The 72,089-nt window shown below is 41.2% G+C and overlaps 1 protein-coding gene across 2 annotated transcripts; it reads right to left on the minus strand.

The window, feature by feature from the left end:
• Positions 1 to 5,891: 5,891 nt before the first annotated feature.
• Positions 5,892 to 57,122, minus strand: PLOD2 (procollagen-lysine,2-oxoglutarate 5-dioxygenase 2). Of its 2 annotated transcripts, XM_066326369.1 has the most exons (20): positions 56,979 to 57,122; positions 42,446 to 42,537; positions 40,839 to 40,975; positions 35,111 to 35,274; positions 33,940 to 34,052; positions 31,998 to 32,061; positions 31,075 to 31,172; positions 29,228 to 29,329; positions 24,871 to 24,996; positions 23,158 to 23,279; positions 15,984 to 16,088; positions 15,600 to 15,725; positions 14,262 to 14,403; positions 13,020 to 13,082; positions 11,567 to 11,680; positions 11,093 to 11,158; positions 10,504 to 10,608; positions 8,492 to 8,638; positions 8,141 to 8,266; positions 5,892 to 7,087 (listed from the first exon to the last, which is right to left on the minus strand). In XM_066326369.1, the coding sequence occupies exons 1-20, from the start codon at positions 57,067 to 57,069 to the stop codon at positions 6,932 to 6,934; spliced, it is 2,259 nt and encodes a 752-aa protein (XP_066182466.1). In that variant the 5' UTR covers positions 57,070 to 57,122; the 3' UTR covers positions 5,892 to 6,931. The 2 variants fall into 2 exon arrangements, with proteins under 2 accessions (XP_066182466.1, XP_066182467.1); XM_066326370.1 differs by lacking the exon at positions 13,020 to 13,082.
• Positions 57,123 to 72,089: the final 14,967 nt, after the last annotated feature.

Below are 72,089 nucleotides of genomic sequence, written 5' to 3' on the forward strand. Positions count from 1 at the left end.
TATTTGCTCAAAAAACACTTCAAGAACACCTGCACAGCTATTTTGGAAACATACCAGGATGTCCATTCAGCCTTTCCTGTTTGTGTAACTTCAGGTCGATTATGTCTAGCTAATGATAGAAAACAGGGCATTTCCCATACCACTATGTTCAAGCTAAAGAACATCTCATTTTTTCTACTTTTGCCATTTGAACAACTAACAGGGATCAATTAATTTGTGTGAAGCTCATACCCATACACTCTTTTTGTCAGTAATATTTAGGGAAAAAATAAAGTCATGCCTGCGTACTCTTCTCTGTACCCTAATTTTCAGAAGGAGATTATTTTTTTCAGTATGAGCTGCACAAAGAAAAACCTTATTTACAGAAGAAGGCCAAGCTACAGCCTGGCTCTAGAAAAACAGGAAGCATGGGTTTGTGCTCATACACTGATGGATAATGAGATGAAGAGTAAAAAGCCCTCCCCCAAGACAGAGCACAGCAGTGAAACACAGCACTGGTCACCTGCTCCAAGAGGCACAAGCTCAGGGTGCAGGGCTCACCCGTGGGGTCTGAGAAACTGCTCTGGCCTGGAGCCCTCTATGTGCACCTCACCCCACTGGCTGCACAGACTACTGGAACAAAACCAGGAAACCTCCTCTGTGCCTTTTGACAGGGCACAGCTCTGCACAGCTCTGAAGAAGCAGCTGAAAAATTTACACTTCAAGAACACTTGAGAATAAAGATCCCTTGTCTCTGTCTCCCTTGCTCCTGCCTCCATTCATGCAAAAGCCATCAGCCACCCATGCTTATTTTTTGTCCCTGGAAAGCTGACATCTGGCAAACACATGAGATGGGAAGGGGGCACAGCTTGGATGGAGAGACGTGCACTGTATGCCTGAGGGATGGGAACACAGGCAAGGAGGCAAAGAGAACTAAAAGTTCATAGCACATGTGGCCAAAATGCTCTCATGCAGATTAACACATGTGATTGAAGCGTAAGAACTGACAATTTCCTCTGTTTTCAAGTAACTCTATCAAAATCTCCAGTTTACAATTCCTGATGGCACGGCAAAGACAAGTCTGTGACAGCTGGAGCAAGAAATTCTACAGCAAATCACTATTTTATATACCAGGACCTATCCCACTTTACGTGGAACATGTTTTAAACAATGACCTTGAAATGCTCCCTGGGTGAATCACAGTGTACAGAAGTGTTTCAGAGATGATGAGTCTCTAAATTTGGCTGTGCCAGAAGTTCATTGTTGCACTCTGTACCCACCCACCTCGTACATTCTCCCAGCACTGCCAAAGATAAAACTAGCTTCCAGTAGCTTATACTTAATACTTTCTGCCCCAGCTTCTCATGCATTTATTTCATGCTGGCCTATCTTCCTTTAGAAGGCACTTCTTACAGAAATGCCTTAATTGCACCATGTCTGTGTTAGAAGTTTGAGGAAAAAGCAAGTTAACCCCCCAAATCTTTATCTCTCATAAGCTTAGTGCCTTGATAGAATTTAGGAGCTAAAACATCAGAGGAGTTAATCCTTACAAAGCACACTCCATTTTGTCTAAGCTCTTTACACGCATCCTGGGGGCAACTAAGTTGGATCAAACTCTAGCAGTAAACCCTAGATTTCTGTGTAATCAGTGTGCTTACTGTGGGACCAGAGCAGGATGCAGCTTGCTCTCTCTCTGGCACCCTCCCCAATTCCACCCTGACTGCTATCACAAGAGTTGGAGAAAGACTTATCGTTCAAATATTAACATCACAAGTCGAACACTCCTGCTTACAGAAGAGTGATTAATTGCTATCAGTCAGCAATTTGCTTTAAGGAACAAAGACCTGAGCAGTTATTCTGCTAGTCCAGCTGCTAGAGACGTGGAGAAGTGGAAAACAGCAAGGCTGCTAACCTCTTCACACACCGACAGTGGATGGCTGAGAGATCAGTAACCCATGTCTGAGAGAGGTTAAAGCCTGAAGTGCCAGCAAAGCCCGCTCTGAAGGGTAGATCCTGATGTTTTAAAGTATTAAATATGGTAAACCATCTCACGGTAAACCATCTCATGGGCTTACACTACTGCTCACACTGACTGTCATTCCAGCTCAGGCTCTGAAAATGCAATGTTTTCATGCCTTGTCTACACTACAGATATTGTAGCAAGGAAGTGGCGTATAATAAATTTATTCTGCCCCCTGCCTCCTCTCTCCGCTCCCCTCAGACTGCAGAAACAAAATGGTGCAGAGCCACTGGTAATTGAGCAATTCCTTTCACATGTAAGCAAAATTCTGGGAAATAGAACTCTGGTTTGAGGCCAAAAGACCAGTTCCTGACTAAGGCTGTTACTATATGACTATACATCTCCCTTGCCAACCTCAGGCACTCAGACATTCAGCAAACATAAAGCAGAGGTAAGTGCAGCAGGCAAGTGCAGAGGGATCAATATTCAGGAGCCAAAACACAAGCAGGTTTTTCTCAAGACAGCAGTTTTCTCCACTGCCTAAGCAGCACAGCATCACCCCAGGCCAAGACCTTCCTCGCTGGCCAGGCTCTGAGCTTTGCTACTTCTGCAGCTGCACTGATGCCAGTACAGGCTGTAATCATGCTGACTGAAATCCTGCTTTTGAACTGTTGCCATGCTCTATTAAATAACTTAATACTAATATGATTTTATCAGAGAGCTGATCTTACATTAGATCCTTGTGCAAAATAATCCTGAGGGGCATTGCTTTAACATGGCCAAAACAGCTCTTGTGAAAGGAAGCTTAATCCAGAAAACTCACTTTCCAGAAATAATAAATTATCAAGAGAAAAAGATGATCCTGCATTTAACAGCCTTAGCATCATTCCAGGATATCAACTGCTTCTCAGACCTCCTGCTGCTAGTTTAGGATTGAGGTGCTGGAGGAACACAGCTCTGTGCAAACAGCTGCAAAAGGAAGCAATTGTATGGGGTGAATTCTGAACTTTCACCCATCCCTTCCTCATTCTGCCCTCACCCTAAGCCCTGAAATAGAATGAGACAGCCACCACCCTGTAAGTGGGATGCACTCATACAGAGTTGACCCATATGTCAAATAGAAAGAGAATTACACACAGAGAGAAAAAAAAACAAAACATAAAAATTTCTAAAAAAGGTGACAAAGTGCCAAATATTTTACCGAAGAAAATAAGAGCTTCTCTTTTTTTGTATTTAAGGTTTGGAGCAAGGTTCTCCAGCACTGCTGAGCAAGACTATCTGCTTTATTAGATTCCAAGTAACTTTTTACATTAAGACACAGAAAATATTTGGGACACCACGTTGGAAAGCCATTGAAGTAGCACTTGCACCATCTAGGTACAACAAAACCCTGGCAGTCATATATTATTTACTCATTCTTAAAACTCTACAGTTAAAACTGCTAGTGCAAATCTCATCTCTAAGAATTACCAACATCAATTCTACAAATGTATTTTGTGAAAGCTCTGCCCTCCAATTCATAGTCTGCTGTGGAATCAAAAAAAATCCCATAATTAAAAAAAAAGGCCATAGTCGAGTAATTTGACACCTCAAGTAGTAGGGGCTGCTGAGACAGGTATTGTCTTCCCTTCCACTCACAAAAATAGCAGAACAGCTTACTCTGCTGCAAAAGGAGGTGAGAATTCAGAGAGGCAAAGATTCAAAAAAATATTTACTCATTCCAGAACTGAATCCACTGAAGACCATATCAGAAATAAATCAAATAAAACTGAAGTTCTTCGAAAAGCTCACTGCAGTAGCTGAAGAGAAAAATCAAAACCAGTTCTTTCAAGCAGAAAAACAAAAGCAAAACTGGTTACATGCACATGGGAGGAAAGAAGCACAAGGATCCTTTTTAGATTTTCTGTCTCTTTAATATCTCTATTTGCTGCAAAAGAGAAGCTGCTGTGGAAGCCCTGCATTGAATTAGCATTAAGTCCACGAATACAGCAGATGAGGGGGAAAAATCATTATAAAGAAACAGACACAATCAAATAGATTTCATTATTATTGCCTCACTGAAAAAAATCTATATTCTTTTGGGGCTTGCCATAGTCTTACTCCTACCCACTCACAGTAAGCATGGAACAGGAATCCTCTGGGAACAAAAAAATGAAATGACAAATAGATACTGGAATTACTTGTTGAACAGTGATGTTAAGGAAGATTAAATGTGTAAAATACAACCAAAAGCACTGAATACTTCTTAGTAATAGTGCTGGAGTAGTTCCCAAATATGAAATAAAACCAAGCTATGCTCAGTATTTTAAGCAAAAGGAGACTTCAGAAAACTATTGTCTATATACTGCTCTCTTACCCACACCACAGTCTCCCTAAGCACTTAACAGTGAGAAGTAAAGCTAGATGAAAGCAGAACAACCAAAATACTTTACAAATGCCTCATCTGTTGCAGAGCACCCTCATGTCCCTGTACTCCTGAGGTTTCTCACACACTGCTGGAGTTTAGGTTGCTGCTGTATCTTCAGTGCTCCAAAACAAACTTTGCCGAAGAGACACAAGAGTCTAAGTGCTTTTAAAAATAATGAAATACAGAAAAATCTTCTAACAGTGGCACTTCTGTTTAGTCTACATGAGTTCATATCCTCACATTCCAACAGCACGGCAAACCTCTCAGAAATAATTCAGGTGAACTGCTCAAAAAAAAAAAAAAAAATTCCCTGGCATGTGTGAGTTCCCAAGAAGTTAATGACAACAATTCCAATCTGTTGCTGGCCACCTGAAAGGTATCTACCACCCTTGGCAAATACTTTATTGAAAGAAGTAAGAGAGAATGTAACTTGAGCATGGCAAACACGTTTTCCCTTCCAACAAAAGTGCAGCACAGTAAACACAGAATATGTGTCACTAAGTGACAGAGTGAACCAAGAGCTGCAAACACAAAATTATCAGTAAAAAAGGCCCTCAGGGTTTACTTGAGGCAAACTATATAATAATAATAATAAAAAAAGTAACTTAGCTGAAGATTACAGAATGCATAATTAAAATACAAGTTGGGGGCAGGGGGGGAATTCTGCAGAAACTCCCCTCTGTTACATACAAGATTGTATTTTTGTGAATTTTTTTTCCAAGAAATCTCCTCAAAACAATAAACTGTCTGTTAACTGATCCAATGGCACAAAGTATTATTTTTTTCTAAGTTAGCCTAAGAGACCACCAAAAAATGCTCAGAAAAAAGATGATTAACAAAGGCTGTTTTCATTTTTAAGGCCTGAAGATTTTCTTATCTGTAAGGTTTGTCTAAGCACAGGCACAGAGAGAGACACTGAGACAGCTATTCCACAGCAGGAAATCAAGCTGAGGGACAGCAACCCCAAATATTAGCCTGGAAAGGAGAAAAGTGGACATTGTAAAAAGAAATTTAAAGAAAGCAAAAAATTTCCTGTCAAAAGGCATTCCTTTTGAAGTCAGCCCATTTTAATACGTTATGGAGGTTAATTCACTTTGATGTATTTGCTCCAGCATTACTTGAAATATGGCTACAGCTCATTCCTCAAAACTGCAGAACAGGGAAATAAGCAGATGCAGTTATTTTCAGTAAATGAAAAAACTTTGAAAGTCTCTCCTAATCTTGTCAGCTGCATATAAAGTTTCTGTTTAGAAAATGTGATATAAAGCTCCTTTAGAGATACAGAGTTCAAAAGGGAAGTATTGTTTGAATCACCAAATAGCCTCCACATAAAAACAAACCCAGAAACCATCGCTCCTGCTGGGGTCATTCTGCAAGGTTTGCTACACAGGCACTCACTGAAATAATTCCAACAGCAAACAACCCAAAATCTGACACTCCCCATCTCCAGATCATTAGAAAACATTTGTCAGTAAATCAGTTTCTTTAAGAACAGTCGCAGATGCAGAGAAACTACCTGATACAGTCAAGTAACAGCTGCTCCAATAATTTAAAATTACCCTTTATTTTCACAAGGTTTTCCAACATCTCGTGCATTTTGGCACGGTAGACTTCGAGACAGTTAGCTTCAAGTTTCTTTAAATTACAAACAGTAGATACAGTAGGAATATTTTAAACCAATTTCTTTAAAATAAATGTCAAGTTAAGACCCTTAGCTTTAAAAGAGACTGCCACCGTTTCATTTTCCTGATACAAAATTCAAGTAGTTTTAAGAGTAGAAAACTGTCCCTATAAAACATCCTATTAAAACTTACCAGCATTCTGAAAATAAGCATCAAATTTCCAGTATCCATTGGTTGCACTACACATTTAGAAAAATAACTCACTTTAAACAAAGGTCACTTGCTGAAGAAAAGTAAGATTTCAACAGGATGAGTTCTCAGAACAAATGATAAAACATTTTCTCTTTAGAGAAAGGATTTAATCCTTGTTCCATCTCTGCAATTAATTCTTTTTTTCTTTCTTCTAAGGGTGCACATTTCAGTATTGACAATGAATTAAGAGACCGGGCCACAGAGACATTTTCCCTTCAGTATAAACCAGCATATGGAATTATTGCTTACCAGAAACAACTGTAAACAAGATTCATTTGATTTTGTTTTTATGCTGTGATTTTTCTTTCATCGATTGGAACCAAATATACAGACCACCAAACTTTAGCTGTGCCACTTTACTGAATGAAAGCCATGAGCAATTTTGTATTTAGTATTGCTTGGGGTTTGGGTTTTTTTTCAACGAAGAAATGGGTTCACTGTGCTTTTCCATTTTCTCTCCTTACCCACTCTTTAGGGCAGCAGAATGGAAAAACAAGTAGGACATGTTTACTTTGGGACTCAAGGCTCAGAGCAGATATCAAGAAATCTTCAACAATATTACATTTTCTGTTTCCCTCCTTTTAGCCCAAAGTACCTCTGCTGTGTAGTAACAGTAACTTAAAGTTTCTTTTATCACCATCTTCCAGAAGAGATCTATAAATTAATGTTTATGGAAAGAACACTGCTGTTGAAGAAGTCAAAAAAATAAAATTAAGGATCAATAAATGATACTGCAATGTATCTTGTGCCATTCAAGATAGGAAGTCCTTCGTGTAAATGTGTAAGTCTTCCTGGGTGCATGAAGCTCCATCCTTTCCTGGGAGACTCAATGGAGCAGTTGTACCTAAGGAATTTACATCCACCTCCCTGTGGTAAAAACACAAACACAATAAAACCCCAAATATTTACCTGGTGTTATAATAAAGTCCTTTTTACATATCCATTACTTCAAATAATTTGCTATTGTTAATAGGCTGGGTTTTTTTCCTTCTACCATCCCTTAGTAAGGTTGTTTACATGACACCATCTTTAGAGCATTAATTAACAGACAAGCATTTGCAACCAGATTTCCCCTTGTCTTGCTTTAGCATTCACTGGATAACAACTCAGTCAAAAAACAAATCTGACAAACAGATCTTCAATAACTTCACTATAGATTCTACCAGAGAGAAGCAAATTGTGTTCACAGGCCTTTCTCCTGGGCTGCACCCCAATGCAGCACACCATTTAAACAAATCTTTAATTAATTAATCTGGCTGCTGATTTCAAACTGAAGGTGTGCTTTCTAAAATAGTAAATGTGGCAAGGACATTTATGGGTGTTGAGGACTGCGAACGGTTTATAAACACAACAGGTTAAATTTCTCTGTAAGTAAAAGTTGGGTATTATTGCCACTGCCCTGCCTGACTGCACACTCTGGGAACTGTTTTATTTGAATCAAGATCAGACTAGAAAATAATTTAGCTCAGAAAAAAACCTAAACAGACACAAGAATTAAAAATTTTCATTCTGTGGCTGATCTAAAAAAAAATTAAAAGCATTCTACGGAAAAGAAGCCACTTGAGTCAACTTGGCACTATTTAAACTCTTTTGAAAAGTTGGTTTTCACTGTACAGAAATGAAGCATTTCAGAAATGTTAAAAATGAAAGGACAAAGATCTCCTAACTTTTTCTTCAAGCCCCTTCTTTTCCACCATCTGAAACCAGTTTGATCAATTCAGCCTGACTGTATCAACAGCTCTGGATCCCGGAATTGAGCAAATCTAGCACTAGCCAAAAAACCACAAGGCACAACGTATCTCAATTTGTGATGTGCATCTTTTCCTACTCAGCTGGGTCTCTAAGTGTATGTGTTTGAGCTTTAGGTTAGAAATAATATTAAATACTCAAAGGACATCATTTTTTAAGTCAAGAACTTACCTGAAAGTCCTCTCCTACTTTGTTGAGGGCGATGTTAATGGTGAAGGTAGAGGAGTCATGGTGAGGTCTGAGCGACCGCTGTCTGTCAGGGCTGTACTTTACAACAAAGTTCAGCAGAGCATAGCCCTGCAACGAGCACACAGTCACACTTCAGCTGTGAACTGCCAAGTCACACACAGGATTCTTGGCATTTTGTTAAAAGCTCAGTTAAAATCAAGAATCGACATTTATCTCTAACTACTGCTATGTCACGTATAAACTCCCCAACCAAACCAAAGACGTATATTCATTAAAACTCTTAAATTTAGCCACACCATGGAGTAATTATCTGCAAAAGCTTCTAACCCCTACCTTGGTATAATAGCCAGCAAAGACTTTCAGTGTTACGGGGGCAATGAACTCTCGTATGAAGTGCAGCCATTCGTTATCCAGCCCTATTTGCTTCATGTGAATGTCATCAGTTGGGACATTTTCATAACCTCCAGAAATGCGGCTGTCCTAATGAAAACACCACAAACAGCTTGGAAACAGGAATATGGAATGCTTCTGACATTTCAGCAAGTATTTATCTGAAACCTGCAGAATCACAGAACTGCAACAAAGCAATGTTGCGGTGTGTGTCTCGACAGCAATTCCACAGCTCCATGTCAAGGAAAAAAAGTGTGCTGAGGTATCAATGAGCAAAAATTGGAAGTTTTTATAGGCTGAGTCAATATTTGGATGGGTTGCCTATATATAAAAGGGCTTCTTGGGATAATAAGTTTTATTTACTCAGCTGCAGATGCAACTCAATTTCTCAGATCAAGAGACTACAGGCCTTAACTTGACAGGATAATTAATGTTTAAATAATTTGAAGATAAAAGTATGCTAAATTTTTTTCCAGAGGCTCCTACCTACAGTACAAAATTATAGTTTCTCATGGTACCACATCTGTGAATAAGAGAAACATTCCTCTGATTTTAGTGGTAGTTAATAAATATCTTTAATTCTTGAGAACATTGACACAATAGCTCATAACATCCGCAGGTAACTCCTGAGGGTGACAAGTCTGACAAATGAGTACTTAAGAGGTAAATGAGTAAAACTTGTTTGAACAGCTATCCAAAATCAGCCCTGGGTAACTGCCAGGTACCTGCTACAGAGCTGCACCCCTGTTAATGTCCAATTTGCTAATTCAAAGCCTGCATCGGGTTTGTGTGGCACACCTTGGGCACCAGGGGGCTGCAGGGGTGGCCTTGGTGGGAAACTGCTGGAAACTTCCCCAATGTCAGCCACTGCAAGACACACCTGCCACTGGCCCAGGCTGAGCCCAGCAGGGACACAAACAGCACCTCTGGTGGCAGTGACTCTAAGAAAGGGCAGGGGGGAAACAGCGCAACAGAAATCGCAGCTAAAGAGGACTGAGGATACGCAGGGAAAGAGCCCTGCAGACAGCAGGGTCAAGGGAAGAAGGGCAGGAGCTGCCCCAGCACTGGAGCTGAGGCTCCCCTGCAGCCCCTGGTGCAGCCCATGGAGAGGCAGCTGTGCCCCTGCAGCCCCTGGAGGTCCCTGGGGGAGCAGAGATCCACCTGCAGCCCCTGCAGGAGCCATGGCAGAGCAGCTGGAAGCCCAAAGGAGGCTGTGACTCCCTGGAAGCCCGTGCTGGAGCAGGGTCCTGGCAGCACAGAGCAGCCCACGCTGCAGCAGCTTTTCTGGCAGGACTTACGACCCCACAGGGGCCCACGCTGGAGCAGTCTCCCCCTAAAGGACTGCACCCCATGGAACAGACACACTGGAGCAGAGGGAGAATGTAAGGAGCCCTCCCCCTGAGGAGGAAGGAATGGCAGAGAATGTGATGACCCCAATCTCCCATTTTCTCATCCCTGTGCGCTGCTGGGAAGGAGGAGGTTGAGAAAATGGGGAGTAAATGTAAGCCTTGGGAGGATGAGAGGAGTGAGGGGAAGGTGTTTTTAGGATGTCGTTTCATTGCTCATTGTATTACCAATTGAACCAGAGTTGAAAGTAAACTAATTTCCTCAAACTGAGTCTGTTTTGCCTGTGGCGGCAATTGAATGATCTCCCCCTCTCCTTATCTCTCAAGTCAAACTCTTTTTTTCACTTTCTCTCTCCCGTGCAGTTGAGGGCAGTGACAATGACTTTGGTAGGTGCCTGGCATCCAGCCACATTAATTGAAGAACAGCACTAAATCTACTGAAGAAGCAGATTTAGGTAGACTAAACTAAGCACCTCATACCACAAAGCAGATGTTTCAGACCATTGGCAATTGCTGAGATGTTTGTTTGTTGCAGTGCACTGTGACTTACTATCATAAAAATAGTTAAGATCACTCGTTAAGATTATGTTTATATAGGCTGACACTTACTTGGTGTTTTCCACCAGACCATTGCCCAAAATGTTCCATTTCTTCTACTAATTCATCACAGGCAGTGTCAGAAAATATGGGAAACCAAAACACATCTGGACATGGCTACAAAAAAAAAAAAGCAAAACAACCCAATTAAAAACTTGATCCTCAAGCACATTCTCACAAAAGCAAAAACTATGAGCGACATTCTAAGCCCTGACCCAGCACTAAGATTGTGTCAGTGCACCCACACCTTCTGCACCTTATGGCTCTAAATGACAACCCTGGTCTTCCCCAGTACAGGTCAATATGGGAAAACAGCTTCAAACTTAACAGTGCTTTACACACAAACAATTTATCCCAGCTTTTTTGAGAGGCAACATTCATCAGGTCACTGTCCCTAATTGTCACAACTGATCATCCAACATAAGTGCTCTGTCCATAAAAGCAAGCAGCCTATATCAAATGGCAAAAATTCCATTCTGATCCAAAATATCAAAAACTGTTTAGTCACAGACTAAAACGGCATTTGCATGGAAATATTTACTGCATGCCAGTTTATTATCAGTCAGTCCCACAGATTTTTAAATAACTACTTAATACTCACCTGTTCTACTATGTTATCAGTGAAGATTTTTGAGTAGTTTGGATTTATGTAAGTTTCCTTCCAGTCCTAAAAAAAAAAATAATAAATATTTAAAAACATTACAAAAGAACAATTACATTAATAACTGACAAAAATAATTTATACTCTATTCATTTGCTCTACTGAGAGCACCAGAAACAATTAAAAGAATCTTATTCTCATAAAAAGCCTGGTTCCCATTTTGTCAAAAGTCATGAAACCTGTTACCTCAAGGCTGTATCTCCAATTTCATGCTCTGGTCACTAGCTGGGTTACTGATAAGATATATTGTCATTTGCTTAGATGGGTGAGAACACCTTTTAGCACATAATGAATATTTAGCACACACTAAACAAAGGTTCACCAGATAAAGCCTTTAAATTTCAAGTCCTCTATAATATATAAATTTAAGCTGTTTTTAAAATGAAAACTTTTTAGCAATAATCAGATGCATACCACAGGATTCTCAAATATCTGCCAGAGGTCATTGTTGAGGTGGGAGGTATTGTAATTGGCTGTAGAAAGAAGTCTTCCAAATTCATGTCTGTTGGTAATGTACATGAAAACACCCTATACCAATTAGAGAAAGCATCATTAGCAAAACTGTCCATCATAGCAAAGTTTTAAAAAGATCTGTTCATGACTGTGTTTTCATAAAATATAATCACACAGTTGTACACATATATTGTAAAGGTGCTGTTATAATTCAGCACCTTAATTTTCAAATGATTGACTCTAATCACCAACTACTCTTCATAACTTCTTGTTTGCAAGCATTTGACTGCATTTACTTTCTAAACACATTAAACCAAAACAAATATTGTTGAGAACATATGTAGAACTATAGAAAGGAAAAAGTAGAGGAGTGATTGGTTGATTTGTTTTCCAGAAAACTTAAGCAGACACACTGAAAGCATCTGATCTCAAACTGAAAATGCTCACACACAAGAAAATCAACATCCAGGGCTTAATTTCTAATTAAAAACTGAAAGAGTAAGCTAACTATCAAAGAGTTCATGAAAGTCAGAGCAAGAAACTTAGTTCAGAGTATTCACTACATGATCCATCTGGTGAATTGGCCTGAAATAAAAAGATATCGGCAAATACAGCACACAAGAATATTCAGATCAACATCCAAAAGAGCTGAGCACTCTCAAGTCTGTTCATGTAATTATAGGCAACATACTAAATATGGTAAGATACAGCTTTATTATCAAGCTATTAACAGAAGATATTAACAGAATTCTCTAGATTAGAAGTAGTAGCAGAAAATAGCCTTTTTTAAAAGAAACTTAGGTTCTACGGGATTTTTTTTAGTTTAAGATTTTTCAGACTAAAACTTTCTTTCTGAAACGTTCGTGACTTTTGGATTTGCAGCAGATGAAGACATTACCATTTGGTAACGTCTATGTATATGACTTCTGTCTATGTTTTTGTCTGAAAAAGAGTTAAACTGTTAGAAAGATTATGATTATGTTAAACATGCCCAGTTCTGGGCACTTACCAAATCATAAAACAGCTGCAGCAGGGAGAATAAGGAGGGCCTGGGTCAAGAAAAACAGCTTAAAGTGACAATGTGGTCACAGAGGGGCCTTTGCAGACCTACCAGTGATCTGGGCTTTACTCCTTCCTAGGACTGCTCCATCCATTTTAGCTACAGAAGCAGTGTCAGCACACCTTGACCTTAGAAGCACTGAGAAACCCCCCTGAGGAAACAAAGAGCCTCTCTGAGATGCTTTCAGCTGGGCATGAAAATCCTGTCCCTGGCAAAAACCTGAATCTTAGAAGACTGAAGAGAAAGCTAGAGCAGTATTTCATCAGAGGAAGTGGACAGAGGAGAAGTATCTTCTTGTGGTAGAATGATACTGCATGTAATAACTAATTAATAAAAAAAAAAATAAAGCAACACCTTTGGGGCTCTGAGCATATGGAATGTTTCCGAAGAAGGGGAGTCTTTTTCCCTTTGTAAAGTCTAAAATGAAGGAGAATCATCACATCAGTTTTCTGACACAATCTTTCTCTTTTTCCGACTACTTTTAGGTTTCCACAGTTACATCAGGGAAATAGCAGCCCTTGATCAAAAGCTGATATGCCTTTACAGACAACATGCATCTCCAAGCAAAGCTCTTCATACACATGCCAAAGCTGTTTCCACCAGCCCCTTCTTATCTGCTGCAATACAAAAACAAGCAGGAACCAAACCCTTCTACAGCCCAGACTGAGAAAAAAAGAGGAAGCAATTTTTTGATGAGCCAGTCAGATTAGTTTGATGAGCACATGGAAAGCAGAAGTTTTGCAGGAACTGATGCTGAGGAGGTTTGAATACAACAGGACTGGACGGGGATGTTCTGAAGAATCAGTACAAACAGAGGAGATCATGCCTTGTTATGAGGGAATAAAAAAATTAATACTTGCCAACTTTTCTTGTTCAATTCAGCAAAAATATTTTTCAATGCTATAGTGTCTGGAAATAGGTCTGGTTTAGGTCTTACTTGTCTCTGTGTTGAAACTAGTGTAAATATCAGTAGAAATATGGATTTACAGATTCATAACTTTACAGTAACAATAAGTTCTCTCATTACTTCCAGATTAACACAAGTAACATTTATCTGATACAGTTTTAATCTAGCTAGAAAAATTAATGAATTCATGCTCCCTACGAAGATTCCTACCATTTCTCAAATCACCTAGGCTTTTTATATAGCACTGCTCATCATTAGTTTCAATATATATCTAATTAATAAAAAATGGCAAAATATTGCAACTTAGTCTGCTGGAAGTTTTATACTGTAGAAAAATGTGCATGAGAGAGATGATCCAAATGCATTGGTAAGTTTTAAGTCATACACAGCAGAGCAGTTGAGGCCTCTTTCATCTGTTGAGGTCATGCCAAGGAGAAAGGTATTTGAACCTCAGCAGAAATTTTCAGAAAATTTCAGTCAGTGCATCAGTGCACTGGCCTTGAAAAAACCTCTGTTTTCAACCATTTAAAGAAATACACCTAAGGGGTTTTATCACACAAAAATTGGCCAGTACTTTGAACAGAAGTAAATATAATATCCAAGATCAATCAGGTAGAGCAGTCCATGGTTACAGCAGGACACAAAGGAATGTGTGTATTTGCAAGCAAGCTGCTCCAGATACACCTTACCATTTCCCTGGCATTCCTGCAGAGAGCCATATCGGGATCCAACTTATCACGCATGAAGTAGTTCTTCTCTTTCATCTCAGATCTGAGAGTTTGCCCCTTAATTAAGTATATATTAGCCATGTAAGGGATATTCCATACTCCTCTGTTGAAAATAAGGAAAAAAAATCCCCAACACAAAAATAGTTTAAAGCTATGAAAACTAATTTGTTGCCCATTCTATTAAATCAGCATCTCTGTATTTGCTGACAAGACTAAGCAAGTTGCAACAATGAGAAGAAGCTGAAAGGTTCCCAAGACACTTGGAAAACTACATCTGGACATCACAAACGTAGGCGTGGGCAGTAATTCAATTTTTATGAAATACTGTTATAAAAATACAGCAAGGTCAAATTCTCTATAGAGTTTTAACTACACGTGTACTTCATGTTTCCATAGTTAAGGCAATCAGTCAAACTCTCTTATAATATTATTCTACACTACCAGATGGAGAAAGTAACTCCAAATCAGATTTTTAAATGAGTTTAAAAACTTCACTGAGACTTCACACAGCTGGTCTGACCTCCTCACACAAATACCCACAGACCACAGCAGGCCATGTATTCATGTGAGTTGGGCCAATATCAACACAAAAGCATTGCTTTCAAAACCCTCCCTCTGCAGATTTGCCCCCCTCTCAGTGCTACAAGCACATCTCAGCACAGCAGGACAGAAAACAAGCCAGTCTTATTCAATCAGTCTGTTCTTCCTTTTTGTTCTTCCAGGGCAAAGAAAAAGCACCCCCATATGGAACAATCAAGCCTAGAACCCTTTACATCACATTAATTTAGGGGAAGGATAAACCCAAAAGTTTATCCTTGACAAAAGTATTGCTGAAGAGCCCCTAAAGATCTACCTGACATCATATATAGGATGAAACACACAAAGAAATTACAGCTGTTCCACTGATTAAGCATTTGCCCCAAAGAGATGACAAAGTCCTTTGATGAATACAACAATCATTCCTTTTGGCTGAGGTTCCAGGGATGGAGAGTTTTGGGTTTGCTGTTTGTTTGTCCTGCCTTTTTCTGTTCACTGCTAGAGCAACCAGCCACCCTCAAACAGGCACCAGTAATGACTGTGTCCAGTTCTAACACCAGCTCATCACATTAAACACTTGGCTTCTTTTTCAAGCCGTGAGTGGGAATAAATAAGTGCATTTCTATGAAATAGAAAACACAAAACAATACACCTAACCTCATCTCTCCAGGAATAACACCATATTCTTATATTTTCATGCAATATGTTGCAAATAACCACACTGGGTGCCCTGACTTCAACAATTAGTTTACAGTTACTTACACTCTGTTCCCTTGGACAATGTCCACATAATCTTCTGAGCGGGCATAGTAACCATCTGGGCTCAGAGCACCCCAGAAATTGGACCAGAGCTTCCCATGGCGAGTCACGAGAGGAGCAATTATCTTTCTGTGACACATTGAATACGAAAAGATGAAAATCAGAAGCACTTGAAATTCACATCAGGAATTGCTGTTTGACAGGAACAAAATGCTTTGTGAATTGCTGGCCTCCAAGCCCCTCATGGACTATGGCAATGAAATACCCAAAGTAAACAAAGAGGATTTAACTCTGCAAAAACAAATGAGATCTTATTTTCTCTGGACAGACCTCAGAGAATCCTTTCGATTTAGAGGAAATTCGACAAAATAAAGTGATTTACTATACCTGTTCTGTTCTATCAGTATTCTTAAAGTTTTTGGGTTTGTCAGCACAACATCTGCATCTATGCTTAGGTAATAGTCACATGTTTTATCCTGGCGACAAAGGTCCCTAAAAGGACAGAAAAGAATTATTAACTCATGTTAATAATAATGTCCACATGGATACATGTCCAGAAAATTCACAAACAACAAAACGAAAGAATTAAAAGAATTTCCAAACCACGAGTAGAACTGAGCTGATTCATTGCATTACCAGCCCTCTGCAGAAGGCTATTGTAAAGAAAGGTGTCTTTATATTACAGTAGTGTGATTAAATAAAAGATTAAAATACATGGGTCAGACACCTTATATTTTTCTTTTAATTAACTAAGTGGCCTCTAGCCTTTGCCAAGTTCAGTAATACCTTCTATGCAGTGCCCTAATGGAAAATGGGGCAGGGGGAACATGCCATTAATTTATATAGCTGGGTATCAGTACAATCACTTAATAGCGAAGTATGACCTTATTTAGTAAGCTCCTCTAGCAAGAAACTGCATGTGGCTGTAATGCTGTCTTTGGAAAAAGATTCCACAGATGCAGTTTGCTAATCTGAATGGTAATTGAAACCTTATGGAGAGTGTAAGACAAAAACTATAAATAAATATATATTTAAAGATGTCTTATTTGTCTTTTTGACCTACAAGAACAGCAAAGTTGGTAAAGAAAAATATAAAGCAATTGCAAAGGCAGTGAATTTATACTGAAGAAAGAAATGGGATGTGTTCATACACTATTTCTATCAGTTGTGATTTTGATCTCAGAAGAATAAACTGTTTGCACAAATTCTCATGCCCTCAAGAGAAAGACAAAGAAAACACATTCTACTGCAAATATAAAAGATTTACAGACTCTGTTTGCATGTTTCTGGTACGGTGGAATTGCTAGGCCGAAACTTTAGGTACAGCAAATTCAGCTTTCCTATGCCATCAGGTTAGTAGGAGACTACAGGAAACCAAATATACTTTTAGAGAAGGTGGAACAATTTCCTCCAGCCAATACTACAGCAATAGCTTCCAGTCACGCAGGTGGTATTACTGAATTTGTCTATTTTCCCTCTTTTAATCCCACTAAAACTGCTGGAAACATTACCTTACTTTCTTGCTTTAAAACATCTATAATCAGTGCTTTAGTTCAAGTTGCACTTGATTTGATTGTGACTGCTTTCTGCAAAGGCAAAGACCTCTGTCACTTCAAAAGATGTGACAAAGGGTGGATGTGACAGGTAACATACATGTCAAGGTAAGGGCTGCCACGGCTTCCTGCCTGCTCCTCCATCCCCCTCCAATCCTAGAACAATCTTCCATCAGAATTACTGCTCATCAACACCTTTTGGGTCTTTCTGTTCCAACTTTCTTCTCCTCAAAGGAGTCAAGTGGTATGACTTTGTTAGCATCATAATAGAAGACAGAGCTTTTTATTCTATGACTGTAAACACTCCTTCCTCTGAGAAAAATCACTAAAGATCTAGCAATAATTTCAGAAAAAAATTCTGAAATACCCGTATGTCAGAAATGGTTTACCCACTGTTGCTAAAATGACTGTGTTTAAACACACACCCAGTTTACATCTCTGGTCAGTCTCTGGGCTTGCCTTAACTGACATCATACATAGACATTTTTATGACAGAAATTCCTTAATCAGCATTTTCTCACATAATTGCCCCAACTGAAACCAGCAGGTTTTATTTTGGCCATAACATGGTCTTGCAATTCAGTCCTTACATTATTTTCCATTGCTAATCCATTCTGTCCAAAGCTTTACAACCACTGAACACAAGTCACATGTAGATTTATCATTGGCTTAATTACGATTATTAATAGTAACCTGACAAGTATTCTGCACTTGGCATTAGATGTTAAATTTCTTCCAAAAACATTCAGCTCCTTTATCCTTGTTCTAGTGAGGAAAATAGACCTGAGACCAGCCCCAAAAGCAGGTAAACCCTCTGCTGCTAACAAAAACATGAATATAATTAATGTTTTTAATTATAAAAATGTGATGAAGTGGAGCAAATTTATATTTAGTTGGAAGCAAATATACCTGTAAAACTAGTTACATAATATCAAAATGCACTGTCCTTTAACTTTCGCCTTTTTTCCTGTCCCCTATCCTTTTTAAATCCAGAACCAGAAAATTCTATTCCAACTGGTCCCACGTGCTTAGTGTTAGAAACCCCCCTGTGCCTCATTCACATGGTAATCAAACCACAAAATACTAAACTGAAAGTTTTGGTCTAAGTCACACTCAGTCATTCAGTCCTCTATCGAGAACTCTCTGAAAGCACCCCTGTACTAAACAGCCAGGAAATTTCAAGGTTACTATTCTGACTTATATTTTCCTCCTGTTTCTTCCTCTACAGTGCTGAAGACTGGATCACCACATGGCAGAACTCATCCTTCACATTTGACATGGTGACTCGTGTCTGAGAATACCAGAAGGATTACACAGCCAGCATGAAGCTCTGCCATTTGGTGATCCTTTGCACTTTAAGGTCCCTAACAAAAATCTCCCCAAAACACTACAGGTTTCAGATGGAGAGAAAGTGAAAAAGGTTTCAGTCAAAATCAATAAAGCAAGCACACTCTCAAGAAATTAATGCATCTTCTCTTTAGGTTTTCAGTGTTGCCCAGTAGCTTTGCCCAAGGAAATAAATGTAACCCTTTATATTTTTACACTGTATGCTAATCTCTCCAGATACAGAAATCCCAGATTATGTGTGGAACTATTTGTATGCATATGCAAGTCACTCCAAGGAACACGTGGGAAGTATTTTAGGCAAAACTCATGTGCAAAATGCTTCCTTATTTAAATTCAATGGCTGAAACCTTCAATCTACTTGCTTTACACTCTACCTGCTCTAAACGAAGACCAAATGTTGAAAAGAAAGCTATGTTCTTGCACATAACTTATAGCAATTTCAGTGTAGAAATTAACAACAATTTAGAAGAAAGCCAAGATTTTTTGGTTGGCAGCGTGAAGTGAAGCTCAGCAGATCAGTTTAAAGTATTTTGCAATCAGAGTGATGTTTGACTGCATTCACAAACCACAAGTCCATCTGGAACAGTGACCTCATGTGAAAATGGGAGCATGTCACAGCTCTTCCTTTCATCACACTTTCCACTCAGACATTCCAAGGGTCTACTTGGTTGTAACAGAGACATTTTGTCTACCCAATTTATCTACTATTGAGCCTTCTTTTTTTTTTTTTTTTTTTTTTTTTTTTTTTTTAACATAGTTTGAACTTGCAATTAATCAAGTTATCATTTTTAGACCTCTCAGTTTGGAAATACAATTCCAAATGCAGACTGTAAGCCAGAGGCAGAGCACCTAAATCACCTGACAGACCTCTGAAACAAAAGGTGCTCCAGATACAAGTCTGCAACCAAAAGCCTGGCTGACATCTCCTGCTATTTGGGGTTACATTTTGCATCTCTCCAGACAGCCACAAGAGCATGAACACATTCACTCAACATCACTACAAAAAAAAAAAAAAAAAAAATCCAGAAAACAGATAAAGCACTAAAGTTCAGTTTTGCATCTCAGGCTAAAGAATTGTTAGCACAGTCATCACACCTGGAAACTCCTGAAACCAGCTACTGGTGGAAAACATGTTCTTCAGCAACACTCAAACTTCAGTGTTCCTCCTTCATCTGAGACTGAAACCCAAAGCCACTGAAGTGTCCAGAAAATCCAAGTCTCTAACAGAAAACACTTGACATCTGGGAGACAAAGATTTAATTCCTGCTCTTCCTCGCCCCACAGCCAAGGTCCTTGCCCTGCTCCAGGGCTATGTCCCTTCCCTCCTGTGCCCATGCCACTGTTTATCAGGAGCAAATGGGAACTCTGAGACAATGACTTCATATCCTCCTTCGGGGAACACACAGGAGACCCCAAACACAGCTGAAAACTCAACAGTGCTCTCAAAGAACTCTGACTCTGATCTCTCTACTATTTTTCCTGAAACTTTTCAAAGCTTTCAATGTAAACTTTCACTAAAATGTGCACATCCCCACTTAAAAGTTAGATAAATGACATTTTTTACAGTTTTGGAAAATTCCTACCCTGTTCTGTTACTAATATTTTTAAGGCAGGAACAAAAAAGAACAGACTCCCCCAAAACCCTAAAGGCTGCAAGTACCAGGAGAAAAAAATATTATGGAAAATAGGCTTTTTATAAACAAAACCTCAAAAGTGAATATTTCCCAACTTTGCTATTACTTGAACATATTTAATTGCTTTTTATGCTTTCTGTCATAACAAATTCTGTAACAGCTGGCTGAAATCTCATCTGCACCAAGGGAAAAGCAAAGAGGATTTTTCCTTAAAGAAAAAAAGAAGTAACTGTAAGAACTCATACCTTATTGACAAAGGCTAGAAAAATTAAAGACATGGAAATGCCACTGAAGTGCTTCAAGTAAAGAAAATGCAGAGAAAATATTCAGACAACAAGCATCTAAACCTTCCTTCTCTTCACTGTGCTTAGTTTTCCTTGCTTTTTATGTCAATTCAGCCCACAAGAAGGAAAGCTGTGCACTCCTGTTTCCCAGCATTGTTAAATTCTAAAACGTTTTGCAGATTGCACAATTTTGGATCCTTTCCCATACCTATCCAACTTTCACAAGCACATGAGAGGGCTTTCCATATCAGGAAGAAGCAAGAAACCAAATGACTCAATTATTCCTTATTATGTGTATGAGAAAAGTTGACCAAAGCTTGCTGCATGGCTATGGGTGAAACTGAATAAAGGTTATTTTCTGACATTTATACTGACATGAAAGTGTCATTGGCTGAGAACCTCATTATGATTTATCACCACTTTTAACTCAGCCAAAAGCCAAGAAGAAGAGAGGTGAGGAGAAAACTGATCAAACTGCATTACATACTCCAAAGTATTCTGCTGAAAACAAACTAGACTTTCCATGCTTAAGTGCCCCCTCTTTGTATTAACTGAACCCTGTTAGGCTTCTTCAACTAAATAGACTTTGTGTGAAACGTGCGAGTGAGAAGATCAAATTAATTCTAAATCTACTTTAAACTAACAGAGAGACACTAAGAGTAAATTTGGAAAAGAGAAAGCAAGTAATTGAGGCAGATAGAACAAAACTGTCTGTCAATAACACAGCTAGAGGCAGGAGAAGACGAATCAGAAGACTGAATATCAATCTCTAAATCAGAACAATAAACAAGCTTGAAGAATCACTCTTTTCAAGTTATTCCCTTTGCAGTATTAGTGAGAAATAAATGAGGTTATGATGATCAAAGCCAGATGAAGGGCTGAAAGCAAATAATTTTTTATAGTAACTGCCTTCACCTTGAATATCTCAGACTTCCAAGCTCAACTTTTTAAAGAAATGTAAAATATGCTTGTTCCAGTGAAGTCAGCGATGTTCACAAGGGCAGCCAAGCACACCAGGGCTGCTAAGCAAGCAGCAGATTAACTGAATCTGCTTCAGACAAATTGAAAGGAGCCATGGAATTACATCTACATTGTTCACTTGGAAAATCCTACTCCTAAGGTTCATACATTTTGATTGATTCAGTGTTTTGCCATAGTCTCATTCCACACACATTGTACTTCAAGTCTTCCTTTCTTTTATGACAGAATCTCTATCAAAGGGGCCTTTCAAAACTGGAACAACATGGGTCACATTTACGAATAACATATCACACATATGATTATCCACCTGCCTTTCAAACAGGATTTGAAATGACTTTGTGCAAATATACACATTACATACTATTTTTTATGAACGGATCAAGCAGGACTCTTATATCAAAAGCTCTGTCACATTGTAAGTCAGTAGGTTCTACCAAAAAACGACAGGTTTCAAGGTGTTTGGGTGAGATTTAGTATCACTACAGATACTGATTAGACTGAAGATTCTGCCTTATGCTGTCTCTGTAACAACCAAGAGGAAAAGGCAATTCCAGAAACTCCACCTCAGTTACACATAACACACACTAAAAAAAGTTTGTCAACATGGTACATCTGCTTTAGTGAGTGTTAGAAATAAAGAAAGAATGATTTTTAAGCATGTGACTGCTTAGACTAACACTGGACATCTGCAGCATTTCCTAGAAAGGCGAGGGGAGAGCTTGGGACCTCAGCCAGAGATCAGTTGTCCAGTGGCTTCAGCACAACAAAGCCCCATTCAAGCAAATTTCCAAGAACACCTCAGAGACTTGAAGACCTTCATTCTTTCAGCTGAGGCCACGAACAGCCTATGCTCAACCTCTGAACAGAAAATGGCCCTTTGAAATTAACTTCTCTGCTCTGACACTCAGGGAAGATTTGGTAGCAGAGTGAGTCAAAGAATTATCATGGAATGAATCCTGCTCCAGGGCCACAGGAAGGTGGTCCTGACCTTGGTGGGACCCTGGGCTGAGAAACTCCATCACGTCACTGATGTACTGGGAGAGCCACAAGCCACTCTCCAGGAGCCAGCACTGCAGCCACCCCAGAGACCCTGTGACAGGCAGGTCTGGCATGGGACACTAACTCCAGAATTCAACTTTAGGCAATTCAACTTTAAACACCAGGTTTAAAAGCTAAAGTTTTGGACACTGGTAAAAACAAAAGAAAAAAGCGAGACCAAACATAAGATAAAGTCAGCTGCCTTTGTGAGAAACTTCTGCTAGAGCACTTCTAAAGGATAGTCCCGCCTCTCTGAACCACAGGAAGAAATATAATTCAGTCACCTGTATATAATATAATTCTGTCATCCAGATCAAGCTTTAACCATATGTTTACTTAAATATAATGCCACTTAAGAAAAAAGAGTAGGCACTAGGACAACAAAAGTGCAATTGTTAAAAGCATATCCAGTGCAAAAATGAAAAAAAAAAACCCTGCAGTAAGGTAGCTGGAAAATAAAATAAATACTAGAATTGTCTACACCACCATCACAAGACTATTGAAGTAGCCTAAACCAGAGAGATTTTTTTCAGTCATTAACAGTTTTTATATATTAGACAGAAACCATAAAACACTCAACAATTCATACATAATGTCTAGATCTTCTCTACCACAAAGATGTCAGGTGAAGACGTAAACATCAAAGATGCAAAATAATACATGTGCAAGATGAAAAAATGTGAATGCATGCATCAATATAAAAGATTTATAAATTAGAACCTACATTCCCATGTTCCGAGCCTCTGCTTGACTCAGGTTTTCTTCAGGTCCAACAATTTTAATATTTCTGATAATGTTCTTGGCTTTTTCCCAGAATTTCTTGATGTGCTTTTCATGGTAAACCTCCTGTAATCATGTAAACATTTTTTATAGCAAATGTAAGGCACAAATTACTATGAATCATAAACACAGTGTCCAAGAACACACTGTATTCTGTCCTAAAGAAACAGATGCCAAACAGTGTTCGAAGATATTCCAGTATATCTGTCATTAAAACGAGTCTCTTCTGTCCAAAGCTTTGGGAAAATAATCCAACATGTTAGCAGTATTAATCAGAGCTGTACAACAATGTAAGATTCACAAACTATCTATGCAGTATTTTCAGGATATTTATGTTACAGTTTTTAAAACCCATCCTACAACCTCAGTGGCACGCAGGAGTTTTTTATGCATCTCCAGAGTCACTTTGGAGAAGGAGCAGCACCTATACCAAACTGTACAGGCACAGCCATTGTTTCTTTAAAACGTAGTCTCACTGTCCCTTTAATTTCTATTCACCCTTCTCACCTTTCTATTTATTGCTATTTAAGTGCTCTCAGCTGCATGCAGTACTTCCAAAGCAGTGCCCTCACTGGACCTTTTGCATGTTATGGTTGACATTAGAATAACTGAAATACTGGATAGGGGTTTTCCCCTCTATAATAAAGGGGAAAGACTCTTCAGTCTTCATAGTCCATTTTGAATACCATAAAACTTTTGGCTGAAGCTACAAAACCTATATAGCCCACAATTCCCATGTGCACATCGTATTTATATAGTCAAAATCCCCTTACAAAACCACAAGGAACACTTTAGAGATAAGTTCTACATCTATTACTGATCCCCTTTTTGCTATCATATCAACACAGCAATGCATGCACACCAAAAAGAGGTACAATTAAATTTTAGTCCCATTTCTCTTCCAGCCTCATTTCTTTCTAAAATAATTACACACATTTGATACCTCAATCACTAAAATCAGAATCACTGAGTTATTTGGGTTGGAAGGGACGTTAAAGATCATCTCCTTCCAACCCCCCTGACATGAGCAGGGACAGCTTCCATTAGACCAGGCTGCCCAGAACAGCAACACTGACTGAAGTCACTGGGGAAGTATCAGCAATGCCAGATCATTAGGTAATTAGCAGAGAGTATGCAAAAGCAATTTATCTGCAGTGCCAGTCAGAATACACCTGAACACATCAATCCTTCCATGGGACCCAGCAGGAGTGCCAACAGAAACGAAAATACCCTGGGGTATCAGCAAGAGGAGAAGAACATCCCATGCCAGCTCTCGGGTGGCAGCTGTTACTAACATGGTACCACTGGTGGTCAGCAGCTGGCCCAGATGGTCCCTGCAGGCCCTTCCAACTGGAACTGTTCTGTTCTTGTTTTACTCTATTGTTTTATGTCAATCGCTACTTCCTCCAGAAGCACACCCTTCAAAATACATTTTTTTTTCATTAGTAAAAGAATCTAAGCAGTTTCTTCAAACAGACTTCAGTAAGTCCTGACACATTTTCATTTAATTTCTCCAGCTCTGCATATTAAATTCTGAAGGATTATCTCTTCCTATGCATTTTAACTGTGTTCTTATATCAAATCCTTATACCGCCCAGTTTATTCATCCCATAATTTCCAAAATTGAAGCTCTGTAGAATGATAAAGTCATACTCACATTATTATGAACGAAGATACTGAGTGCCTCCTGTGGGTAGTCCAGAGTCAACAGTCTGTCTAAAAATTTAGTTAGGAAAGGAGTGGGTTGTTCAATGAAAACACCAATTTTTACTCTTGGATATTCCTAAAAAAAATGATATTTTGACACAACCAATAAGATTTGCCTCTTTTCTAAGATTAGTTATAGTAAAGAGCAACTAATGTCATGTAGTAAACTTAGTCCATGCAGCTTTCAAACAATCAAAACCAGTGTGCTCAGAAGTGCTATGTACTCCATTCATTTTCACTGGCTTCACAAAACAAGTAAAGATAATGGATTTAATATTTATATGAAACTCTTCGAATTTAATAACACACATCAGAGGTAGATAATAACATGAGATGGCTTTTAAAATTCTTACTTTAAAAAACCCCACCAAAACAGCAAAAGAATCATTTACAGAAATACACCTAGAGCAGAATGGCAAATTCTTTTTTTTTTTTTTAAACAAGGTACAGACACAGATTACATTTACAAGAAAGTACAGGATAGAGCAGTTTTTTTAAAAAGAATAAATACCACAAAATATTTAATTCAGCTGTACTTTAAGCCAAAGACTGCAATACCTTTCTGTAAATGTATATGCACTATTCCTCTCCATTAATTTTAATTGGGCTCTGCATTCCTTCCCTACTCACTGACTTTAGAAAGATCTTTAATAAACTAACAGAGCTTCTCTCCTTACATCCAAAAATACTGAACTTTCATGAACCTTATTTTAAAGTCCTTATTTTAAAAGTAGTTGGCTGCTTTGTATGTGCTTGATAGAGATCATGAGATCATCACCACTAAAAGAAACATAGACAGTGATTTTTTGTAGTCCTGAAGTGCATTATTGCACCATGCAAGACAAAAAAATTCAACCTTCAAAAGCCTCAACTCCTACACAAAAAATACACTGACTAAAAATTATTTCCATCTCTAAACCAGACAATTACTATAAAAATCTAATCCATTACAAGGCTCAGAGAGAAACCTTATATGTGCATTTAAGGCTGCCAGCTAGCTTTTTAAGCAGGCCAACACCCACTTGAGAAGTGTCTGGGTAAAGCATCAACACATGCTGAGGTTTCACTGAGTGTCACTGTGGACATTGGAACCCAGAAACATCCTGGCCAGTGCCCCACATCCCGTGTTTACCCTGACAACCTCCTCCTCCAGCTGCCTCTGCAAACCTCACTGTCCTGGGTTGTAGTTTAGGATGTATTCTATCACCACCTTCAGTTAATGGCCCATCAGTGGGAGTTATCCAGGAGTTATCTCTCTTTAATGGGCCATTAAGGACCCACTGCAGGCCTCATCCTCCCATTGTGAGATGCTCCGCCCAGGGGGAGGAGCCAAGCATTCTCACCTGGATATAAGATGAGATTTGGGACAGCAGAAGCAGCCCTCACCTGTTGGATTCCTAGAGGACCAGAGCTACCAGACCTTTTCTACGAGATCACTGCTTCAGGAAGACCACGCCTGGACTGCTTCCATCACCCTGATCAGGTTGTATTCTGACTCTGTCAGTGGTTTGTTTTGGTTTTTTTTGTATTATTGCAGTTATTTTATTTTTTTCCCCTTTTCTTCTCATTAAATTATATTTCTGACTTGGAGCCTCCCACTCCGTTTTTTTTCAAACCACAACACTCACAAGTGTAGGGGTGAACGTACAGCCACACAGAGACCCCAGTAACTCCAGAAGAACTGGAGGACTGCACTGATGTGTCTCCAACAGAGCACCTCCCCGTGGGTCTGTCACAGGAACTGGTCCCACTGATGGCCAGGGACAAGGAAAGCTGCCCAGCTAAGCTGAGCACACGTGTGTGCTACTTCTGCTGCAGAAATTGTGCTTTGTACATTCTTCTCATTCGGAGTCATCCTCCCCTTTATTCTCCAGGGGAAAAAGAAAGATGTTCAGGCTGGAGATGCAAAGGCTACGGGGAATATGAGGAATTACTGAGACTGCTTCATTACGCTGAAATGTGAAACGCTTGGCTCTACACGGAAATCTCAGTGTGACCAGAGAAAAATGGTGCTTAAAAAATTAGGAATAAAAGTTCCTGTAAACTGCATCTCCTCAAAGCACAGAGCTCATCAATTTAGGCCTTGGTTTACCACAAAGAGTTGTCAATGCATAGTCTGAACCTAGGTCACAATGAACATTTTGAGTAAATGAAATTAGAAGTTGCCTCTCAACAAAACCACTTTGGGAATACCCAGTCTGCACCCAGATGTTACATTTTCTCTGATAGATTTTCTCATTTTCAGTGAGGTCATGCATTTGACTTTTAAAGTTTACTTTTTAATAAGCTTGACTTTTAAAGTTTAGTTTTTAATAAACAGTTGAGTGCAAGATAATTTTTGGAAGAAATACAGGACAATGTCTCAGTACAACTGCACAGAGCAAAGTCCAGGATCTCCTGCCACAAGAGGTGCCAGTGAAGTGAGAAGAGGAGAAAGGTCATCCATTTCAGCCACACTGTTCTACACCAGTAAGAAGCTTTTGAATTTAAAAGCATTTCCAGAGAGGTTAAATTGGGGAACAAACCTAATTTAGGTTTTAGAAAAAACAAAACAAAAACCAAAACTCCATAAGAAAGTAGAAAAAAATTTCACTTATTGAATCCAGGTGCCCCCTTCAATGTATTTTCCATTATGCTGCTTCTACCTGGACAGGTGGCTAATTCGGGGGTGGCACAAGCTGCTGACACTACCAGAAGAGAGCAGTTACTGAGTTTTCCCACACCTCAGCCATGATTTCAGCCCAGGAGATCCTGTTTCTGTCCAAAGGACAAAGACTGAGCAAAAGACCTTGCATAGGTACCTCTGAGCTCCTTTGTAGGCAATCCCAAAAAACCAAGCAAAATCCTCAGAAGATATGAATGTATAAATGCAGGCAGTTAAATAAAACAATATGGAGAAAATTATTAGAGGCACAGAAGAGGAACTGCTCTTTTCACTGAAAATTTCTTGCTAAGTAGCAACCAGACTGGCCTGAACACAGAGCACGTTCAGAAAATGAAATACTGCTGGTCCTTAGAAATGCCTGAAGTAAACACTTCCACTGAGGCCAAGGAAAAGCCTTGTTATTTCTTCTGGCAGAGTGAGTGAGGCATGAAGTCCAAAGAATGCATTACAGTAAAGAATACACATTCCAAATAAATGTACATAAACTATAGGAAGCTATCCAATAAATCACTGCACCCCCCTCACTGCCTTTACGGTTTAACTGCTTCAAAACCATGTTTTAATTATCAACACCATTGGGAAAAAAATCTTTGACACCTTTTCCTCAGGTAAACTTTATGATAGGAGTGCAAACACCAGCTAACTATAACACCATTCAAATGTTTGTCTTAAAAGCAAAAATAAAATTTAAAAACATAGAAAGAATCTGAAAGTGATTAAAATTTCAGCAATGACTTTTTTGGTTTATATTCCAGTCCATTAGCCATTGCCCAGAAATTCTTTCATTTTTTCCTTTCATTACAAAGATAACACACCACTATTTCTTTCATGCTGTCCTCAACATGATCTTCTAAGACCTGTTCTCATTCAAATCTTCAATACAGAACAGAAATGAAACATCTGCTGGAAAGAGTCTGTTAGGAATAATCTGAATTTACTTTTTCATCCAAGTCTTACAACTCCACATGGCAGAGCTCAGTATTTACTCTGCCTCAAATTTACTGTGTACAAGCTGAAATATTTATAGAGACATGAAAGACATCATGCTTGGAGTGGAAGAGCCAAAGCTGCCAAGTACTGGATATACACACATGCCATGTGTGTTTGTCCTACAAGAATTCTGACAACTGTACTGAAATGCAGTCTCAATTACATTACATCTTCTACAGAAACATTTGCTTATACAATACAAATATGTGTATTGTCCTCTACAAGGCAAAGCAGTTTTGGATTGTTTACTCTCAGAAAATAGTAATTGTAACCATGTTAGTTCAAACTGTTAAACTCTATTTGCAACAGAAGTTGTTCAAATGATGCATAATGACTGTTTTGTAGGTCAAGAACTCTGAAATACCTAGGGTTTGTCTACCTCTTCCAAAATTCTAATTATTCTCTAGAACCTCGCACAATTTAAATATTGCTCATTCACCCTCACTGAACAGAGGTGAAGATCTGGAGGGCTTTGGGGGAAGGCATCACCTTCAGTAATACTGAGCAAATCTGTTTTAAAGTACATGCATAAAAATATTCCTGAAAGTAGTAAAACATAGTATTGCATGAAGAAGCCACCTGGCCTCAGAAATCACTAAACACCTGTCAATTGTACCCAAAAGGGCCTTGTTCCAGTGCAGAGTATTCTTACCTTTACTGCTGACAGATTGAGTAAGTCCAAATCACAAACACTGCAACCAGTTTCCCGCGTCCAAGCATTAGGAATATAGTTCCCCAAATAATTCAGGTGAATCTAGTATATAAATGAACAATCCAAATTAATGAAAGATGCTTGCAAAGGGTGATCTGTACCTTTCAAACAATACAGGTTTATTAATTTAATCACCTGTAACTAAAGGCAGCCGACAAGAAACAAGCATAAAAAAATAGCAGATAAAAACTTGATCTTACTCTTTTTGTTGACAGATTACATATGTACCATGAAGTCTACAAAAATGAATACATCATAAAAAATGACATGCACTTAAGGTGAAAAATAAAAGTATTACACATCAGAATGTAAAAATTATTTGGTATACATTTCGAGAATTGTATCTAACCAATGCAATTTACTAATCTGCAGATTGGAGAAATTAAGTACAAAGCAGAAGTATCTTATGAATAAAAGACTTTTAACTATTGGGAATTAACTCTGGGAATTATTTTTGGTAGTTTATTCACTAACTAATTTACTAAATAGAGAAAGTTTTCAGCCTAATATATTATTGCCCTTTTGATTCTATCCTGGGGTTAAAACAGAAGAATTTAACCACACTGACTATGTGATGCATAGCAAGGGTTTCCTTTTTGTTTTTAAAACATCACTACAGGCAAAGGAGTTTGTTTTTTTCATGTAGCATAACTCTTAGATTAGTATAAGAAGTTTCATCCTAAGCTTTTTGCCCATCTGTAAAATACAGAACCTTTCCTTTTATTGGCAACACATCAGCAAAGCCAGTGATGACAGAATTTGAGGATTAAATTGAGGCAAAAATGGAAGGAATTTGTCATCCACTTCCCCCCCTACTGAGTAGTTATAAGGCAAACAGATAAAGGCATCATTACATTCACTATTTCCAAAATCAAAGTACACATGCACAATCAAAGAAATAGCAGTCCCTGTGATATTAGTGAGTTTCAAACTTCACTTCTCCTGAAAGGCATTTTTCTGAAAATAAAGAGCTTCAGTAAGGAACATTTATTCAGAAGAAATTAGAGAGTGGCCATGTCCAATCCTTCAGCCAACAGACATACTGTAAACAACACACCTTCACACCTCCTTGGCACAGAACAAAGAGATGCAGCTGCCATATTACCAAAACACAGCCATTTCTCTCAGAGCCACTGTGCAGGGGCCTCTGAACCCCTGAATCCTCCCACATCACCAGAGTCTGTGAAAGCAGCTGTTTCCCAGGGCAGACAGTGCTCTGCCATGTGCCCAAAGCTGACAAGCCACGGGCACAGTGACAGCAGTGATCAGTGACACTGAAGGCAAGGGCAGAAGCCAGCCACACGTGTTCCTAGACAGATACACTTACACAGAAATTTCTTCCTTTGCCTAATGCAGAATATTTTTATATATGTGTACACACACACCTGGTTCCTGGTGTGTGTTACTGTTTTGTGTCCCAGCCCATACTCTTGACTAGATTATCCAGCCCCCCAATATTCTGATTCCCATTTCATAACCAGATGGACATCCTTCACTAGCTTCAAGAACAGTTGTGTTAGCAAACAAATTAACAAAAGCTTTCTTGCTTCTCATATCCCATGCTACAATGAATTTGGGAGCAGAATGAGTTGTTGCAGCAGCAGGACCAAGTTACAGTGACAGCAGAATAACATGAATTCAAATTTATCCTCTCAATTCCTAATAACATTAAATGGAAGTGTGCACTGATGGTGTGCTATGGCTGTTTCATACTCTTCCACCATTCTATTTTTTGCCTGCACTGATGTTTTGGTTTTACATGAAAATGAACCCAAACTGTCACTCACTTTAGTTGGACCATTTCCATGAATGGTGACTGGTAGGGTGTCATACACTGAATTCCTTGCTCTTACTTTTCCTTCTTCAAATTTCAAAAGGACTTCATCTGCAAATCAACAAAGCAGTACAGTAAGTTCAAAAATAAAACTAAAATTTCAGAGTTTTTAAGTCCTTGCTGATACAATATACATTTTTTTTTTTTTGCAATCATTGTCAGTATTATTTATTTAGAAACTTTTGCTAATTTTTTTTTTAACTTGAGCTTGAATTCTAAGCTCCTTATGATAAATAAGGTGACATCAAACTTCAAAGTTTCTCAACAGCAGCTTGAGTATTGGAATAAAATCTGCTTTTAAAACAACACTAATTTAGTGCAAATGCTATTTACAGAAAAATTAGTAATTTCATTAATAAATTAGTTATTAAGATCTGACTACAAAAAGTTGTTCCAAAAATTGGAGGTCAGATGTAAGAAAGGAAGTTTGCAGAGATGCATTTTTCCATTTAAATTCATCCCAGTTAAGTAAAGGAAATTCTACATTATTCTACATTCTACTTCATTACGTACAGATGTTTGCTTGAGAAATAAATAAAATAAATCTTAATTACTATAAAATGCAATCTTAATTACTAATCTTACTCCTGTAAATAAGTTTTGGAAAGGCAGATGGAAAAACTATCCTTAACTCTGTATTTACTGCTAACTTCACTTATTTAAAACTATTTTTTCTATTTTAAATATTTCATTAATGAGACAATTCCATTAATAATCAACCCAAAAGACCTGTAACTAATCTGGTGATCAGGTCTGTCCATCCAACCACTTCCTTAAAATAAGCACACGTTTAAAGAGCACACATTCACAGCTAAGTAAAAAAAGAAGTGTCAATAACAGTTAATGAAACACACAATGTGCAAATCATACACTTACCAACAGCTCCATTTAGGGTCTGGAAAATTGTACATTTGTGGTCCAAAGTAATGTTAAAGCGCTCCTGAAATCAAAGTACCAAAGCTGTTGAGGCATTCTAAAAGCCAATGTTTTTACAGTAATGTTGCAATTATACCACAGTGGCAGTAAGGAATCAGGGAAAATGACTCTATGTGTTCTTTACATTGCTGCATTTTTCTGTATTCCCAAGTTGTGCAATCAGTTTTGCATATGCAGAAACTATGAACTTGAAGGATAAAGGTCAACACTCTCCACAGGAACTGCAATTTAGCAGTATAAGCCAAAGAAAATTTGTGTCTTAAAAAAAATTAACAAGTCTTGGCCAAGAAACAAAACATGCCGTGTGTTTCAGAATCACAAAAATATAAAAGTCAAATGTAATTATCACATCAGAATAGAAAGCACTGGCAGTTTTAAAACATGTTCCTAATGTTGTATTAGTAATCCTAGCTTACTTTAAATACCATGTTTTAACATTTTTAAAATGTTAATTCAAGTATGTAACATTCAAAACACACTTAAAAACCCCTATACAGATGATATCCTTGGTTTTGGTCTTCCAAGATTTTCTTACATGTTCTCTGGGCATGTTATTACTACACAAAGATTCAGTGGTGGTGTATAGAAAGCACCATGGAAGTGGTTTGAACCATGGTGCAGCATGGTTCTGCACAGATACACAGCTTTGGTCTAGAAGACAATCCATTTAGACAACCAATTATGTTACTTCTGACTTGGATGCAGAATCAGCGTTAATATCTCTACACCCTGTCTCTTCAATTGCATCCCTGGCATCTGATTTAACTTGAATATAAGCAATTCAAACATTAAAGGCTGGAAGGAATTTGCTGTGAGGAGCAGCTGAGGTTTAGAGGAGCAGGCTCAGGGGCCAGCTCTGCGCTCCCTGAGGAGGGAAGAGGAGAGGGAGGTGCTGAGCTGGTGGGAAGGGTTAAAAGCTGCACCAGGGAAGGTTCAGACTGGACATTAGGAAGCATTTCTTTATGAACAGGGTGGCCAAACCTTGGATGTATTGATAACCTGGAGAGGTTGTCAATATCTGCAGCCTGTGAAGGGCTTAAAGAACATTTGGGCAATGACCTTAGTAACACGCTTTAGCTTTTGGTCAGGCCCATGTTGGTCAGCCAGTCAGACTAGATGATCACTGTAGGTCCCTTCCAACAGAAATATTCTATTTCTGAACCAAACAGACTTGATTTTCCATTAAGTTATGCCATAAACAACATGTCTGTATTTCAAAAACTTTGCATCTGCCTTAAGCATACAAATTACCAAAATCCTTCTGAAAATTCTGCTATATCAGCTTCTAAAGTCTTTTTCCATCCATATATTGTTAAATTCCCTTATCCCTCCTTTTCCAGCATCAGGGACACACCTTTAGCATCTATCATGCTTTAACACTGCAACTCAGCAGAGAACTTTGTTAAGTGAGGACACAGAGAGGTCTTCACCAAAAATTTACAACGCATCTTTATTGAACATATTTGCACAGAAAGCTGAAGGCAGGATCTGAAATGGCAGCAAGCCAAAATATAAAACACTGGATCAGCAAGTAGTTCAGTGACACCCTGGAAAAATGCCACATTCTCTGGCCGTCAAACTGCCAAGCCCATGGGACCCTCATTGAGATAAATGTGTCTGATCATATCCCTCAGAGCTGTTCTTTCCAACAATGAAGCACAACCTGCCTGGGTCTGAAGACAGCCTGAAATAACACATCAAGTCACGGCCCTTTGGGAGCCTGTTCATCATTCCAGCAGTAGGAAGCTCAGGAGAACAAACTGTCAACATGGCACTCCAGTATAAAGAGACAGCACTCCTTGTATTTTCATCTCCTGGTGTTTTATGAGGAGCAGCATGTTATTTCAAGCAGAAAGGAAAGAGAAAGCGACTTACTACCTACCCGTGCCAATGGGTCAACATAGATTTTGGTGTAGAACAGCTGGTCATCATCATTATCCTGCAGATTCCATTGCTGCACAATACGATTTATGTATGGAGCATAACCAATAAATCCTGCAACATCACACACACGCAGGTTATTTACACAAAAAGCACTACCCTGCCAAAGCTGTCCACCAGGGACTTCATTCTGAGTGGGGCCAGTGAAGAAAAAGTACAAAATTAATGAAACTTGGCTCAAAATCCAATCTTCTTCCTGAGGTATGTAACAGGTCTGTTTCAAAAAGTTAATAATTAATGGCTATTTTTATACTAATGGTATTTTAAGGGAAAAAAAAAAAAAAAAAAAAGATCTGCCCAGGATGGTTCTGAGAATGCCAAAGTATGATATCAGACTATCACTTTCTGAAGAAGCCCATCTGTGGAAAAAGTTTCATTTTCATCAATCACTTCTTACTGGCAGAGATGCCTGAATCTAACACTGCCAGAAATACAATGAGAATTCAACTCAAAACCAATACACACCAAAATAAAAAAAAAAAGATTGGACAGATAGGTGAGGGAAAGAAAGAGGAACACTCCCAGGTCTGCACACTGGGGAAGGATGCCCCAGAAATGACACACTCAATAGCTTCTACACAGCACAGGATTTGTATCAGTGCATGTATTAATCAAGTGCAAAATGATTAGCAAAGCTGGTGTTTAAAGGAGGATTCCAGAATCCATCCGTCACTGAGATTACAGAGCTCCCCCCGTTAGAAGGAGCAGTGTAAGCCCTGCTGACAGCCAGGCAGAGCTGCCAGCACATCCACCCTGTGTGCAGGATCTCCAGGAAGCAGGCAGCAGTTCAGGAATCCTGCACAGAGCAGCCCATGCAGGGCACTGCTCCTGAGCAATGGGGCCAGCCTTGCTCAGCCCCCAGCTGCCTGCTGGGCCACACTGATCTGCTTTTGACAGGCTACTGCCAAACACACACCGGGCAAATCTGAACCAAAGCTGTGCCTGAGCACAGGAGAGGAGCTGCTCAAGTGGGCAGCGGGGGAAGGTGACAGCAAATCCAGTCATCAGTGTCATACTTGGGCAATTCAGGAACAGCTCCACACACCAAGTAAAGAGAGCAGATAACAGAGATGGGTCATGTTCAAGTTCAAGTGTTTGAGGATCACACTTGCCTCCTGAGTTCAGGAATCGTTTTCCACTCCGGACAACAGGATACTTGTCAGCCAGCCTTTTATCTGGCCAAATTAGCCCATCTGCTGCAAATACCACTTTGTGAGTAGTTTCCTGAAACTTCTTTAGCAGCTCTTCAGGGCCTCCAGCAAAGATAACATCATAGCTTAAAAGGAAAGAAAATACATCGGTTAGGTTAGTTTTCTTTCAACACTTCTGTGTTCAAAAAAAGTCATTGGACTATTCGAATTTAAAAGTCAGACAGCCCATTCATTCTGAAAAATAACTCAATCAAATCATATTTAATTACCACATAAAAATTCTACACCCTTCCAGGAGAGAAACTTCCATCAGTACTACTTATCCAAAGTAATTTCCCCTTCTGCTTTTTAGTCTTCCACATTTTGGACATTCTTTATTCTTCACATTTTGTTCATCTGAAATTGATTTTCCTATTTCAAGTATTTTGCTTATGCTTTTAGGAACAACAATTAAAAATATCAAAATTTAACAGATGAAAAATAGGACTGAAAGATGACTTGGATGACTTTCAGTGGGAAAATCTAGATGACCTTGTTCCTAAATACATCAGAACTGACTCTTCTAAAAATTCTTATCAAGAATGTACTTGGATCTCAATGAAGTCTAGTTGCCTATAAAAAGTGTATTGCATCCTGACAAGGCATTGATTTCTCCTTCAACCTCTTTAATGTGCTGAAGAGCTAAAAGGCTCAAAGCCTCATAATATTTATTTATGCAAAACCTTAATTATGCCTTTGAGTTTCAATTCCTATTGAGGATAAAGGCCTAAAGGTGGAGGGCTCATCAACAATGTGCCAAACCAGAACAAAACCTGCCTGGGTTTGGCCAAGGTCCTGTAAGAATGGAGCATCCCAAGCCTTGTTTTCAAGGTTTCTTGTGGCTGAACCAAATCTAAATCAATGCCTGGTGGGCACAGGGCGTTGGGAACACAACCAAGCAAACAAACCAATCCCTCCCCATGGGCAGGGATGCCTCTCCCTAGCCCAGCCTGCTCAAAGCCCCATCCAATCTGGCATGGAACTCGGAATTTGCCATGGGCTGGGCATCCACAGCTGCTCTGAGTGACCTGTGCCAATGCCTCCCACTTCAAGGTTCACTTTACACAGCATGAAGAATGGAATTGGAATCACATCACAGATTAGTTTTTGGCTGAAGCAGCAAAATATCGTAATGGCAGCACCTCAGCCTTGCAGTTTCCTCATCTGAACACGGGAATATTCTTATTCTACACATGTACCTTAGAAATTAAAAATCAGCAGCCCTGATAACAGGCAAAGGAACAGCAGAGTTACCAAAAACCAAGATCTAACCTTGCCCAAGACTTTTCTTGCAAAGCCTTTTAGCTGGGCTAACTAGGACAGCAGTTCCCCCACCTGCAGTGCACAGAACATTTTGCAGTGCAAAGGATTACCCAGCAACAATGCCAACAGATCAGCCTTTACTGACTTATGGCACTCCTTTATTACAGCTCTGAAATTATTCAAGATGACTTTTCTTCAAAGAGGATTTCATGGAATTGGCCTAAGAGAACTGAACAACAGCTGGCTCACAAAAGTAAAAAAAAGATTTTCACCACAAAGCAAAGTATGAACCCTGGAGAGGAAGTGTGTTATGTAGCCTATATAAGTAAGTGGTTTTCTGAAAACTCTGCTATGTTTTTCTGCAACTTTGGCAGAAGTACACATGAAAGAAATTGTACATTTTGGACCTTCCCCAGTTTCACAAAAAATGCCTGTTTCTGCCCAAATTTACAGGAAAACACTTCACTCTCTTTTCCATTCAGTTTCTGTAGCCTGACTCAATGCTAGACCAAGCCTGTAGAACACACAAGGAACAGGAGACATGTTGAAGACAGACAAAAAGAGATCTGTCTGAGGCTTTAACTTAATAGCTCATGGCAGGCTGTGCTTCTCCTCAGTGATCAGGGCAGTGCTGCTGCTGCTGCTAGGACTTACAGCTGCAGGAAGGAACCAAACACCCTGCAACATCGCTTCCAAGGACTGTCATTCTGTGAAAGAAAGCCAAAGTTGAGCAACATGCTGGGCCAGCCACAGGCTCTCCTTGTGAAAGGGATATGCTACTTAATACACAGCTATAAAAAAAAAAAAAAAAAACACAGTTTATAATCCTAAACCCAGAGCTGAGCTGCTAAACTGCAATGGATATTATGCAGCTCTGTTAATCCAGCAGGAACCTACACTTGCCATTAATGGTCAAGAACTTCTGTTTTGTCAGGAGGTGACTAGTTGTCACCACACCTCTTCCCGGGCAGGACCTCCACCAGCCGTCCACCCCTCGCTGACAGTATCCTCATCAGCTGCTTGATGAGGCTCCCACTTTTCTCTCCATGCAAAAGGAAAACTTCTTAACACCTGTAAGTGCATCATTTGCCTTGTTCACCTGCTTTGTCAGATTCCATTTGGCCTATTCAGACCTCCCCTCCTGCTGTAAGGGGCGGGGGGATTCACTTCAGGACTACACCATTAAGAGCATCACAAAACAGGTTCCAGGACTACCCCTGACAGTTTATACTGTTATGAGGGGTGACACAACGACTTGCTTTAAACAGGACTTCAAAATTTGACAGGGAAAAAGAGTGTGGACATATCCAGGAAAAAGCAGGCTTCCTTGGCAACCAGGAACAGCTCAGATACTCTTTTATTTATTCTTCATAAATCCTTCCGATTAAGCAGAAAGCAAGAAGAAAAAAAAAAGAAAAACGAAAACCCGAAAGTTTCCACAACCTAATCCCATTTCCTGAAGCTCCCAGATGGCAGATGCTTGGGACTGGAATCCAACCCTCCCTCCCTCTTTTGCAGCAGCAAAGCATCCTGGCTATGCACCCTGCACTCCCAGCGACACAGAGAAACAGCAGCAGAGACTCAGACTTAGAACAGCCCAGGCAATTTTTGCATCCACAACTTTAACAGTGACAACTTGAGCTATTGGAACTGCAGGGTAAGAGCTCAAAATACAAGTGAGAGAGTGCCTACTAGTGACTAACAATGCCACCAAACAGACACAGGGCTATTTTGTCATTTAGACTGTGTCCCCACCAGGATCACACCTTTACCATTCTGAGATACAAAGAAAATACAATTGTCACTTAGTTTGTGACAAATGTTAAAAAAAAAAAAAAAATACAACGGAACAAACAACAAACTGAGAGGCTTCAAAATTTTTCCACCATACAAAGAGATGTCTGTGAGAGTTCTGGATGAACAGCCACAGCACCAACCAATTTATCCAGTCTACACTGGCCATTAGCCAGTTCAATCTGAAATGGCCCAAAGTAAACCAGAAATTAGCTTGAGCAAAAACAAGCCTAATTTAAATAGTGTTCCATCTGCAGGCATTTTGCTATCTACACATAGGCACAAGCTGTCCACAGAGGAAGCTCAAACTATTTCCAGAAGTCTGAGACTTATAACAAACTGCTGAAAAAAACAAAAAAACCCAAACCAAGAAACTAAGTTTGTTAAGTAAACAGTTCCCTAGAAATTACTTGCCTAGTTACAGTAAGCAAACCAGACATTTCCTTTTCCCACCCCCAAGATTAATATTCCAAATGCTTCACAATGAATATAATAAAAAACACTTGAAGAAGAAAGGAAGTTCATGACATTTGTCTTTTCCAAATTTACTGCTACATTGATCAGCGTTTAAATTGCAAACCAGGATTTTTAGAAACCAAAAAGCTCATTAAAATTAAAATATAATGCTAGAATCAGCAATTTTTTTTTTTTTTTCTCTCCTGTCTGGAATCAGTTCCACCAGCTTTAAATAAGTATGTACTTGGGATTTTGGACTTCAGGAACTTGGGAGGCCTTAAATCCTGTGATTCTTCATGGGAAGAAAGATAATGGCCTTTGCACTTTGACACACATGGTCCTCTGTACTCTCTCACCCATGCCAGCAAACAGCCAGCCTCTCCAGAGAGTAAATTATGATGGAGAAAAATCTGAGCTAGACCTTTGAACCAATGTGATAATAGATTTGCCTATTTTACCACACAGCAAGAAAATAGTTATGAATTAGGATAACAAATTCAGAAACAAAGAAATTCAGTGTAAGTAGAAAACATTTAGAAACTGTTTGATTCATCTGAGCATTAGCACAGAACGCAATCTTTGAAATTAACCTTTAAAAGTTTCAGTTCTTGTATGATTAGTAAGACAACACTATGAACAAACATATAATGTATTTACTTTTAGAAAGATTCTTTTTTCCCACTTCGCAAGCGCAAAATTGAACAAGTCAATAAGAAAAGAAATTCAGAAACTGGATGTTTACCTCCAGACTAGGTAACTTTACAGACCTAAGCATAGAAAAAAAAAAAATTCAGCATAATAAGCATTCCTTATAATGCTTATTTATAAATTAGGGAAAATTATTTTGATTTTTTGCTTTCTAGGCATTTCTTTTACTCATCACAAGAGGTAAAATTGGAACAGAAAATTAAGTAACATATTAGAATTTGCTGCCAGTTTAATGAGCTACTCCAACTTTCCTGAAGTCTTAACTTATGCAAAACAACAAATTAACTTTCCATAAAACGCCAATGTCCAGCCACTTCGCCTTGTGATGACGTCTGCTGTGCAACTCCTGCCAAGCTCCTGTCTTGAAAAAGGGTCCCTAAATTCCTTCAAGTGTCAAATTTTAAATAAATCAAGCAGGTTAAAAGCAGGGATAGAATTCTGGAGCAGACATTCCAACATGATGTGGTACCAGCAGCACGGATGAAGTCACACACGAATTTCTCCAAGCTCACAGTCAGCCACCTCTCTCCAAGGCTGCCTGTCAGCAACTGGAGCTTCCTCCTGATTCCAGATCTGGTCCCACGCCTTCCTTGTAGTGATTATTCCAGAGCTGTGCCCCTGCTCTGGTTAACATTAGTGTGGGAGAGCCTGGTGCCTGCTGCAAGCTGGATTCTGAGCTACTCTCATTGTGCTACTGTCACAGGAGGGAAATAAGAGGAAGAGAAAAAGCAGAGGGAAGCAATAGAGAAAGTGTGATTTGAACACGTTTGAGCTCTATGCTTTCTGGGTCAGGGAGAAGCCTATCTGGCCTCCAGGGAGGATGTTGAAGCATAGCTGTCCTGTGAGCTGTGATCTGGCACCTGCAGCAGCGCTCTCCATCCTTCCATCACACAGATAGCACAGGCACCGGGCTACATCTGACACCAAGACTCTTGTTTCAGCTCTCTAACACACAGAAGTTCTCCTGTTAAATGCTTTCCTCAGGGAGCCATTTCCCAGCTTCCTCCGTATCACTGTTACTTCACGGAATAAGATTATACCTCTGGTCCCTACTGGAAACTTTATTTCTGGAGCTGCTTTTGCTCTCCCTCCCATCCACACTCCCAGCCTGCAGCCACATCCTGCTCTCACTGTAGCTGAACAGGGAGAGGACAAATGCTTGCCTAAAAGCCTGTCAGCTCCCAGCAACATTTTTTTACTCCCTCGAGGCAGCAAAACTATGAACCACGCTTACATCCGCAAATCTGTTAAAAAGTAACAATTGCTCCAAAAGCAATCTACTGTTTTTATGAATGAAGAAAGAGAGACGCAAACTCTCTCAAACAAAACAGCAAAGAACAAAAGCATCATGCTTTTTCAGCATGTCACAGCAGCTACTTTTGCATGTCTACCCCAACTAAAAGAGAGACAAGAAGCCAGGTTTGCTCACCTTTCAACAAACAATACAACCAAGTCCTCTTGATCAGCATAGCTCTCAATGCCTTCTTTCAGCAGTCGAACTTTCTGCCCTCCACCAATGGAGTTGGGCAGCTCCCCACCTTTCCATTCTTCACCTTTTCCAAGAACCTGGAATAAGGAGGGGAAAAAAGCACTTTTTTGCTGGTACCCAAACCCAAGAGGCTTTTTTAAAGCAGACTCTTATTGAAAACAGATGCTAAAGCAGAAGCAACACATTAAAGCATAGCAAGCCAGCACTTCCAGCATCATAAGTTTTCCATGTCTGAAGCAACATTCAGCACAATGACATCACTGCAAAAACATGAGACTTTTCTTAACCAAATAAGAATCAAGCAACTGCCATTTAATTAAAGGCGCTTCCTTCAGGAAAAAATAGACGAAAAAAGCTAAGGATTGTTTCAAAATTTGTATAAGCAAAGCATTCCGAGTGACACCTTTAAAATTCACTATCATCCCTTTAGGAACAGGAGGCACAAAAGACCTTGGTGGATCAAGGTATAACTAATTCAAATGGCAAGCTTTTTGTAGCAAAAGAGAAGGATAGATTTTCCAGTATACAGCTCACTGCTAAAACTCAAACATAAAACTCCTCCTCAGCCAAGCACTATAGCAGATTACATGTCAAAAAAAAGGAAGAAAAAAAAAGAAAAAAAGGGAAAAAAATAAAACTCTCTATGTGTTTTGAACATAATGTTTCTGGAATATATAAAGCCTGGAAGAACTACATGGCATGATGTTTTGGACAAATGTGCAAAGCTAAAAGATGTATCCAGAGCTCAGACTGCTCAGGTGCTCTACTACAGCTTTATCATATTAGGAAAGGTTCTCTCAGTCCTGTAAATTCAGTGGTAGGAGTCAAAGACCCAAATAATTTCCTATTTATAGTGCAGGCACTGTGGTAAGTAAGCAGAAAAATTTCATAAAAGCATCTGAATTCCTGGATTTTCTCTTGGCAGAACCAATTTGTGGGGAGAGTTTAGAAGGTCAGTGCCCTCCCTTTTTCCCAGGGTCATGCAGAGGCCAACCTAAGTACGTGACACACAGAGGCACAGAGCAAGGCAGAAAAGGCTGGCAAGAATGACTGAAACACATTGTCCTCTCCGAAATTACAGGTTCCTGGGCAACAGAGGGATTTCCAGTTGTGACCCTCCTTCCTTGCAGCAGTGCTCCAGCCTTGCTCAAGGACAGAGACCCAAAGCCCTGGAGCGCAGCTCAGCTCCCAGAAGCGTTCGTACGAACAACATCAGCCACACTGAAAAACAAGGCTCCGTGACAAAACGTGACAGAACCTGTGATCAAGGAGGATGCTGGCCGTGATAGCTGCAAACCTCTACAGCAGCTCCTAAGGCAGGGGAAGCACCTCCCTCCCATGTGCTTCAGAGGGGCAGCAGCAGGTCACAGGGAGAGCAGCGAGTGCCCTTCCTGCCCCCAGCTCTGCTGCTGTTTCCCTCTGTCCCAGCACACAATGCAGCTAAGGCAAGGGCAGTTACCATGCACTGGCTCTGTTTTACAGCACGATATTTTTTATTACAGCGTGTTTTACAGCACAGATATTTGGTACAAACCACAGAACAGTACCTTCACTGTGTAGTTGAAATGCTCTGCAGTCCGCATGAAACGGTGAAAGCCGTCGGTTTCTTTAGTCGCTACAGTAAAGACTAGAAGTTTATCTGAGGAAGGAAAGGAAAGATCATGTATTTAATATGCTTTGAGGGAACAGTTTGTAACACCAAATGCAATGAGCAGCACTAGCTCAGGATGACTTTCTGGATCTCACTCAAAGAGAAGAGGCAAATTCGCTGCCACAGTATAGGTGTGAGACAAACAACTGCTGTGGGCAAGGTGCTGTATTTAAAATTATCCTATGGAGGACGAAGCAAATAAGACTAACTACTCTGTAAACAACTAGCTCAAGACACAAAAATAAAGCCAGTGTGACTGCTGGACAGGAAGAAATCTTCATAACAAAAATAACCTGCTATTTTTCAGTCTGAGCTAATCCTGTCACCTGTAACCATAGGACTGAGCGGTGTTAAGAGAACTTCTCCCAACCCCAGTGGCTCCCTTGAAAGCTAATGGTCCATACTCTTCATGAAAATAAGTCAAAAAAACCCAACCAATGAAACCAATGCCCCAACAAAAAGCATTTAGTCCTTTTAAGTCCTTGGGCAGAAACAAAAGAGTAAGGAGTTTGCTTGTTTGGGGTGGGTTTTTTTGGTGTTTTTTTTGTTTTTTTTGTTTTTTTTGTTTTTTTTTTTATTCAGAGCATATGTACATTACAGCACTGCTCATTTTGCTCTCTTACTGCACACAGGCAAGTGACCATGCAACCAATTTCCTCTTCACATTCTAGGGCTTTTAACACAGTTCAAATGGGGTCATGAATTTCCACTAAATAGCTTCCCAATTAAGCTAGTGAACATTTAAAATCCTATGCAATATGCAATTAAACCAAATTATTTGAAGCTATGAGAAGGCTTTATCCCTATCTAAAATCAAGTATTCCATCAGACCAGCCTGGATGCCAGAGTACATCGCAGTTTCCCCAATTCAGGCCAAGTTCAAGCAACAGCTGCCTCTAAACAGAGCCCGTGAGATCAACCCTTACAATAAAATAAAATTCATCACCTATGATGAGTATTCCAGGCAGAGTGCCTGTCTGCATCACTTGCCAAAAAACATCCTTTGGATTTACCTTCCTCAACCCAGTAACATGTGCGAGAAGTGTCTGCTGTGGAAAACATTCCTCTTAACCCTTCAGCCTTGTCCACCACCACAGGCTTAGCAGCCCTCAGACACCCAAGACATCATCTTGAATGTCTTCAAACCACTCACCACTCCCCATTTTGTTTAATGTGACATAAACTAACTAAAGATAATGACCCAGTTCTCACGTTGTAGAAGAAACTCACCTTGAAACTTCCTCATGTGATGCTCTGCAGCCAATACTTCACGTGTATTGACTGAGGCAGAAATACCTGCCAGAATACAGGCACAGCTTGTAGAAAAACATAAAACCCCCTGTTCAAATGGAGTTCAAGCCTGTCTGAAGTAGGCACAGCAAACTCTGCAGACCAGTCTCAGGTGGCACTGGTACTGGTCCCACTCAGCTCAGGTTCAGCCCTAGTCACCAGGTGACCTCCAGAAGATGCTGCCAGCTCTGACGGTGCTCTGGCTGCTCCATCCTCTGCAGCAGCTGTTCTGGGCTACACGGGGTACAGCAGGGAGCAGAAAAGCAAATGTGATACTTCCTCTGCTACTGCTCTCAGGTTAAGGGTGTTCCTGACTCAGGTGGTGTTTCTGCAAACTGCAGAACACTCGATCTGCTTTGTGACCTTGTTCTTCCCTATTCCTTGATCAGATGTAACCATTAAGCAGTGACAGAGCCCTGTGCCTCCAGCACCAAAACCAATCTGTGCATTGAGCAGGGCTCCTGCAATTTTATCTGCTACCGCCCAAATTCCTCAGCTACAGATGTTTCTACCTGCCCTTACCACTACACACAAATTTATGGATTTCTCTCACATCCTGCTATTGATTTTTTTTCTTTTTTTTTTCCTTAGCTGGGGGTGTCTGGGAGGCATGTCTGTGAACAGCAGGACAATGCACAGTCCTTCTCCTCAAAGGTCCTAGAGACAATTTTAACTGCTAGCTCTACTGAACCAGACTGACACTCCTGAAATACAATACATAACAAAGAAGAAACTGAAAATATTGTAAATTCTTCCATCAACTCGAACATCCCAAATTTTTGTAGAGACAAATTTGGAAGATTAACTGCTCCAGCTTTTCCCCCCCCACCTATGTGCTGGCAAATTTTTGCAGCAAAGAATCAGAAGAAAATCTCTCAAGTACATCTCAAAAGGACAGGAGGACCTCACCGTGCAATGAGTTCACATGCACTCACAGAGAGACAGAAACAGAGCAGTGATAGATACCTTCCAAACAGCTTATTAAAAAGATCATGTAAATTCGAGTAATTCTACTGAAATCACTACAAAAGGAACAAAGAACACTGTATCTTAGACTGTGACTAAAAACAGAGCTGGGAACAGACAGAGGTGGGTTTTCCTCAATGAATAAATTATGACAAATTTTTTGTTCAGGCACTACATTTTCCAGTTACAGGGAACTGGAAAAATCTGCTCATACCAGAATTGTGTCATCAAGTCAACCAGATCCATAATAAAAAGTTTCCTAGGTGACCAGATCACTGACTATAACCATGGAATTCGGTTTGAAGTAGGCATATTTCACACCTACACATTGCTAAGAAACACTAACAGCAAAGATCTCAAAAATCTGTACTTGACAACAAGATGTAAATGACAAAATGTGGGCTGCACCAGATTCTTTCCACAGTTACTAAGTCAAAGAAAGTTTAAACTAACATACAAGTGCAGTTTGGCAAGCAAAAAAAAAAAAATCTATGGTTCTTCATGGGATATTGTTACTCTCTCTTAACGGAATACACATTATTCATGTATTTCAAGATTCTCTATGGAGTCTGGTATGTTACTTTACTTTTGTGGAACAGGAGGAAAGAGAATAATGTATCAAATCATAAGGGATTTCAATCTGAACTATGTGAAATGAAGAAAGCTGAGCAGGCAAATAATACAGTTTATAGTGATATGAAATGGCCAAAGAGCCTGTACTGCACCAACAGAAACTGAAGCAATCTAAACAGGCTGCCTGAGGGGAGTCTGCAAACACCCACAGAACAAAATAAAGCTATTTTAAGGTATAATTTACACTGGAAATGTTTTCATTTTAACATGTTTACCCACTTTTTTTTTTTTTAAATTAGAGTTGAAGAAGTTTAAGAGGCTTTATTTCATGTCTTTGTTGCACCACTGACCTTTAAGTGCAGGCAGTACTTAAATAATTATTAAGTGCAGCAGAAGTGTAATTATAGCATTTGAAGCCTCTTTAGAATTAGAGTTTCTTCATAAATTACTTAGTCTTTGCTAGGGCCTCTTTTTTTTGTTTTTGTTTTGTGGGGTGGTTTCTTCTGTTTTTTTTTTTTTTTTCAAGCTGTGTCTGACCAAAGAGCAGAGAAACATGCTTTTATTCTATATATAGTATATATGGAGACACAGTGCAAACTGCAGTAAATGATAGTTACCTTGGCACATTATAAGGGGGTATTATTAACCAGATGAGGAAAGCAGAACCATTCTCCTGCAGCTAATAAAAAATATTAGCCCAGTTCCTGTAGGTTGCTGTGACTATATTTAGACGTGACAACTTGCGCAGTTTCACTGGCAGATTTCCACTAAACGTAGCATGGGAGATGTTTGTTCCTTCCAGTGGAAGTGAGTGAAGAGAACACTTCTGACCACTCAATACTTCTGCTAGCTTCTTTTTAACCTTCTAAAGTTCATTCACTTCGAAAAATCTATTTCTTGCTCGCTACATTTAGGTACAACAACTTCTTGGAACGCTTAGGGATCCCATCTGAGCGCAGCAACGTGGATTCAAAGTGACTTTGAAGATCCCACGGGAGGGTGAATGCGAAGCACAACACTCAAGGCAGTAAGTTATCCAAGAGTCATTTCCATTTCAGGATGGGCTCAGCTATTTCAGCTGCTGCCACCCCCAGTGTCCCTGGTGCCCAGGGCAGGTCTGGCCCCAGGACTCGCCCTGTGGTTCAGGGCTGCCCAGAGCCCCCCGTGCACAGCTGAGCCCCAGCAGCATCCCCGTCTCCGGCTGTGCAGCGAGGAGCCAGGCACAGCGGCGGGAGGATGTCTGCAGTCACCCAGACCCCAAGCTGCTGCTGTGGCCTGGTACAGTGAGAGCACTGCAAAATCCCCACAGGGAATTCCAGCTGCAGCTAAACACTGTTCCTGCATCACCATGCCTACCCTCCATCGAGGCGTCCACCCCAAGGAGCTCTGCTGTGTGATCCCACACACAGGCTTGAGCCCTGCAGTTCAGCCCTGACCATCCACCCCACACAGGGACAAATACAGCCCTGGGAGTGCCTTCCAACAGGAGCAGCATCCTCAAAGAGCAAGCTTCCAGCAGACCAAGGACACAGCGGGTGCAGGTGGGATGGCACAGGGAGTACAGGCTGCTGGCATCCCCACACACAGCCTGCCAGAGGCACTCACCAAGGGCACTGCTGAGCTTGGCATTTATTTCCACAAGCCAGTTTGTGTAAAAAGGAAATGCAAACCCTCTGCTGAAGTTCAACAGGAAGACATGAAAAAAAAAAAAAAATCTCCCAAGAGTTCCATGCCAGGTATGTGCTCGGTTACTGGGATGAAATTGTGTCAGACAGATTTCTGATAGTTACATCCACAAAGCAGCTGTTCTGCTTTGAAAACAAGCCTGAGAGGGCACAAGAAAAGTATATCCAGTGACTAACAGAATTCATTTTTACATGCAAATTAGAAACCCTCTAGCACACAAGTTGTGAAGCACAACACTGCACGTGGAGCACATGCAGCGCATTAGGAAATCCAGTGAAAGTTTATCAAAACAACCCACTCTTCTAGTCTTTTTTTTTCTGCTACCTTCAGGGACCTGACAACATCATAAATATTTATTTCCAGAAAGAAGATCAATAAAGCAGAGCCTTTGCCTTCAGTGAATTGCCTGGCAAGGTCTAAGGCAGGAATTGCCACAGCATGAGCACTTTAAGTAGCAGTGACCTTTCTCCTGTATCCTGGCAAAGAAGCACGTAAAGAACTACAGTCATTCCTCACACACCCACATGGTTCTTATTTATCTTGAATGAACACTCTCAGAGATTACTACATAATTTCTACCAGGGGTTGTGGGCACTAGTATAGTAGCTTCAGAGCAGCCAAAACTGAGGATATTGCTCACAGCCACACGGAAGCTGACATTTTGTCCTTGGATCCAAGTACTACAGACTTCTCTGGAGTAAAAGTGAGCTGGAAGATCAAGACATCTGTTCATGGTACCACATTATGACATTAAAATCTGCCTCTATATTTAAAACTAGTGGCTTATAATGGTAAACAAATGATGTTCGGTACCTGTAATACATTTTTATCCATATTCCAGTGTCTACATAAAACAGCTTCCTTTTCTGTTTGCAGATTACATCCCACCCTGAGCTGCTCAACACAGGGGTGACTGCTCATTTAATGGAAAGACTGATGCACAAATATTACAATAAGTAAAATAAAAGCAAGCTAATAAATGAGTTGCTAGATATCACAGGAAAAAAGCTCAGAAACAGGAAGGATACTAGGAATACTTCTGTGGATTTAAGGGGAAAAAAAAAAAAGCACACAAAATGGAAAACAAAGGTCTGGTAGTACCAAAGCACAAGCTGGACAGACACCTGGAAGAAGCACATGGATGCATCCAAGCTCATTGATACAGATATGTAATTATCTACTGTGTCTCCTGAATCACCAGTAATGTGGGAAACCAACAGGATATCATTTCCCACAAAAGAAACAAACGAAAACAGAAATTAGGAAACCCCCCAAACGCCAAGCAAAGCACAGACATGATTCAGCATGCCTTGACACCTCACAGAAGCAAGTTTCTCTATCATTAGAGAAATGCACGCAACTGAAAAACTGTTTTCAGCATGGATTCTTCTTGTCAAATTTCAGGAGCACAAAATCCAATCCTTCCACACGCTTTCAAGACAAGCTGAAGCTCTGCAGATAACCAGAGAATCACCAGTGGTGCCAACAACAACTTCCCTATTTTTAGCGACTCGGACTATTATGCTCAAAATCCCAGGAAGCATTAAGACAACTAAAATACCACAGAGCACTTCCAAAATCCAGATCTTAGCACAACACAGTCTTACACTTATCACCCACAAAGGCAATATTAGACTTTTCAAAAAGGAATTTGGATTTTCCACTATGAATAAGAGCTATTCCCTACACTTAAGATTCAGTGTCAAACAAAGTATTTGAAAATCCACATACTCTGAAAAGATGTCAAACAGCTGGAGATGGGGAAAACCCATCATATACAATGTAACCATGATTATAAGTTATACCTACAGACACATGCTTGGTTACTGCAATCCAGCAGCAAACAAAGATCTTAAGTACACAATGAAAAAAAACACAAACTATATGTATATACACATCCAGTGAGAGCTTATGATGTACATATGCTCAAATAAAGCAATAAGCTAAAAGCAGAGTTTCTGGTCAAATAAAACTTTTGGCATAAAGAGGGAAAAGCCAGAGCCATCCGACAGCTGTTTATTTTCCCCCTAGGATTCTTTAGAAACACAACAATGTGCTGAAATAGCAAACACGGTCATCTTCTTTTCTCAGGAAATAAATGTGCATTACACCGCAGGAGGGGGAAAGATGACTGGGGCATAAAACAATACTACTTCATACTTGGGAGTCCTGAAGTTTTTTTTTTTACACTGATCTTTATACAAACCAGTCATCCTCCGCTCTGCACAGAGCACTGCTGCATGCCTCCACTCATCCCACACTTCACTGCTTCCCTGAGAGGCAGGCTGCTTTCAGACTCCCACTAACCACAGCCAGGAGCACACAATGAGATTGGATTCTCTGCAGTTCAGTAGTATGGCTGGATTGATGTTAAAATCTATCATCGGATGGGAGAGAAAATAAGCTTGAAAAGCTCATAAAAGATCAGAAAGTGGTACAAGTTAAAATAAAAGATAAAATTAGACTTAACGGACAGCAAGTTAAGAGCAGTCATGGATTGCCATACATACAGTAGGTACTGATTTTCCATACCAACACAATCCTTGTGTGAGAGAGAAGGTTTTCTAAGAACCACTGCCTCTAAAGCCAGAATTTGAGGCAGCAGACCTAACTGTTCAGACCTCAGTTTGATCTGTTTTCCTCTGCATAAGCCTCCCTTAAACCACTGCACTTCTATGGATACATGTCTTACTGTCTGTATTTTGCAGTAACATTAACATTACTTTTGTAATTTCCAAAAACTTCTGAGATTCTTTTTGGCCAGCTACTGACAGATTTGTAGAAATCTTTCTTTTGGTGATATAAAGTTATTCCAGAACTAACCAACGGAGGTAGACAGGTATCACCTCTGCTACCATCTGATCTTTATACTGGCTTATCCTGCAGAAAAAAAAAAAAAAAAAAAAAAAAAAAAAAAAAAAAAAAAAAAAAAAAAAAAAAAAAAAAAAAAACAAGAAACACCCCTGTCTTTATGCTGTTGCAAACAGTTTATAACCACAACTGGCATTTATGTTTAGCATGATCACTCAGTGCATGGGCTATGGATAATCCTTCCTGTGCTTTTCCATGTTATTCGTAAACCTTGCTGACGTTACAGAGCAAGAGCTGCTGGTATCAAAGCTGCCAACACTGTCCCAAGCCAGGGAACAGACCTAATAAAGGCAAGAAGCTTTCAGGAGCTCTCTAAGAAAAGAAAAATAGAAAGTATCATTTACCACTTTCAAATAGCTGGTACTGTTGCAACTTCCTCAGCCACAGTACACGCCTGTTACAGGGTTTTCTGTCCTCCAGCGTTTTAGAGGAACAAAGAAGCTGAGTTAGCAGAAACACATCCTTACAGTAAGCATGAGCTGCTCTGAATTTTCTCATAGCAGAGAATCTATGTTAGATTAGCACTTGCTAACACACAGCCCCTGGACAGGATACTAATTTTTTTTTTTTTCCCCTACAAACTGAAATTCCCTCAGGCTTTAATTCACAGCATGCAGTGGTGTGAACAGGCATTTTCCTCTCCCATGCAGACCGACTCAAATGGCAAGTGTACAGAGCTGCTGCTCACTGCTGTCTTTTCCCACATTGTTTCTGATGTCACACTGATACAGCAGCTAAAACAGTTACAATCAAAATGATCAAATGCTGAACAGAGCCAGGTCAAAACCAATTCAGTAAAAAAAAAAAAAAAATTGTGACACACAAATCACAGCTTTTTCTGTATGTTTACCCATACCTACACACACTTTCAAAGATTAGCAGGAACGCCCAATATACAACTGATTTCAGGAAGCATTTGAAAGCTGATTGTGTCTCAGCTCTTAACTTACTTTCTTTTAATTCAGTAGTATTGAATATAGAGTCAACACGAGCTCATTAAGAACTGTATGTGCACTCATCAATCACACACGTCAGCCCGGAGCACAGCACTGGCCACTGCTCAGGCCTGCACTCACTCTAATGCAAGATTTCCTTGTTTTCATAGTTGAACAAAGCCAAATACAAGCAGCAGTAAAGTGTTTTTCCATCAGCTTCAGAGCACTTGGATGAGGCCCTATGTACTGAGTCAGCTATTCTGCAGTAAAGCAAAGATAAGATGTATTCCTTAGTTCCCAAACTAAGAAAAAAAATTACCATCAACTGTTTGTAAATGACATCGTTACCATGCATGAAGGAACTCCTGGCTGCCTAACTTCCCGACAAACGGGGAACAGATCGGGTTGCAGCTGTTTATGGGTGCCCAGATAGAAATCAAACCACAAAAATCTTGAGAGCAGAGGGGATGGAGTCATGGCACAGGCTGTGTCTTGCCTGAACACAGCCCCTCTATAAACTGTCACTGGGGCTGTGTCCCGAGAGCAGGACACAATTAGCATCAGCTCCCTAAGTGACAAAGTTTACTCAGCTTCTGCGTTTTTGTAGCCTTGCCCTCTCATCCCTCTCATAAATATGTATCTGGAGAAGAGCATGTTTCTTCTTGGGCTGTTGTTTAACAAACCCAGCTGTTTAAACAGAAGTGGTCACACACAGCACCGGGAGTTGCTGAAGTCAATCTTTTGACAGCTAATCAATCCAGCAATGAAACTCAGCAGTTAAGATTCACAGTAATAGCTTCTCCTTTGACTAGTCTTAAAAAATAAAAAAGAGAAATAAGAAGAATTGAAGCTGGAAGTGGGGCCATCCTGAAGCCCCCCAGCTGTCCTTTGCTGAGCTTTGTGCCTGCACTGTGGGTCATGTTGCAAGCAGATGCTACCACCCAGATCAGTCAGTTCACTTGAAAAAGCTGCTCTACAGCTTCACATCTGGCCCTGTATCCAAACACTAGACATGTAAAATTCTTCACACACAAGCGGTACTACCCCAAAAATAATAATAAAAAAAAAAACTAAAAAAAAAAATCCCATACTTTTCAAAGTTCCCTTTTCTGTGTGAACAAGAAATTTAAACTCCACACTTGTGCCCTGGCCTGTACAACTCAGTCCTTCCAATAATGAAATAAAAAATTCTGTCCTACTTGTGACACAAGACACCACGACGTGGCACGTATGATGTATACTTAAAGATGTTTTTAACATCGTACATTTCATCCAGCAACTTCAAATATTAAAGTTATGAGCCTGGTTCTGATCCAATGGCTTTACAGTGATGTAAAACAGAACTAAGTAAAAAGCTTACAAAAATACTGCATTGAAGTTTCACGTGAATTACAAAACTAAGTGATCCATTTTTACCTTTTTTTTTTTTTTTAATAAAGTAAAAAATTAAAAGAGCAGTGCTATCAGATTTTGATGCAGTTTCTGCACAGTTGATTTAACCAAGAACGGGTTCATTCAGCACACTAACATAGAACCAGAGGTACACAATTAATTCTCAGAATTCCCTGAGAGTTAAGAGTCATTTATTCTCTACAGCTACATTGCCACACATGAGACACAAACCTTCTGCTAATTTGTTTGGTCAAGTTGTGTTTTTTGCTGGAGAGAACCCTGTTACTGTTCAAATTAAGAGGGATCAAAAAATATTTTTCCCTTTCCAACCTGTTTGCAACTGGTCCCTCAAACACTATAAAAATTTTACATTATAAATGTAAACAGAAATGCCCTTACTGCAACCATGCTTAGTCCCCATGACAAAGGAATTCACTCGAGCAGCATGTCAATTAATTTTTAATTCAGACTGGCAGCTCTACACAAATGGAAAGATACTGCTTTGGATTACACACTGCAATAGTGCTAATTCAACAGACAAACTAAACACTTCCCCATGAAAAGACAAAGTCACTTATGCTTAAGTAAGCAGCAGTAAGAAAAAAGGTAAAAACTTGCCCATAAATGATGGCTCTCCAGAATATGCCACCAACCTAAAGAAAACCCTGAGAAATAATGTCAGTTTAGATCCTTGACAGAAATACATTTCACACAAACCACCCCTGGCTCAGATAAATACAGTGGTCATTCCACTGTGCCCCTTCAGTGCAATTTACAGGATCCAGTGTTGATGACAAAGGCCACAACTTGCTTTAACTAAAAATGTGTTTTCCAGTCAAAGTTGCATTAACCCCAGTGTATATCAGAGAGAAGCAATGTCACATCCAACCCTGTGGCGTACTTCCACAGCTTAATTATTACCTTCACCTATCAAAAGAAAGGAAAGCCTGACTGAATCTACACTTTTTGTTTTATTTTTTATCCAATAGACTGTGCAGCCTCTAACCCAAGTGCTACAGAGAACTCAGACTGCAAACCTTGGGTGTCTTCAAGGATGAGTATCGTCCAGGGAAAAATACAGGATGAAAGCACAACTTCGCTGCTCTGCACCTCTGCCGCAACGTTTGCTGATTTTTAGCTAACTTCCAAACACCCACACCTCCCACTACACACTGTTTCATTTGTCATTCACTGTTCAGTTCAAAGCTGGAGATATCCCCATGAGGAGGTAATTCCCATCTAAATGGTCCACACCGATGGTACGTGCATGGTGTGCCCCAGCCACAGGCAGCCCAAGCACTGCCCAGTGCCCGGTCACTTCTGGGGTCAGCATCCCTGCTCTTACCCTTCTCCTCCAAGAGGCAGCTTGTTCACAGAGTCTTCACAGAAAGGACACAAAACTCCCATGAGATCTGAAGGAGGTTTTTCCACAACACAGGTTGATGTAGCAGTTTTAGGTACTGCAATGACGAGACAGAAGTGGACCAGTGAAGAGGCAAGAGACAGAAAACCGGGCAGAGGCAGAGGCAGGCACAGAGCGCTGTGTTCATGGCCTCTCCTTCACTGAGCATGTCGAGGCTGTCAGTATTTCCAATAACTATGTCAGGGTGGCTGAATGACTAAATTTTCTTGTTTGAGCACCGCAGGTGACCCAGAAGGAAAGGCCTATTGATCGCTGCCACTCAGACCACTTAGGCTGAGCCCAAATTAACAGAACTGGCAGCAGCACATGCTGGATCTCAAAGCGAGTCCTCGCAGAGCTTGACCAGCCAGCAATTACTGCCTGAATCACTCGTGAGCAGCACTTGAGGGACACTGGGGTGGAGGAAAGCCGCCGCACCTCCCAGCCCAGCTGCTCTGGGAAGCCACCCACGCTGCTGGAGCCCTCCAGGTCACACAACCAGCGACAAACCGTGGGGACCACCTCAAAGCCCTCCTGCCAGCCACCATTCCAGCCTGGGCCCCCACGCCTCGGCGCGGCTCCGGCCAAGTCGCCACAGCGCTCTGGGGAACAGACCCAAAGGCTGCAAAGTCATTTTCCATGCAAACAGCTGATTGATAAAACATCCTAGGTGAGAAGATCCTCTCCATCCGCTGCCAAGAGAGCGTCCGCCTCTCGCACAATCACAAATGTCATTCCCACTGACCTTCTGTGCCTTGCAATAAGCGATCGGCAAGCAGCAGGCGCGGGGCAATGGAAATATTTCAGCGCTGATGTTTTAACACAGAACCTTTTTGCATCTTCACCACACAGGAGCCAGTGTTTCAGAGCTCAACAGTGCTCTTCTCTGTGGCTGCCTGACACATAAACCTGCAGCCAAGGGAGGAGCGCCGAGGGATTTCTGCGAGCACAGTTTGCCACGGGGCCAGGCTGAGTGCTCCCTGTAACCAGCGCTGTGCAACAGGCACCACTCCTGCAATCGCCTTCCCAAGCCTTTCTGAGTAAAGGCTTACTGAGAAATAAAGATGCAGCTGGGCAGTTGGTTCCTGTCTTGTTAGAGCTTTTGTCACAAGTAAGCAACACTAATGGACTGCATTACAAACTGACACGTAAATCGTGTCTTTGCCTGCTGTTCTACACTGAACTGTACGAAGTATCACAAGGCTAGAAATTAAAAAACAGATTTCTAGAAATAGAGACAGCATAAGGTCTGCATTTCTTCAAGTAATACAGCAGAGACGCAGGGAAAACATTTCAGGGTTAAAACTGCAATAAAAGCAAGTAACACAGCAGGCAGTGTCTGAGGTCAAGAAACTACTCTCAGAATGGTCTCAGAGTTCAGGCTACTCGTGTCTAAATTAAAAAAAATTAAGGTCTTCCTGCATGAACACCTATATATAAACCTATCATGTTTTCTTGCACTGTAAGTTGCATAGAATCATTATTATTGATATAGACAAAGCAGTCTATTTTTGGGTTGCTGAATCATACAGTCCTGTCTGGATAGGGACTCTGTTTGCACACATTTGAATAGCAGCAGGATTAAAGAAAACCCTTACCATGCCAGCTATTAGTTTACACCAGCCTGATAACCCACATTTCAAGTGCATAGTTAAAATAAAACATTCTTTGAATAGATATGTTTGCAAGAATAACTGTTTGCCATAACTGATTTCCAAAGAAGTTCGAGTTACCATCTCACTGCCCTGGAAAGCTGTCCCCGGGGGGTGCATTCCGAGGGGCAGCAGAGCCTGAAGGGTAATGCTCACAGCCCCCCGACACACAGCAACCACACCACAGCCTGCAAAGTATTACAAAAACTGGAAATTAGAACTTTATTGAGTGGTCTGGTATTCTTCAACAGCTTTAAAAAAAAAAATATTTTAACTTTTTACACTGCTTATGAACTAAATCAGTAGTTTTGATATCAAAGTTCGAACCTGCTGGCGAAACTTGCTGCTCAAATAAAGAAGCCTCTTTGTTCACCTCAGAAGAAATTAAGCTAGATATTAAAAATAACTTGATAGCTCTTGAGAAAACAAGCCAAGAAACGAAACTATTTTGGATTTCATGCGGTAATAATGTAGTGGGATGAAATACCTTTGTATGCCTAGAACAGAAATCAGAAGCACAGACTCTAAACAGTATTAGAGGAAAAAACATATGTTTTGGCATATTGTTGGACATATATGTGCTTGGACACCTCTCCCTGAGGGAATTCCCTGTATACATTTCTTTATTTTACATGCTGAAGATAAAGTTTCTTTCTACATCTCGGCTCCTTGAAGCAAAGTCCACTACACGAGGGAAAGGCAAGGGAAGGCTCTGCAGGACGGGAAGAGGCACTGGAGTCTCCGGCTGACTTTTGCACCAAGTAAGAAACCTCATCAGCGGTCGCTCAAGTTCAGAGAAGCAGTGACTGACGCTGTTGCTTTTCCGAGCACTGGAAAAGTATGTTCATCAACACCTTGTCTCGTGGAGACGGGAGGAAAAGAGGCGGGGAGCGAGCAGCGATAAAGTTTAGGAATCTCAAATTCCCTTAAGGATTTTTTTTCTTTCTTTCTCTCCCTTAAATGGAATTGGGTATCGCTGCCCCGGCGGCCCCTTCCCCCAGCGCCGAGGGCTCCGCGTTGCCGTGCGGGGCAGGGTCGGCCGGTGGGAAATCAATAAAATAACTAACTAACCCGGCGGGTCCCAGCGTTCCCTTCCCAGCGGATGTTGCCGAGGCGGCAAGGCACAAAGCGGCCGATGCCGCCCGGCCGGCAGCGCATCCCCGCATCCCGACCCCGCACCTCCCGCGGGCACGGCCACCGCATCCCGAGCCCCGCACCGCATCCCGAGCCCCGCTCCGCATCCCGAGCCCCGCTCCGCATCCCGAGCCCCGCTCCGCATCCCGAGCCCCGCTCCGCATCCCGAGCCCCGCACCGCATCCCGAGCCCCGCACCGCATCCCGAGCCCCGCACCGCATCCCGAGCCCCGCACCGCATCCCGAGCCCCGCTCCGCATCCCGAGCCCCGCTCCGCATCCCGAGCCCCGCTCCGCATCCCGAGCCCCGCTCCGCATCCCGAGCCCCGCTCCGCATCCCGAGCCCCGCTCCGCATCCCGAGCCCCGCTCCGCATCCCGAGCCCCGCTCCGCATCCCGAGCCCCGCTCCGCATCCCGAGCCCCGCACCGCATCCCGAGCCCCGCACCGCATCCCGAGCCCCGCACCGCATCCCGAGCCCCGCACCGCATCCGCATCCCGACCCCGCACCGCATCCCGAGCCCGCACCCACCTGCCGGCCCGGGGCTCCGCTCCGCCGCCGCCGGCAGCGCCAGGGCCAGCAGCGCCAGCAGCGGGACACACCGGGCGCCGCTCCTCGCCATCTTCGCCCTCCGCACCCGCCGGCCTGCCCGCGCCACCGGCCCCCGACCGCGGCGGGGAGCGGCGGCCGTGGAGGAGCAGAGCGGGGAGGAGGAGGAGCGGTGTGCGCCCGCCGCGCTCCCCCCGGCCGGCCTTTATACGGCGGTGGGCGGGCCGGCAGCCGCGGCCCCGGCGGCGCAGCAGGAGCCGCAGCGGGAGCACGGGGCCGCCGCCGCCGGGGAGGAGCGAGCGGCCAAACCCCGCCTCGGGCCCGGCCCCGCGCCGCGGGCGGTGCCCGGAGCCGGCGGGCGGTGCCCGGAGCCGGCGGGCGGTGCCCGGAGCCGGCGGGCGGTGCTCGGAGCCGGCGGGCGGTGCTCGGAGCCGGCGGGCGGTGCCCGGAGCCGGCGGGCGGTGCTCGGAGCCGGCGGGCGGTGCTCGGAGCCGGCGGGCGGTGCCCGGAGCCGGCGGGCGGTGCTCGGAGCCGGCGGGCGGTGCTCGGAGCCGGCGTGCGGTGCTCGGAGCCGGCGGGCGGTGCTCGGAGCCGGCGGGCGGTGCTCGGAGCCGGCGGGCGGTGCCCGGAGCCGGCGGGCGGTGCTCGGAGCCGGCGGGCGGTGCTCGGAGCCGGCGGGCGGTGCTCGGAGCCGGCGGTGCCCGGAGCCGGCGGGCGGTGCCCGGAGCCGGCGGGCGGTGCTCGGAGCCGGCGGGCGGTGCTCGGAGCCGGCGGGCGGGGTTCTACCGGGGCGGGCGGGGCGATGCCGGGGCGATGCCGGGGCGATGCCGGGGCGGGCAGGGGGCGGGCGGGGCGCTGCCGGGGCGGGCGGTGCTCGGAGCCTGCGGTGCTCGGAGCCGGCGGGCAGAGCGATGCCGGGGCGATGCCGGGGCGATGCCCGGGCGGGCAGGGGGCTGCCGGGTGCGGAGGGCTCCCGCCTTTGCTCTGCGAGCGGGTACACTCCCCTGCCCCGCCAGACACTTGCTCGGTGTTTTCATTATGTCCCGATAAACCTATTCCCGAAAATGGGATTCTGTTCGGGAGATTGCCAGTGCCTGAAGCCGCTACGATGCGAGGCTTCCCCCTGTGTGCCCTGATGGCAGCGGGAGCGCCCTGCCCATCCGCTCTGCTGGAGAAGGACGCGTCTCTCAAAACCTCCATCACCTCAGCGTTCAGCTGATTCAGTTCGTTTGTCTAATGAAAACACACAAGACTGCTACCTTTTTATCGTTAAATAATAAACACCCTCCCTCCCCCCACAAAAAAAAAAAAAAAAAAATCAGTGCAAGCAAGCACGGTGATGATAAAGGAAGTGTACTGGTCCACCTTCACTCTTTTTCTTATTGTGATACAAAGCATATTCAAAATTATACCATAAATGTTTAAAAGTGACATAAAATTATAGAGCAGATGTCAACCTATTGGAATCACTGGAGATTTACACCTTGGAAAACTATTTGAAGACCAAAGGCATAACCCAAAACAAAAATTAGTGGTGAAAGCAAGATTCATGTATTTGAGTTCCACATATGTAACCATCAAATAGACACCTCATTTTTTATCCTAAATGTCTCTATGGGCTTAACAGATGTTCTTTTTTGGACCTAGAGAGAACAAAAAAAAAAAAAAAAAAAATGGGGGTAAAGAAAGGGAAAACTTGACCTGGGCTACTACAGCTCTAAAAAGTGTGTGCTGGGTTTGGCACCCAGGGCAGAAATCAGGGCCTGGGTTCAGAGAAATAAGAGAAATTATTCTCCCAGATGTCTTTATGGTTAATTGGGAGAGCTCATTCTTTCTGGATCAGACTACACAGACAGCAGGGACGGAGAGCAAACCAAATAAAAAGACTGGGTCCTTGGCCTGAAGGATCTCCTGCAAGAGGCTCATGCAAACAGCAGCTGGGAACTAAAAATGTAATCATGCAATTGATTGCAAAAACTTGAGAAAAATTGAGAAATAAAAATGATCCTCCAGTTCTCGGACAATTACTCATGATGTACTTTTTCCTCCCACCTTCCCAGGCATGCAGAGATTCACCAGAGAACAAATATGTTTTGAATGCAGACAGTATGACCACATTACTGCACACATCCATGAACAGACTCTGCTCAGTCCTCCAAGAATAAGCACCTCTGCTGCTCACCTCACCACATTAGCTGGAAGCGAGCAATGCCATGACTGGGATGATCCTGCAAGTACATGCATCTTCAGGTTTGGTTTGACAATAAATAGGTTCAAGAAATTTGGCCAATGGAAAATGAAGATGGAAAAAAATAGTTCATATTTCACGGCTGTATTTTTAAGGTAGAAAACAGTTTAAACAAACATTTGAAAAGAGGTCCTCAAGAGATCAAACCTCACCTCAGATCCAGAACAGCTTAATGGTAATACTTGTACTGAGAGATAGAAAGAAAGTATAATTACAAAGCTAAAAAAAAAAAAACCCTCACTGAGAATAAATCACTAGAGACACGTAGAACACACTGAGTACCATCAACCCTGAAAGAAATCACAGATTTCTTCAATAAAGTCTGAGAGGAAAAAACAGGACCACTGGGTATAATTTCAGAATACCATGGAGATGATGTCATGGCTCCCAGGGATGGAATGGGAATCAGACAAAGTTTCAGCCCCTAGAACTGAGAGTAAAATCAGTGGCTGATGGTCACGTACATTCCCAGTGCTTTGAGAAATCACAGCCATAAGTGGCTGCTTTCACCCGAGAAAATGCACAGGTCCTGAAACGGCACCATTAGGTGGAAACCAATGGGCCTAAAGAGGAGAGAGAGTCCAAGAGGAATCCTAAGAGGCATTTTGTTATCAAAAACAGTAGCAGGCAAGAATGAAAAGAATTGGTGAAACAACTCTGTAAATATGCAACAGTGAAAGGAAAGGAAATAGCTGGCAAGACAGATTTCTAAAGTAGGAGGAAAAGGGGTTGAGAGAACTGTGATACAAACACAGCTCGTACCTGTAAGTGCAAGCCCAGACTTGGACTAGAAATTTATGCCTTTTCTTGTCATTTTCCATGGTCTCTTGAAGGCTAATTTCAATTTTAGACTGTTCTTAGAAAATGCAAGCTTTGTCCCCAGAGAGAAAACAGAGCTGAAAACTACCCAAAACACTGCTTTCAAAGTGACAGATGTGGTCAAGGCATCTCCTACCCCCAGAGGCTTCACTCGGACATTGGCTGATGGAAAGGAAAATGCTTGTGAAACTCCAGAACTGAGCTGTACCAGCTGTGCAGTGCTCAGGGGCACTGTCCTGCCCTGCTCTCATGGGCACTTGGCTTAGAAATGCTGCTTTTATGCACAAATACCAACTTCAAGGCCTGACCCGGCAGCTGGTGGTTAGCAGGATCTTCAGCTCTCCTGATGCTTTTGCAGGCTGCTTCAGGACTATATTATTTTGCTGTAGAATCTGCAACACTTAAAACATTTAAATATCTGGTCTCCTAAGCTGAAACTTATCCTCAAACCAAAACAATTTTAAGGAATAACATAGGCAGTATGTACTGAAATGTCTAAATATGCCTGTTAAGTTACAGATGTTAATTCTTGGAGCAACTCCTGCAGATGTTCCAAGAAACAGGCTCACATTCTTGCTGTTGTCACTATTTATTCCTTTGATTATTGACTTTATTGAGCCTTTTCCCCTTTCCAATTGCAACAAGGCAATTTCTTCATAAGAAATTAATCCCTTTTGTTAAGTAGGCATAGAGGACAGCAGAGAGTTTTAGTTGTGAGGCTTTGAACGTGGGACCCCAAGGAGTTTTTTTGTCATAAAACTCCAGCAGTAGTGAGGATAACAAAAATGGAACAACTGCAAGCAGTCCTCACTTCCAAAAGCAACTGTGAAAAGTGATTTTCTAACCTCATAATCAGTTACCAAATTTATTTCTTTTTCAGACCCTGCACATTTTCAACAGCTCAGCAATAATATCTCAAATTCAGCTGGCAAGTGTTTGGGCAAAATTCTGCAGGACCTCTGCAGAAGACAACAGCTTCCTGTATTGTTTTTAACCTTAATTCCTCCAGTAGCTCTTCCTAAATATTTAGGTTATATATCCTAAATATTTAGGATATTTAGGATATTTATTATCCTTTTATGGTCTCAGTAACTCCCTGTCTCTTTCTGCCTGTCTGTACCTCCTTTTCCCTGTCTTCTAATTGTCTGTAGGAAATTATCATGTGGTTAGAAACCCCTCTTCCCCAAACCACCACCACTTTTATATTTCAAAATGCATGTAGCCAATGCCACGTGGAATGGAAACAAAGACAGCTCATTGCAGTACCAGCCCACCACTGCAGTCAAAGGGAGGGTGGTCCTATCACAGAAAGCTGCCTAAACCACAGGAACTTCTTATGAGACCTTTTTCACATCCTCTAACTACTCTTCATCTCACTGTCCTTATAAAAAAAAAGAAAAAAAGAAAAAAAAAAAAAAAAAAAGGCTGTGCAGCTCCAGAGCTTTTCTGCTCCTTGAAACTATCTTACCTTGCATTTAGGCCTCGAAAGCCATTCTTTTATTCTGGAGCCTCACTAGATCACCTTTCCCACAAATGCTAAAATGGAGAAGCATTGGTCACGGGAACTTCCTTCGCTAACCTTGTAACACTGAAATTATTCATTATACATTAATTAAAACAAAAGAAAAATAACAAGATTGATATGTGGAAAGCCACAGACAGAAGAGATTTTCAACAATTCCCCAGCAGCAGCTTTCCAAGAATAAAATAAAATCATCGTGCAAGGATTCCAAGTCCCTTAACTCAATAAAGATCTTTGTTTTCTAACAGAGGAAGTTTTGTCAGGGCAAAATCAGATATTCCCCATGTATTTTCAATAGCAGCAATCATTGGTTATTTGTTATAAAGAACAAATTGATTTGTCTCCTATTCCGACTTTTCCTCTCAAATTTCTTCAGAAGGTTTCTTGGAGATTTTAAGGATTTCTTGAAAGTCTTTCTTGTAGCATAAATTTTCTCCTGTCCTTGTGTTACAGCAGTAATTCCATAGCAGTGATTCCACTGCCTGGGTCAAGTGGATAGAAATTATAAAATTAAATAAAACATTTTGGCCTTTTTCTTATATCATGGATCTAATTTATTAATCAAAGTAGTTACATGAGTTCACTTTTGAGACTAGATTAGTAAAAGACCTTTGATATAGTAAGTCATACCAATTTTTCCCATTAAATTATATACTTAGTGTAACTTTTAAGAAGAAAATCCTAGTTTTGAATTATGAATTCAAACATACCAGTATTTTACATGAGTTGGGGGTAGCTGAAAATAGATGTTTGCAATTATAGAATAATACTAATAAGAATTGACATTCCAAATTAATTAAAAAAAATTAAAAATCCCTTGTCAGTCATAGGAAAAAAAACTGTCTTCAGATATATTTAGCTTAGATGCCTGAAGTTGCTTGAATTTGACCACAAGCCAATGAAACACTAGCATTAAACTAAAATTCATTTTTCTTCTTTTTAAAAAAAAAAATCCATCAATAGGGACATAACAGTCCACCTGACAAGAACATGGCATTAAACTGTGCCTCACACGGTCTGACAGTATATATGTGCAAGCCTGTAATAAGGGCTCTTAAGTACTGCAACCCTAATAAGAACTCTTCCACAGACAGTTTACTTCTGAAGAATCAGGTTAAATGGCTCTGAAATTCTAGTCTCGCGCTCTGAAAATAGTTCCTCTTTGGTTGCCTCCCTTTAATTTATCCTCAGTTTCAATCAGAACATTTCTCTGCGTCGCTGCCCCAGTGGTGTGATTGTGGGTGTGATCCAGCCATGGCCAAGAGCTGCCAAGTGCTCCTCAGGGATGCTGAGCCCCCGCTGATTTCTATGGATGCTCATGGAGCACCTTTCACTGTGGAGCCCTGGAGGAACCTTTAGGGCCGCAGTCATGGTTTCTTTCCCAAACCACCCAATCAGAAATCACTTCATTTCATTCACTCATTTATAATTATAGCTATAAACAGCCCATATGAGCAAAAGATTAATGGGGCTAGCAAGCATTTCCAGGGTATAATCGGCTGTCATCCCATAATTACTCAAAGAGATTGAACGAGTGGCTTTGAAATTACAAGGAGAGTTGCATTCTTTTACTGAGATGGGAGCAGCAAAACACGAATACCCATGAAAAGCCCTGCTAATTTTTTGTCTGTGGTCCATCCTTTAGCATGTAGGACATGGTTGCTCCAGCCTCAAGGGCCTATCCTGTGGTACAGAAGTCAATGAGCACCATAAAAATGTTAATCCTGCTGATCTGGCCTTAAACCAGATGCATTAGACCTCTGGTACTGCTTCTGGTGGACACAAGGGTCTGATCCTCATTTTTCGCTTCCATTGCATTCATTTTTAGATGATTTATATAGGCAAAGAAACTGAGAATTAAATCCTGCAGAGTAATCCCGGCTGACCACGGTTGATCTTGTAAAGATTTCACTCCCATCACCCAATAAACTATAAAATGCTTCCCAGAGCCTCAAATGAGAGGTGTTGAAATGCACAATTCATCAACATGGCTAAAGTGTTGCTTTTGTTATAGTTTGGGGATGCAGAAAAGAATATAACAGAAAAGGAAGCAACATTCAAGAAAACTGGCAAAATAAAAATAATTTTAAACAGTTGCAGTGTGGGATTAATAAAAAAACTAGTGGAAAAATGCCTTCAAGAAATTTTCTGGAGCTGGGAATCGATTGGAGTTTTGTGTCTGTCAAAACCCCATCGCTGTGAAAATGTTCCACTGTGGTACTGGGCAGGCTGAAGGGTGTCACACATGTGACAGATAGGGGAGGGGAGCTCACAATGTGTTTTATAACAGTTCCCCTAAAGCTGACTATTTCTGTGATTTCAGAAGACCAGAGGAGACTTCTAGAGGGGCAATTTGGGAAAACCACTGGAGCAGAGAATCATGTCCCACAAGTATTCCCCTACGGGAAGACATCAGATTTCATACCCTCTCTTACTGAAATGGTTTTGGTCAAAATTTCTTTTCCTTCCCCTGCTCTGAGAGTTTTATGTCTGTTCTGTCTATCCACAATGATCTCATTCTCTCCAGCTGACTTGTTTGAGCTAAATAGAAACCACTGTCCTAATTTTGACAGGTAGGGTTTTTTTAGTAATTTAGTTTGATTTATAACAAAATTGCCATTAAATTGGTCTTATTCCTACTTCCTGTATGATGCAAATGAGGAATCCCAGATGGCCCAAAAACAACTTCTGGCAGCATTTCTGGAGCACTAGATTCAAGATAGAAAAGAGATGGGCTGACCATTATTTTGCTGCTGCAAAAGTCCCCTTACAGAGCCTTTCAGTCCCACTTTTCAGCAGTCAGTGTGTCAAAGAGCAGCCTCAGGAAAGGTGAAGGAAAGCTAAGAACCACAGATTTTTCTTAATTTAGTGGCTGGTCAAAATATTATATGGCTTTTCAATACCCAACTATTTTGCCTCTTGACAAAAAAACCTTTTACAGGGAAAAAAAAGTGGCAGCCAATAAAAACAAGGAGAGTAAAAATAGCATATTTAAGTGAACAGTAAATACAGTTACCAGGAAAGCTGAGGTTGTGAGCAGCGTCCCTGGCACAAGCAAGGAAGCAAGAAAACCTCATGACTCAATCAGTTGGGGAGTGTGCTTTCAAACTTAGAAACATTTAGGAGCTTTCCACCTTTGAGGGTTTTTTTTTTTCTCATCCTCTTCTCCCATCTTGCATTGTGTGTGCTCACAGCTTTATTTGATATAAGGGGATATGAAGGGATGTTAGGTTCAGATCCCTCTGCACTTGTGTACTCCATCACTTCACTCAGTGGCTGCTTGGGCAGGTGTGAGAGCAAAACAGATTCAGATCTTTAACACTAAAATGGCCAGGAGGTACTGAAGGAATGAAGAAAGTTTTAGGTTACAGGCTGTGCACTGTGAAAGGGATATGCATCCAGGCTGAATGGTTCTTCTCAATTGTATTTTTTTTAGGCCAGTGAGCAAAAGCACAAATCTTTTTTTATTTTAAGGCTGGGAGTTTAACTGTTCTCAGCTTACACAGAAAGGGGCATAGAGGAGGCAAACTTTGAATAGCAGCACAGTTTTGATGGATGTTATCCACCCTCTGTTCAAGACAACACACCTCTCTACTGTTCATAGAAAGACTGAAATGAATTGAGAACTTCCAACAGAACCTCGAGAGAACTCTTCGCTAAAGATTTCAAATATAAATTTTTTTTGCACATCATTCAACAGAAGCCAGGAGGATGGCTACTTTGAATTCAGAGACTGCAATTTGTGCTTATTTGGTTTGGATGCTCAAGAAGATGAAGTCTCTAAAATAAATCTGATGACTTGTCAAGGTTGGCAGTACATTTGGTCCTGTAATCTGGGCTGTAGAAGGGTAGTTTCAGGGGTGATCTGACTCCTCACATCCAGATAATCCTAAACCTGTGGTGTTCAAGGCAACATACAGATTGATTCTGCATTAGGGAATGTGATGGAAAGAAATTCCTTCCTATATAAAAAAAATTAAACAAACTTTGTGCATTGGAAGGCAGCAGTGTTCTCCAGAGTGGGGAGAAAATTGTGGTAGATAAACAGCAGGAGTCACAGGAGCCCTGCAGTACCCCAGCACTCTGAATGGCTGCTCATAAAGTTCCAGGTAGAATTAAGAAAGTGGCCAAAGTGGCACATAAACTGAATATCGTGTGACAAACCTGGGTCCCTGTCTTCTGCTTTAGCCTCTTCCTCAGTCTTTTTTCACTCCATCAAGAGGATATGTAAACCATAAAATGCTCTAGCCAAACCTGCTTTTATAGGGTTTAGAAGATTAAAAACCACAGTAGTCAACCTAACTCAGCATCCTCAGATAAAGTGTGCAGCCAGCCTCTGTTCCAGGGTACCTAAAGGAGGAAGGACACGTGGCAGGAACAGAGCACACATCCCCAGGAGGCTCCTACTAAATGACCAGGAAAAAGCCAAATTGCTGTCATGGCAAAGAAAAGGGGTAGACACAAGTTCCTTTTCTCTGTATCCCTGTACCAGTGTAAGGCTATACTTGCCTTTGAGGCATTTACACATAAACGGCACTCTTTTATATAGCCAGAATGAAATAAGGAAAAACCTATAGTCCCTATATCTAACTCTGGCAGGCAGCTTTCTAGCAAATTATCACCTCTGCAAACCCCTTACATTCAGGAAAGTCTTATTAATATGGCTGTCCCATTGTGCTCACATTCTGCCTGCTACAATTTAGAATTTAGCTGAAAATATGACTGCAGAACTCGCTGTGGCTCAGCTATAATGCTCCCCATATGTAGTAAGAATATTGATTATTACTTGCATTCAGATTCCTAGAGTGGGATTTGAACATGTGATTCAGGAAATAAAAGGGTCAGTAATACTGCTCTTGTTACTCTGCTTGGAAAAGCTGCATAAACATTTGTGCTAACCTACTGAATTCTTCCTAGCCAGAGATATGTGATATGAATGATAAACAAAAAACTTACCTTTACATCTGTTATTGTCATATTATTTCTCTTCCATGTATCCTCATTTTCAAGATGCTTCTTGACAGAAGTTTTTCCAAGACAAAAAGTATTTAGCAAACATCTTTACTCAGCAGGAACATTAAGCAATCCTAGCAGATTATTATGAATTACATTTTATTGTTGGTCTCAGTAAATATGGTATGGTTTGAGAAGGGTCAGACACATTGTGCACAGTATTGTAGTGACAGTCTGCAAAAGCCTACTGAGCACCACCTGGGCTAGCAGGGGGCTAGCAATCTGAATGATGATGTTGAGACTGTTTCTAAATATCTACTGAGCCATCAGGACTCCTCAAATCACTGTATAAAACTATTGTGAGGTATTATTATTGCCACAGGCTATTCGTATTACCCAATTTAAAGGTTCACTCCCCAAGAGGTAATAATGATAACTTCCCCAGCTTTCCAGTCTAAAGAATAGAAATCCCTTGCTTCCAAACCAAAATATAATCTTTAAATTGGACCCTGCTCAAAGTAGCTACCAAAGCCAGAGAGAGCACCATGACACAATTTCCAACACCTAACCAAGACAATACAAAGGCAGAAAAAAAATCCCTCCTAAATCACAGATATTCCAGAAAATTTGTACACTGCTGAAGTCAGACTTCTGCAAAACCTCAGTGGCAGCCTCTTTCTGTTCTTGATACCTCATGTGTCTTTTCCAAATCAGTATCAGAAAGAATGAAGATACTTGTTGTTTTAGTAAGACCAGGCCATTTAATACTGCTCTTCATCTTTTCCGTCTGCTGCTCATGAGCAGCCCAGATTGCTCTTTATCAGTATTCATTTCTTATTGCAAACACTTCTCCAGTTCTCAAACTCAGAACATAGTTCTAGCTTTTTATTTCCCCTATTCTCTAGGACTGTAATTGAGACAGCTGATGATGTAGCTGAATATAAACTTCCATAAACAGACTCTGTGAGCTGGAACTCAACTGCACGTAGGCCATCCACACATTTTTCCACTCTGACTCTTTCTCCCTCTATCCAACTGGGGAAGATGTTTTGGCTGTGACTCCCCTGTGGCTTATTCCACGTCACACCAACGACCAACTGGACTGAGGAAAAAGCTCCTGGGTAAATGCCCATGGTTTTCAGTCAGCACAGCAGGAATCTCAGGTGGTTGCACTCCTTTTCTGAAAGAGAAATCTGCACTGTCCAGTCAACCTTCAAAGCCTTGGAGCTCTGTTTGTGGAGCCTGTCCTTTTCACCTCTCCAAAGACAAGGAACCTACTGCTGCAATGAAAACTTTACTGGCTGTGTTTGCTTTTCATATCGTGCAGAACAGGGGATATTAGGCAGGAATTTGCTTTACAATCACCGTTTATATCATTTACTCTTGTTCTTTTTTATCCCAGAGAAAGCCTAACCTTTTTCCCATGGAATTTCTGTTAAGTGAGTCACAGAAGTCAACTGCTGCCCAGGCATTCACAGGAAAGGAAGATTTACATTTTATGTGTGTTTTTAGGAACAATCTCCTGTCACACCATTCATCTCCACGGCTAAATTAGGTCATTCTTTTGCTTTTTCCCTCTTTGTATTGTAGAGAAAAACAGACGTGATTTATCAGTCTGTCATTATGGAGGAGGCTTCATTCTGAATTTGTCCATTCCCTTCTTACTCCACGCAAACTTCAGCCTGTGATTCCCATCATTTTGGGGCTCCATAACCAGAGAGCATGACTGGGCAAAGACTTGGATACTTTGGTGATTAAATATTTATAAAACACCTAATTTAGATGGTGGGTGGATGAGAGCAAGGAAGCAACACTTCTCTGTGATGTGCTCTCCCCATAACCCACTGGAAAATATTTGGCAGTAAGCAAAGATGCAGAAAGCAGGTACTAGCAAATCTGCTTTGTTTCTGCGTGTGTGCTGTGCCTGAGGCGCCTGTTCATGGCAGGTCCCTGGGGGTGTCACTGGCCATGGGACCTTTGGGTCCTCCTGGAGTGCCCAGGGCGTGCCCTAGAGCAGTGCCACAGGGGACTCTGTGCCTTTCCAGTGGTGATGAGGAAGAGAATGCTACTCTTAAGGATATGAGTGCTTTCCAGACTTCTACAGATTTTAACTTTATTGAATACATTCTTAATCTTGCACCAAAACTCCTTTGGGAGTCGCATATGTAAATTTTAAACCAAAGTAATCTTTCGCACTTGTGATCTGTTCCATTATTAGCACGGAACTGAAAGGATTTGTAAGGAACTCAGTTACTGCTCCACAGCCACAGAAATCTCCAACAAACAGGGCATTGTCTAACTAAATCTAATATAACCATTAATTAAAGGATCATTATTTAAAGAATTCCATCATACACAAAAACTTTAAAGACAAAATTGCTCGATTAACAGGAGCATCTTCATTGTTCTACCTGGCTGCTTTTTTTTCTTTTTTTTGGGGGGAGAAATAAAATTATAGTTCTTATATTATAGCATGACAAGAGACACTTGATCAGGTGTTCTGATCAGAGTGTCACACTCACTGCATTTCTCTTTCATACACTCGTATTACAGCCAAAAAAGAACATGTGTTAGATTAAAACATTTTGGTCCTCAGCAGAGTAAACTGTTGATGCTATGCTGACAGCCTGTTAACAGCCATCAGCTATTCCTGGATTTGCTGTGGGAGTTTGTAGGGAGGCATTTGCAAATGCTTTATCAATACAGATTTACCTCAGCAGCAAAAGGACAGACAGCATCACTTGTTGCAGCCTAGGTGCAAAATGCCTTATTCTTCTTCCTAGCCAAAGAAAAAGCACTTTAAATCCAAATGAATTCCAGGGAGACAGCTGAGGAGCTGTCTGGGGTGGAAGGTAACAGTCTCAGGGAAGGAATGAAGCTTCAGGAATTGCAACAGCTTTCCAATTTTTACCTGTAATCAGGCAGCAACCTCCAAAGAAAGCTCATTATGCTCTTTTTTCCCCAGTCACTCCACACTGCAGCTTGATTATGCTGAGATTTCAAGCCGTGATATTTTTAGCCTCATTCTCTTGCTTTTTTTTCCCTTCGTCAGCAGATATATTTGTAATTTTAAATAGTCAAATTCTAATCATAAATGTAGATTAGTGAAAAATCCCCCAATCTGTACCCAGATATAAATACTGCTGTGGCTGGATCTGAGCAGGGATGCAGAGATTTATCAATGGTGTTAGGTGCCCTCTGGACCAGGGAGCTCCTTGACTTTAACTTTGCCCATCTTGGCTCAAAGGATTTTGAAGTCAAACGTATTTTGTAGATGTTTATACCTCATTACCTCTTTCTGAAAAGATAAAAACTTTAGTTGTGCACAGTTCTCTTCAAATTTGGCTTGAGTTCATCTGATAGTAAGAGAGCTTTTGCTAAATTTCATCACATAATTACTGAAGTGCAAATCCTCGGCAAAAACAATTTGCTGTAAAGATTTCATATTTGCAGCTTAAGAGGTGCTGATTAGTTGGTGTTTTACTTTGGCATCAAATCATAGTATCTTCCTTAGAGCATGCATAACCACTTTTTTAAACAAAATATTTTTTATTCCTTTTCCTTTTTTAGTACGCAATTTTGCACAAATATTTCCTTCAGCTAGGCGTATTGTGTAAAAAGTTGAACACCATAAATGGAGCACAAACAATGTACAATAATTTAGTTGATTTAGTCAACAGATTTTGCCTTCCTCTATCTTGCTCTTTTCTCTAGCACTACCACATGAACTAATCCTCTTTTCCTTTTTTTTTTCTTTTTTTTTTCCCATGTTCTGCAACGCATAGGTAAGTTCTTGTTCATTTCAATGGCTGGCTTTAATTCTTGGTGCAATTCAATATTAGCTTACCACCTCTAACAGCCCTTACAAAGTTTGTTCAGTGGAAAGGACAGGGCACAGTGAGCCCTTGTCTGTGTTGAACAACTTTGCTTGTATTTCTTTTCTGTCCCAGTCTGGCACCAAGCAGAATACAGGCATAAGCACTGTCAGCAGGCTCAGCCTCAGTCTGCTGAAAGATTTTCCACGAGCCACAAATTCTGATCTCAGAAGGAGACAATGAAACAGTGTGCCTCAGTCGCTTCATACAGTCCTATGCAGTGGGATCGGAAAAAGAAGTTTTATACCAGTTAAAATGCAAGACTGGCTGCAGGAGCAAAGGAAGGCAGGATTTAGGCGTTAATGTGTAGGTCTTTGCCGAACACACACGTTCTCGCAGTATTAGGATTTGTTTTGTTCAAATTCCCCAGGGCAAGTGTCACTCCGCGTAGTTATGTGTGGCTGGAGAGAGGCACAGTAAGAGCAGGAGACTGAACTGGAGCTGAAATATTGGCTGAGCTTGGGAAAGATCATAAAGAACCGAAGGAACAACTTACAGCATGTAAAGACTGCTGGAGGGCGCTCCTCAGTGATGTACACGACAGCTCAGTCGCACAGCAGGGTAAAACTAAACAGAAAGCAGACCAGCACAAAGAAATGCTTGTGCAAGGTCAGATACCTTGGGAGGTTGCTCTGTTGAAATTGTGCCAAAAAAAAAAAAATCCCCACATTCAGTGGGGTTTCTTGTGTAAGTTTCAGGAACTTACACAAGATCGGGACTACACTTCAGAGCAGGAACGCGCAGCCAGGACCTCAGTTAAAAACACTCTTGTACTGATGTGCCGGTCATACACAATACCAGCAAAATGCTGCTGTAAACCACAAAGTCAAGGCAGCCCCGAAGTCTTCACCGTCTTCAGGGTCAAAACATGTGACCGGGTCATTTAAATTAGCGAGTTACCTTTTGTTTATACTTCTCTTCTTATGAATAGCTTTAATTATAGCCTTCAGCACAAGCCTCAGTCAGCCTGGGAGTTTCCTGCAGCGTTTGGTGGCCACAGCTCGCTCCCGGGGCTGCTGCCAGCTCAGTGATCAGCACGGTGCCAGCACCGATCCCAGCTTCGCAGGCAGTGCCGTGGCAGCACTGCAGGGCTCACACACTTATCTTTGAAATGCACCTTTGTCCGTGCTCCTTGCAGTGGTGATATGGGAATTTTCCTGTAGCTGAACATCTCCCGTGTCGCTCCTTCTCTGGAGCACGGGGATGAAGGAACTGGAGGCTCCTGATCAGGGGTACCTGCCCTGCCCTAGCGCACTCCCCGTCTTGGTTTTTCGGCATGCATTTACCCTGGGGACTAAGGGTGGTTGTGCATCAGGACAGCGGCACGGCGAGGTCCGGCTCTGGGCTGGCTGCTCAGCCACCTCCAGGGACTGTCTGCTTGTCCCTTGGAAAAGGCGAGCAACGGAGGAGGAAAACTGACTGCCTCCGACACTACCACTGCCCGGGTTCAATAACTAGGTCAGCTAAAGGTTAAACCGGCTGAGGCATAAGCAGCAAGTTTAAATTTAAAAAAAAAACCAAAAAAAAAAAAAACCAAAAAAAAACCCAAACCAAAAAAAAAAAACCCCAACCAAAAACAAACAAAAAAACCCCCCCGAAACAAAACAAAACAAAAAAAAACCAAAAAAAAAACCAACAAAAAACCCCCAAAAAACCCCAAACAAACAAACAAAACA

Source organism: Sylvia atricapilla, chromosome 10 (genome assembly GCF_009819655.1).
Source record: "Sylvia atricapilla isolate bSylAtr1 chromosome 10, bSylAtr1.pri, whole genome shotgun sequence".
NCBI lineage: Eukaryota > Metazoa > Chordata > Aves > Passeriformes > Sylviidae > Sylvia > Sylvia atricapilla.

Coding starts and splice junctions, on each gene's coding strand:
- PLOD2 (XM_066326369.1), bottom strand. CDS start 57,069: ATGGCGAGGAGCGGCGCCCGGTGTGTCCCGCTGCTGGCGCTGCTGGCC. Junction 42,538..56,978: donor GCGGAGCCCCGGGCCGGCAG/GTGGGTGCGGGC, acceptor TTCCTTCCTCAG/ATAAACTTCTAGTCTTTACT. Junction 11,681..13,019: donor ATATGCTCAGAGCCCCAAAG/GTGTTGCTTTAT, acceptor TAATTGGTATAG/GGTGTTTTCATGTACATTAC.